The 72,089-nt window shown below is 40.9% G+C and overlaps 1 long non-coding RNA gene across 2 annotated transcripts; it reads right to left on the bottom strand.

Moving 5' to 3' along the window:
* Nucleotides 1-38,466: 38,466 nt before the first annotated feature.
* Nucleotides 38,467-49,788, bottom strand: LOC112546134 (uncharacterized). 2 transcript variants are annotated; one of them, XR_012896875.1, is made up of 6 exons: nucleotides 49,601-49,788; nucleotides 46,481-49,305; nucleotides 43,081-43,589; nucleotides 42,889-42,932; nucleotides 41,422-41,544; nucleotides 38,467-40,068 (listed from the first exon to the last, which is right to left on the bottom strand). It is a non-coding gene; the product is annotated as an uncharacterized LOC112546134 (long non-coding RNA). The 2 variants fall into 2 exon arrangements; XR_012896874.1 differs by having other exon boundaries at nucleotides 38,467-41,544.
* Between the last annotated feature and the right edge of the window lie 22,301 nt (nucleotides 49,789-72,089).

Raw genomic sequence — 72,089 nt, 5'->3', positions numbered from 1 at the left:
GTTTCTCCTCCATATACACTTCCTTCTACTTCACAGAGGCCGGTCGGGTGAGTCTGCTGCACTTCACTCTGCTAAAATCCCCTCTTCCTGCACCATGATTATACAGTGCTTGGAGAGGCATGGAGCAAATCTGGAGAATAGGGACGGTCAGCCAGTCAGAGATGGCTGTTTAGAAGCTATCCACCCACCAGCACTTTTAGCCAGTGATTATCCCACAAAGAGAGCATGAGAAGAGGACAGGCAAAGAAGAGCATGGGGCATCCAAGCACTGCCACTGGGCCAAGGCAAAATATAATTCCCTCTTAAAGAGAAACCATGATTTCTACAACGGTAGGTAAACTGAAAAGGAAAAGTACGAATGCACACTACGATAATTTGTTCTTGCTTGTGCTATGCCATCACACTCAAGTGTTTTACAGGGCACTATAAGTGACAGCAGACTGTTTGCTTACAAGTAATGAGCTATTAAGTCAAACCCTAGAAGATAGCTAACAAGACACACTTCTCCAATTGACTTTATTATTAGAGTAATTAATGAGATCCAAGTTTCCTTCTTTAGATTGAAAATGTGTATATGTTGTTCCAAGCTCTGTGCAAATGTTTTCTCTGCAAATGTTAGCATGTATAGCAAATCAACGGGAAAAAAAAAAGGATCAGAGACATTCGGCACTTAAAAGACGGATGTGTGCATATGTGTCCTCATGTCTCATCTGAAGTCAAGTAAGTTCCCACCTCTTTTTTTTGACCCAGTATTTCAAGGTCAATATTAAGAATATCAACTCCAGCCTATGCTTAATATTACACCTTAAAAATTCAAGAAACTTTGAGTGAATAAGCCATCCCTTCTCATCTCCAAAGAGTTTTCATAGTCAACATTGTCTAAATTTCAAAATTTTGATGCTGAAAGAGGAAAGACTTCCCTGCCTGCACATTTTCTAGATTTGTTACGCTGTCACTCTATTGATGACAAAGTCTAATTTTGATTTCACTTTCACTGGTATAAATGAGGAATAACTGCCCCGAAGACAGCAGTTGCACCTGCCTAATGTCGGCATGAGATTAGAAGTAGACCTACAGAAAGATACGGCCCTATTGCACACACAAAAATGGAAGTAACAGGTAAAATGTAATATAGTCAGAATTTCAGGAAATACTTGTGATATGAAAAATAATGCATTGCTTGAAATTTAGCCACCAACAATCTGGTATTTCTTATATTATACACTAGCTAGACTTATCCGGCGTTGCCTGGGAAACCAGAGGAACAACATTTAGAAAAACAGAAGCTGGTCCTGACAGCCTCCAGGCACACCGCAGATGCCAGTATGAGCAGCTGCCCCTCCCATGGACTGCATCTCTCGCCCCCTTCCCCCAGGATTATCCAGTATCAAACCCAGGACCAGTGCCCAGACTTGAGGGTTCCCCCCGCCTGCCTTGGATTAATTTCTCGCCCACCCAGCATCATTCAGTGCTGCCCCTTCGGCCAGTGCCCCTCAAAGGAGACACCCCCCACCCCGCCATGGGCTTCATTTCTCACTCACTCCCTGCAGGATTGTCCAGCCACACTTCCTTCATCCTCCTACAATCCTTCTCCCCGCCATTTGCCCCCAACGGTCCAGCCCCACCCCCCTATAATCCTGCCCTCCCCCCACTCACCCACAACAGTCCAGCCCCACCCCCAATCCTGCCCTCTCCCCACTTGCTCCCAATGGTCCAGCCCCCTCAATCCTGCCCTCCCTCCCACTCGCCTCCCCAATGGCCCAGCCCCACCCCCCCAAGCCTGCCTTCCCCACCACACTCCTCCCCAATGGTCCAGCCCCACCCTCTCCAATCCTACCCTCCCTCCACTCGCTTCCAATGGTCCAGCCCCTCTGGACCAGCCCACCCCCCCAATGATCCAGCCCCCCCAATTCTACCCTACCCCCCACTTGTCCTCAATGGTCCAGCCTCCCTGGACCAGCCCCCCCATTCATTCCCTCCCCCCCCCACCTCTGAGTCCCCGATGCGCTTCCCTCCGGACTATTTTTTTAAAGTGGCAGCTGAGCAGTAACACCAGCCCCGCCCCCACTGCCTAGAGTAAGCCCCCGCAGCAACCTGCCCATTGGTCGGCCACTGGGCCCCGAGCCAATCGCACTATTGAAGAGGGGCCTCCCATATGCTTCCAGCAATGGCAGGGAAGCCACTTCTCCCCGCACTGCCAAGCTCCATGCAGCCCTGGGGAAAGGCGTTGGTCTGTCATCTCTTCCCTCCCACAGTACCTTAAAACCTTCTCCTGGAGGAAAGGTTATCCCATGGAAAGTCTGGTTGCAGTAGGTCTTATAGCGTCCAAGTTATTAGAGCACAAACATTCTCCTTTATATATTAGATTGGTGTTATGCTTAGAGGACCCCACTTAGATATCAAGGCCCCTTTGTGCACTGTTAAAACAAGTAACAGAAAGACAGTCCCTGTATCAGGCAGATCACAATGAGATTATGACAAGATGCAACAGCTAGATACCAGACGTATAAGTGGTGAGATGGGGGGACATAGTATCAGTGCATTTGTATCAATTGGTAGTCTGGTCAGAGTAGTCTCAATTATCCACACTGTAATATAGAAGAAATGAAACGATTTTGTTGGATAATTGTATATGAAGGCTTTCCATTTGGAAGTAAATTTACTAAGGTTTGCTGCAATTTCCACTGGATTTCTTCTCTCTCATATCCAGTTTGGAACTTTTTTTTTAATTGTCATTCTGGGACTAGCTCAACTAGAAATAAGAACTAGATGCCATAGTAAATCATGATGGGACAGTAATTAACTTGTTGGTAATTAATCAAAGTATCTGGCAAGAAACATCATGTCTTACAAATGAAGAGCTGTGGTAAAAAAAAAAACCCCACAAAGTAATGAGATTTAGGATCAAGAGTTACTGATGTCTTAAAATGAGATGTAATTATTTAAATATATATGGAGTGTAATAAAAGATTAACCCATCCAAAGCTCTAAGAACCTTTGCTGCTAAAATTAACACATTTGTCAGCTTCCCAGAACAACTCATATGCCTTTCATAACTGCAATGAATTGACCTCACACTCAACTCCGGAGTTCCCAAGCACTGCTACCCAGCTACCCAATACTAATTTCTTATGAGCAGCAGAGACACAGCATGGAGACAACCAATTATAGTTGCTTATTACAAGCCATACTGTGCTTCTTTAGAGAAGTCACTAAGATGGTACAGTTACCAAGGTAAAGCATTTGTTTCCCATTGATAGAAACAATTAATAGAAAATTGTGGTTTTGTCTCAAAATGCTATTTTTGTGCTGAGAGAAGTGTTCAGTTTTGTACTTCATTAGTTATGACTAAGTGGAAATTTGCCACAATCCCACAAGCTTTAGAATGTCCTAAATTAAAGCATATTTATCTCCTGCTCTGTCTCCCTAAAGAATGCCTCTTTGCACATACTCACATAGCCTCTGATTTGCTTGGTCACTGGTCCAATTTTTATTTCATGAAGGAACTGACACAACACCATGTGACTGAAATGACCCATCAGGAAGTTTGAATAGCTGATGTTCCCAATGATTAGTTTATAGCTAGTCCAGGGGGCACCATTTACCAATCAGAGGCCCCAAAGGAGAGGTTGTGATCTGCCAATGTCCATTGATTACAAAGGAAGTTGAAGGTAAGCAATACCACACAGGAAAATGACCACGCCTTGTGGAACTGGTTGTTACAGATCACGGTCTTTTGTGAATAAAGATTTTTATGGATATTGAGCCTGATTCTTGATTGACTTGCACCTTATGTGGTCATATATGCCCCTGCAAGAAAAATGCCAAGTGCACATAAAAAGAGATGCCAAATGAGAATATTGTAATCCACTTTACACCCCCTTTGCAAAGAGGCAATAATTACACAAGGCAATGGAGAATCACTCCCACCACCTGTAAAATAGCTTATGCTACATGCCTGCTGGGCAGATTTAATCAATCTGGAAGGATCCCACATTCGGCAGGGCCAATATAATGTAGCCACTCAACATCAGAGTGCAACTAGTAGGAAAAGTCCTTTAAATCAACCTGTAATCCTTGCTGGCCTTCATAAGAGCCATCGCTATGAGTCTGGCCTTCGTACAGAGTGCAATTCATCAAAGGAATCAGAGGTTCTGTACATGCTGGGCTTGTGGGCTGTAAAACTTTGGTTTGGATGCCAATTTAATCCTATAAAAATGTGAGTTATTAAAGTGCAACATGGTCATTCCCTTTGCTCCATGCCCTGTGTAAAGGAATATTAAACAAGACTATGGTACATATTGCTAGTTTTCATTTGTTGGTAGATTTCTGCTTTTCAAGAGAAAAATTATTGGCCTGATGCTTTATGATGCCAAGCATTTTCTGGACCCCTAAAAATACCCCAAACCAAATAAAGATGGCAAAATAGAAAAGAGCTGAGAACATTCCGCAACCATGCAGGAAAATTTTACCACAGTGCTTTGGGATATAGACATGTTGATTTCTGGTGCATTAAAATAATGTAAAATATACATGTTGCAGATATAGTTTTCCAGCATGGGAATAGTTTGAGTTTTATTCCTAGTGCTGTAAGATTGCAATGCACCTACTGGTCATGAGGACGTTAATAATGTATTGAATGACTGATACATGAAATGAATTGTTGTATATTTCAACAGTTTCAAATCTGTTTGTTCTGCAAAGCCTTTGTTCTAATATTTATAAGATGTCACGGTAAAATATGTTTTACAAGGAAACATTAAAAACATATCAGTCTTCTGTGAATAAGCCATCACTTCAGAAATGACTTTAACTACAACTAATATGGTAGCTTCAAGTTCCTATTTTGCTTTGGTCCTAGGAATTACTTGAGATAATTACTTATATTGTTTAACTTGCTTCTTTTTATGTTTTCTTACAATATTTTATATGCTACTTTTAGCCCACAGAGAAAAGTCCTGTAGAATTTAAATAAAAAATGACAACCTTTCTATTGGTTTCTTTGAACCATCCCATACACTTCTGCAGCAGTGATCTTATTCTCAAATAAACCCTATAGTTTTTAAGAGCCCTTCTACAAAATCCCATTATCTTAATCCCTGTAAAATTCTATACAGTTTTTGGAGTATGGGAAGAAGGGGGATGATCCTTTTCTTTGTAAGATTTTACGATATACAAATACAATCAACATAGATTCAGAATGAACAATAAGATAATCTCCTCTTGACATAATGCATAGTCAACCTATGGAACTCCTTGCCAGAGGATGCTGCGAAGGCCAGGACCTTAACAGGGGTTCAAAAAAGAGCTACATAAATGGACGATAGAGCCATCACTGGCTATTAGACAGGATGTGCAGGAACGGTGTCCCTAGACTTTGTTTGTCAGAAGCTGGGAATGGGCAACAGGGGATAGATCACTTGATCACCTGTTCTGTTCATTCCCTCTGGGGCATCTCACCTTGGCCACTGCCAGAAGACAGGATACTGGGCTAGACTGATCTTTGGCCTGACCCAGTATGGCTGTCTTTATGACACCAGACAACATACAAAAATAAAAGCTTACAGTTCAGTGTTGCAAATCCTCCTTCACGAGTACTCTTTAGTCACTGAATACAGTATCCCACTCCTGACTGGCAGTAGATGGCTTATTTTTAATAGCAGTTTGTGCCATTTCATTTGGGATTATACTGTCATCCTATCACACTGCTCAATGATGCTCCAACTACCAAGTGGTATGAAAGCATCAGAACTCCCTCCATGGGGTTGGAAGCACAACCTTCCGCACAGACTTCTACCACTTGAGATACAGGGTCAATTAGTTATGTGCATGCAGCTGCTCTCCATGAATCAGCTCTGGGAAGGTTCTGAGAAAGAAATATAAGATACAAACTGATGTGGAGGTCCCAACAGGCCAGAGAAATAAAAAAATGTTGCTAGTCTCTAGAAAATAAAACAAACTCTTGCATCTAGTCTTCTTTTGCAGTGCAGCTAGTCTAGTCTAGAGAGCAGAATAAACTTACAAAAGGTACAAAATGCTTTTGAACTGGAATGATAGAATTTTACACCTATATTATGACCACACTAGGGGCAAGGCAACAGAGGACCAGCTCGATGGCATTTCGTGAATGGGAATTTCACTGTTTGTTACCACAAAGCAAGAGACATGTTTTGCCAATAAACCACAAGGCCTTCTCATTTGCAGCACTGAGAACACGAGGACCATTCTTTCTGGGGAAAAAGTAGCTGAAGGTCAAAGGATACATTTTGCCCAAAATCATAAAATCCAGTCTTTACAGCCCATGATACTCACTAGGTCCGCCGACTAGGAGGGGGGAGTGCAAATGGGGCAATTGCCCCGTGGCCAGGAGCTTCAAAGGGGCCCTGAGTTCTCGGTCACCACTGCTATTGCAGCAACAGCAGAGCTCTGGCCTCTTTGAACTGACGCGGGAGCACCACTCTTCTGGCTCTGAGGATAGGGAGAGGTGCATGCCATGGTCTGGGTGGCATTATAGTGTGACTTCTCTTGCTCCTTCCGGTGTGGAGCTGACCCCCCTCACACTTGCCCTGGGACCTGCAGTGGCTGTCAGCCCCAGTGGTACTCACACTGCTAACAAGACCATCTTCATAAAGCAGGGGCGCCATGAGGATGCAGCAAAGTTGCAACATTTTGAGAAGTACATTAAATGTATTATCTAGCAAGAACTGCCCCTGCTGCTTCACAGGGAATGTTTGAAAAAAATGTTTTAAACTAGGCAAGGTTTAAAAATTGCACACTTCATTTTCGTGGAAGACAGGGAAAAGAAGGCACACAACTAGGAGGAGTTTTGAGAGAGTATAGTCTTCCAAAACATACAGAAAAGGGAAAATGGCCACCGTCAGTCCTCCTTATGAATAAGACGATGGGATACAGAAGCTATTAAAGTTAGTGCCATCACAATTTTGCTTGCCCTCCCAACTTTTCAGAGAGTGAAGCAGCACCCCCTACACTGCACAGCACAGTTAGGCTCATACCAACGTTGTTATTAGAGTGCGGGTGAAAGCCAAAGACTTCAAAATAAATTGAAATTTTTCAATTTAATTTATTTTGGTCAACATTTTTAAAGTCTTTGCCATTTATACACCTAACTGATCTCTATAGTTCCAAACGCCAATATAGATGTGAAATTTCAAATGCAATCATAGCCATGTTTTGTGTCTGTGCACTGTAGAACAAGCAGATGATCCCAAAACCACTTGACTGAAGATCACTGGTGTCTAAGTAAAAATCAAATTATGTTTGTGGACCATAAAGTGGCTAGCTCCACCAAAATAAAAGTTTTCCCTGCTAACAGTTTTCAATGCTGAAGAACACCAGAGATTCTCAGGAAGTCATCAGCAGCCTCCAGAAACATAACAGCCAAACTGGGTCAGACCAAAGGTCCATCTAGCCCAGTATCCTATCTTCCAAAAGGATGTCCCAGAGGGAATGAACAGAACAGGTAATCATCAAGTGATCCATCTACTGTCACTCATTCCCAGCTTCTGACAGAGGCTAGGGACACCATTCCTGCCCATCCTGGTTAATAGCCATTGATGGACCTATTCTCCATGAATTTATTTACCTGTTTTTTGAACCTTGGTATTGTCTTGCCTCTTGCAAGGAGTTCCACAGGTTGACTGTGCATTGTGTGAAGAAGTTCCTTTTCTTTGTTTTAGACCTGTTACCTATTAATTTAATTTGGTGATCCTTAGTTCTTATGTTAATATCTATTCTTGTGTTAGGGACAGTAGCAGAGTTTGGACTGGTGGAAAAACATTTTCAAAAGATACAAAAGGCAGTTCGGTGCCTCTCCCATGGAAAACCACTGGGATTTCAGCTTCCATCTGTCATTTGTACCTTTAAACCACTCCATCTAAACATTCACCCCTAAACTCAAATTCTACAAAGGCAATTTTGGAGCAAGGAGCATTTTCTCATCATGGAAATAATGATTTGTATTTTGTAATACTGCTTTGGAAAGTTCAGTCAAAGCAAGGAACACATAGTTCTATAATAACTTCCTTTCAAAATAATTCCCAAGTATTGGTACAAGCTGTTGACTGTTGTTTTTCAATTTTCTTTGAGACTTTGCAGATCAAGAAAGAGCTGTAGTTGTGTATCTCATGTTGAAGCCTAGGATATAAAATGATGCTCTCTCTTGTAAGTGTACATGGGTGTTTAGGACAGTGGATTATGTTAGAACTGCATGTCTAGGAGAAAGAGGTACTCGTGATATCCTAACATCATGAGAGGTCATGCATTATAGTTGCTTTGTAGCATCCACATATAGCAAGGAAAATTATAAGCAAGATACATGTATTAATGATATATGTCGGTCCAATTCCATTCATTTACTTTTTAAAGTACTAAAGAGAAAAGGCATTTCTCTCACTCATTTCACTTGGAAGATTTAAAAATAACATTGCAAACTGCTAATACTCTAATGGCATATTCCCCTTATTCCAAACATCTCAGTGTGTTCCAAATATGAATTAATTCTCATGAGTCTTCTACTCATTTTACAAATGGGTGAAATGAGTTAGATTCACTGCTTGGATGAATCAGGACAATAAGAGTTGGCTGGAATGGTGTCTACTAGTTCTAGCAGTAAATTTGGCACAGAAATGCTAGGTATCTTGCCCTAAGTCACAGAGAGTAGGAACACCACCCTGACGTCAGGTCTTCCAACTGCCATCTGACCACCTGGCTACGTAATCTTCCCAAAGAGAGTTTTCTGCTATGAAAACAAATGACATCTCCCTTTCCTTCAATCACAGTTGTGTTATTACACATTTTGATGGAGCATTCCATTCTGATGCGGGGGTACAACCTACCATGATGCAATCCTGCAGTCTTATGCATGTTCAGCTTAAGGCTCCAAGTCTGGATTCAGGAAAGCATGTAAGCAAATATTTACAACTAAGCCCAGGCTTAAGTGTTTTCCTGAACACAGATGGATTTCACCACATGTTGAAATGCTTTCATAAATCAAAACTTGAGAAACAAGCAACAAAATCAAAAAGACTTTAAGAGTGTCCTGTGAGTCAAATCAAGTTTGTAGAAATATTTCTAAGACTCCCTTTCTGACAATAGCAAAAACATTACACCAGTATTTGTGGGAAGGAGACTAATAGTATCCGTGGTGCTTTTTTAGGCAAAGTCACACTTTTTATTCAAGCCATTGGCAAGGACTCTTGAGCAATAATCCACCAGCTGAAATCATTACTATCGATCTAATCTCAAAGTAGTTTATCACCTACACTTTCATACTAATTGCTTTTCAGGAGGAAGAACTTTCTGCACGCTCCTAGTCTCACCAGCAACTAATTCACATTATACATACAAAGGGAAGCTAAAAAAAATAATGCTAAAAGATCATAGGGAGGCCAACAGACTTGCTGGACTCCTGGGAAAAGCGGGGGAGGGGTGGCTCCGTGCTCCCAGAAGGGGTGGGGCCTTAGGTGGAAGGGGCGGGGATGGGGCAGCCTGTCCTCAGCACCACTTGGAAAGCACAGCACCTCCTCCCTCCCTGCCTCAGAGCCACCCACAGCATATCGGATGGGGCTGCAGCAGTGATATAAAAGACCCGGGGCTCCAGCTGCTGCTCCTGATGCAGAAGCGGCTTCAGCGGTCACTGGTTCCGGGACCTTTCCAATTGCCAGGCCCCAGAGCACTATTGACCCACTGTCAGCAGGCCCAGGGTGGAGCAGAGGGAGGAAAAAGACTCATAAGGCCCCCCAATTTCTGTCTAGTTTATATGATTTCAGAAAGAATCACATAGTATCTTAACAAGAATTATACAGACACTGCCACCAAACAAGATGTAATAGGTAGGGGACCAAGTCACCACATTTCAGTCCTCTGGAAAATTCTTTCACATTCTATTGTTGCCTCCTCTGAGCTCCTGGTCTGGGGTTTCAGTCCCATTCCTTCTGTTGCCGGTCCGCTGTTTCTCTGATTGGGGCCTTGCTTACCTGAGTCTTTTGACCATTTCCACAAGGGTTGCCAGATGTCCAATATCTACATCAACAATTTAGATATCGGCATAGAACGTACGCTTATTAAGTTTGCAGATGATACCAAGCTGGGAGGGGTTGTGACTAATGTGGAGGATAGGGTCATAATTCAAAATGATCTGGACAAATTGGAGAAATAGTCTGAGGTAAACAGGATGAATTTTAATAAAGACAAATGCAAAGTGCTCCACTTAGGAAGGAACAATCAATTTCACACATACAGAATGGGAAGCGACTGTCTAGGAAGGAGTAAGGCAGAAAGGGATGTAGGGCTTATAGTGGACCACAAGCTGAATATGAGTCAGCAGTATGATGCTGTTGCAAAAAAAGCAAACATGATTCTGGGATGCATTAACAGGTGTGTTGTGAGCAAGACACGAGAAGTCATTCATCCGCTCTATTCTGCGCTGATTAGGCCTCAGTTGGAGTATTGTGTCCAAGTTCTGGGCACCACATCTCAAGGAAGATGTGGAGAAATTGGAGAAGGTCCAGAGAAGAGCAACATGAATGATTAAATGTCTAAAGAACATGACCAATGAAGGAAGGCTGAAGTAATTAGGTGTGTTTAGTTTAGAAAAGAGAAGATTGAGGGGGGACATGATAGCAGTTTTCAGGTATCTAAAAGGGTGTTGCAAGGAGGAGGGAGAAAACTTGTTCATCTTGGCCTCTGAGGATAGAACAAGAAGCAATGGGCTTAAACTGCAGCAAGGGAGGTTTAGGTTGGACATTAGGAAAAAGTTCCTAATTGTCAGGGTAGTCAAACACTGGAATAAATTGCCTTGGGAGGTTGTGGAATCCCCATCTCCGGAGATATTTAAGAGTAGGTTAGATAAATGTCTATCAGGGATGGTCTAGACAGTATTTGGTCCTGCCATGAGGGCAGGGGGCTGGACTCGATGACCTCTCAAGGTCCCTTCTAGTTCTAGTATTCTATGATTCGATGGTCCTCCCAAAAATACCGGACACACGGAATTTTGGTCAAGAAAAACAAACAAACAAACAAACAAACAAACAAACAAACCCAATGCAGGCTAAACATTTTTGTCAAGCAAGAAAAAAAACAAAAAACCAAATGGGCCCAGACCAGCAATCGTGGCTCCGCCTCCCAGCCTGAGAGTCCCAGCTGTGCGGCTGGGCCGTGATTGGCACTGGGAGCCTGTGATTGTGCAGAAGCCTGATGGGGGTGGGGGAGTCCCAGCCACTACCCCTACCCCAGCCAGGCTTCTGCGCAATGACAGGCTCCTATGCCGATTGAGGCCCCGCCTTCCAGCCGCTCCCCCTGTCCATTGCACATGTCTGGTATTCTCTGATTTTTTTTTACTGGACAAAGAGTGCACATACCGGACTGTCCGGTAGAGTACCGGACACCTGGCAACCCTATTTCCACATTCCATGTTAACTTGCCTCTAGTTCATTTTCAATACACACAGGTTACATTTTTTATTTAAAACATTGATATTCCACATGTGCAAGCTTCAATTTACCCAGCCCTTGTCTCTTTTTTGCTGTTTATTCAGTTTGTCATAATTTGGGTAATCCTGATGCTGTGTTTTATAATATATGAAGATACATCTATCTCCTAGAACTGGAAGGGACCTTGAGAAGTCATCAAGTCCAGTCCCCTGCCCTTGCAGTAGGACCAAGTACCAGCCCTGGCAGGTTTGCCCCAGATAGCCCCCTCAAGGATTTAACTCACAAGCCTGGGTTTACCAAGGCAATGCTCAAACCACTGAGCTATCCCTACCCCCAGCCCAGTCAGATGTTTTTTATTGTTCCAAGTTTGTGTATTCTCACCTCAAAATTTGCAGCACAACAGGTTACCTTTGTGTTGCCAGCAACATCATTTCAAGCAGATCAGGAATTTCTATGTACAAGAAGAATTGGTAAAAACCATACTCATGTCAGGAAGCCATTTCTTGTTCAAAGCATCACATCATCTAAATTCATTCACTATTCATAATGACAAGTCTTAAAATATAAGAAAGCTCTTAATCTTACCATTTCAGTATCATATTCAGTATGTGTATATCATACCCCTTTAGCCTACTGCAGGGGGACAGAGGTGGGGTAATTAAGAAAAACATGATGATTCTTTAATATCAACGAATCAAATCTTAGTTAAAAATGGGTTTCAATTAAAAGTTAAGGGTTTGGGGTTTTTTTTAGTGAATCATTACATGCAAAAATTTCATTAGACATTTTCCTGTGAATGTGTTTTGAGGGGTTTCTTAATTTCAGGACCTTGATGTTTAGTTGCTTTTAATGGTACCCACAACAGGTAAGAGCAGTCTCCAAGTACTCTGCAAAACCCGTGGAATTACCCTGTTGAAAAGTGCGTGATAGCTGAAATTTCTGACCCTGGAATAATGAGGTGATCTGATATAAAAGAAGCAATTGCTAGGCATTAGCAAAAGGTGGAAATGCAAGACAACAGACATGAGCTAAAATAAGCATTGCAAAAAGTGTGTAGTTTTTCCAAATGGTAAAAATGAAGGGAACAGATTGTCAAAGGTGACCTGTGCCCAGCAGGGGCAGACTGAGGACACTCAGCTTCAGCAATTAAAATCTGGGGCACGTGATCCCCTCATGTTCCATGTGCATTGCCTATGTGTACTGTTGTAATTAACAGTGAACAAAAGGAAGTATAAACAAGACCAGCAAAGTTGGGAACTATACATTATTACTGAAGGAAAGCTCAGGTTGAAAAGGGGGAACAAATGTGAGTAATGCAGTCTAGAAGGAATGAGATGTTTCGACATAACTTTGTGGTAAGTTTTGCCAATTGCCATAAAAAACACCCCCACCTTAGAACTGGCCTTTGAAAGAAAACCTATTTGGCTCACTCCAGGTGTCTGAAAGAGAGCAACATAAGAAACACTTTTCAGTAATAAAAGGATATATATTTTGATATAGCTGGCCCAGTACTGCATTTCCATTAACCCAAAATATCCACTGAAGTCCAGTATATAATTTACAGTTGTCATCTGTTGGTGTGGTACTGATGGCATCCGTCTTGCTGAAAAGTGTCACTTGTCAGTGACACTGGCAGTGTGGAAATATACGCCTGAAACCTGCTTCATGCTGAAACCCCAAAGTTAAATGGAAGTAATGATAGGCATGTGCTTCTCATTAAGTATAAGTGTTTCACTGAATTAGGACCAGAGTGCTCAGACCTAATGCTGGAACGAATCTCTCATGGAGCAATGAGGAGGCGTTTAGTTAATGTGGCACACATGTTTACAGGAAACATTTTTACAACTTTGTTAATGAAATCAATGGGATTTAAGCACAAACTTTTGTTAAACTAGAGCCTGTTCTAAAAGTTCCCTAGACATACTGACATCCACCCATACAAGACACAAAGGCGCACATAAAAATCAGTGAATATTTTATATTCTTAATAGATTGCTAGGCTTGGTAGCGATCTTATTTTTTTTCATGTATTAAAACAATACTATTTATATACTCAATTCTTATTCATGTCAAGGGGCTGAAACTCTAAATTAATCACAAAGCTCCCACAGATTTTAGTGGGATCAGTACTTGGCCAAAAGAGAATTTAGGCTGCAAAAGGGTGCAAGATTTGGCCCTATATAATTTGTTTGCTGCTTTAGAGTTTCAAAACATGACACAAACATTTTAATAAATGTAAAAATATTAAATCCAGGGGATTTTATTAAATACCACCGTCCAATTTGAGTTTGCGGAGAGTTTTGATTCTGTATTTTATGGTTGTCAAATCCCGTATCTCTCCCTTTCATGAAAACTAAAGTTCACAAACAAAATGAAGTTCCAGTACTTGTTTTAGTGTGTGTGAGAAAAGAGGAGATAGTCAGAGGCAGCACAATATAATTAAACACTATCCCTGTGCAATGTAAAAGAAAAGGTTTCTGTAAGAGGGGAAAACAAAACAGAAAACCAGGTGCTGGCACAGTAGAAGCTACAAGTAGGATTAGATAAAAAGAAAAGAAGATAAAGAACATGGTCTATTCAAGAAATAAAAGGAAAAAGGGATAACATAAAGAAAAGCAATTCATACTTGTTGCTGAACGTGTTATAGAGGAAAAAGCTAAGCATCTCTTAGTTATATCTAGTTGTCTTTTCCACTGGAAGATTAATTCAGTCACTTTGGATGATCTTATGAAAATGTTAACATTTAGGAAAGATTCAGATTTTAATATTTGAAAGGATTATTTAAAATATAATTATAAGTGTTTGGTCTATATGCACATGCGTGGATACTGGGCATTACCCAACTTCTGAGAAAGTCTTTTCCATTGACTTTTATGAGCCTGATTAGGCTTACAAAGTGGCAAAGTCTCCTACTGAAGTCCATAGCGGGAGCCTTATGCAGTGGGAACCAGAGCAAGCGTATACTGGTGTATTCAACATGGCTTTTTTTTATTACTGTTAAGATCACACACTATTGATATAAGCCCCAATGCACATCTCTGTTTTGAAGACAAAAACGGTTTACAGAATTAAATTGCTTACAACTACTTTGTTATAGTTTGTGAGCCACATACATAACCAATTAGGGCCAGATTATGGCAGGGCTACATGGTGGTGCAAAGATGTAAAATAACAGAAAACACTCCCCCCTAAATTCTTATGCTGCCTCCCCATAATCACAGGTAACAGTGCAGGAAGGTATGCAGACTCAGAGCAGCTACATTCACTAACCACGTTGATGGGCATGATGGGTGGAAAGTGGGTGGAACCTTAATGTCAGATTCAAGGGCAGTGACTGTGCTGCCCCTAATCCTGAGCTCATGGCAAAGCCACAGTAGTATGCAAGAGGGGCAGAGTTAAGGTCATGCAGGTAACCTTAGTTTTCCTTTACTTTTGAGCTGTTTACTGGTTCAGACCTAGAGTTCTTTTAATATACCATTTTGCATGCGGAATATACTGATCCAAGAAGTACAATCCACTCTGAGGTAGGTGAGGTGGGCCTACTCAGTAACAAAAGTCCCTACCCTAGAGGACTGTTACAATACTTTGGAACAGATTAGAGAGAGAAAGCACACAGCGTGGCATAACCTCTCCAGTCAGCATGCATGGTGGAGTGAGGTTGTAAAATTGTTTTGAAAGGCAAGAGCAGGAAGCCTGGCATATATTGGTCCCAATCTTGCAAGCCATCCATGCAAGGGAATGCCACATAGAGAGAGCCTACAGGATGAAGTTCATAAACAGGCAGATTCTTGTAGGCATATTGGGAAGCATGGACAAACAACATAGGACTTGTCTTCAGATGAAAGCAATTCTGGAATAAGCTAAGGTATGACTTTAAAGCAGAAAAGCTACTCCAAAATAACTCATGAGTTTACTAAAGATAGGGGAAAAGATACATAATTCATGGAACTTGGCATGTGCTGGTTAAGTCCTCATTTGACCTATTATGTCTTTGTCGTCTTTGCAGTGATCAGTACTTCCAGAAGCCAAAAGGATCCAATATTGGTGACTCATTTCATACTTAATTTAAATTGAGCAGAGATAATTATCTGAGCAGATTTTCTTGATCTACTGCTGAGAGTTTAACTACAGGAAAAAGAGGCCTTTTAAAAAGATGCTATAAACATGAAAGTATCATTATTCCTAATACATGTCATTATACTTGATGAGAAATTATGGCCATATTTAATGAGTATTACATTAAACTACTCTACTCAAACTGTACTTACACCAATGGCAGACACTAGGGTCTCATCCACAAATGCTGTATTTAAAACAGTGATGCAACAAGATTAGCTGGTACAATAGTCTAAATTTGGAGTGGATCTGAATTAGAGTGATTAGAGAAACACCTAAGCATTGCAGTTTCTGATTACACCTGTCTTCAAAGGCATCACCACCTTTCTAAACCATTTCACTAACCTCAACTCAAGAGAAAGTAGCAATGTAAGGACCAAATAGGAAAAAAAGGAGGAGAAACATGTCTTGCTTTGTATGTAAATGGTCACACATTTAAGCCCCACTTACCCTCTGGAAATACTGATGGTCCCAGGGCTACTGATATAGCCTTTGATTCAGGTGACCTTTGTTCAATTCTCTACTCTCCCACAGACTTCATGTCTGATGTTGGGCAAGTCAGTTTCTCTGCACCTCACTTGAACATCTGTAATAAAAGGTAGCAGAAAGAGCAGCATATTCTCCAGTGCTTCTCATCACTAGATCTCAGAGCTCTTTACAAAGGAGGCAATAATCCCACTAATACACATAGGGAAACCGAGGCACGGAAAAATGAAGTAACTTGGTCAAGTTGACCCAGCATGCCAATGGCAGAGCTGGAATAGAACCCCAGTGTTCTATGTCTCAGGGTAGTGCTCTCTCATTAGGTGTCACTGCCTCTCACAGGAATGTTGCAAAAATAAATACATTTAAGACTGTGAGGCACTTCCGATGCACATTACTTTAGTACCAGGGAGGAGGTGTGCAATCTTAGATAGAAAGAAAAAGCCACCAAAAAGGTGCACCATGGGATTTTCACAAGCATTCTTGTGTCTGTTGCTAAAATTCCCACTTTCTTCCATGGGAGCAGAGTTAGGCCAATGCTGATCACTTTTGAAAATCTGACCTATGGGGGCTGAAGTGTTTTGATGGAGCAAGGATTACAAGACTGAGCTGGCCCACAGTTTGCTATGAGAGGCTCAACTCGTGTTCACCTTCATATATACAGAGTGCCATACAGCAATTAGGACAACGTGGTCAGAAATGGCCAAATTCACCCTAAGATTATCAAGCCATGGAGAATATATCCTGTCAATTATGAATTTACAGAAATGAATTACTGGGGTTAATAAATAATGTAGGAGACAAGTGCGTTTCTAGGCTGATGCTGCAGCACACCCAGAAATAGACAGCATAATATTGCAAGACTGAGGCTATGTCTACACTGCAGAGAAAAGTCGGAAAAAGATACACAAATTGAAAACCTCAATTTGCGTATCTTTTTCTGCTTTTTTCCGAAAAGTCTTTTCTGAAATTTGGCCCGTCTACACGGGGCCAAATTTCAGAAAAAACTCTTTTGGAACATCCCTTATTCATCTCACTGAGAGGAATACAGGGATGCCAAAAGAACACGTCCACTTTTTCTGAAACTGTTCTGAAAAAGTGGATGCATTCCTTGGATGTGGCAGAACTTTTCCGGGATACTTCTGGTGTCCCAGAAGAACTCCGCAGTCTAGACACAGCCTGAGTTGACCAAGTGGTGTTTAGTTTGAATGAAAGGCAATTTTGACTGAAAAAAGCCTGCAGAATGAGACCATAGCTACATAACCAGAATTGAAAGGATCCAATAAGTTCAAATATGTGAAATGTTAGGTCAGATCTTCAGCAGGCATAACATACTCCACTGAAAAAATATCGATTTACACCTGTTAAGAATAAGCCATGGTATTTTTAAAACTTTGTGGCAGGCTAAGAAAACAGGGAAAATTAAAATGTGTAACCAATTTATTTTTTCATACCTCATTTTACTACACTGTGCCACACAAGCTATTTAGAATGGAAAATTATTCCCCAAAGCCTTTGATTCAAAGAGGAGCATGTCTTAAATCTTTTTCTTCAAAACACTTTGTTTTGTATTAATGGAGAAGTGCAGGATTAACCTCATCAATAGCAACTCATAAGTTTTGTCCATTGAATCTAATAGAAAAATTATTAGCACAGCATTCATTTAAAAAGCTTATTTTAGGAAAAGAGGCTGGTTTCAAGACAGATTTTAAAAATGAATAGCTGTCTTTTTCAACTCTCTTTTTGAAGTTTCTGCATTGAATTAGGGCACTAAACAGCAATAAAGATTTTCTGCAAAGCTAAAAAATTCATCTTTCAGACTCATGTTTCTGGGGCCTTTTGAAGAGTGTCTAGACTAGTGGTTCCCAAACTTTTCAGCATCACGTCCCCTTTTTGATTTTTGAGAAACCATCATGCCCCCCCCCCCCCCCCCCCAATATAGCATCAAAACTTGTTGAGCAAAAAAAAAGAAAAAAAGAAAAGGAACTGACCGGGACAAAAAAACAAAAATAGCAGCAAAACTTAGAGGGGGGAACTGAATATATACAGAAGGAGGAGTGGGGGGGCCGGGTCATTTGGGAACCCATGGTCTAGACTTTCTTCACTGTATCAAAAGATGCATATTGACATAAAATTGTACTTCTTAATCTGATTGTCATAGTCTGATAGCATATAGGAAGATATATGCTTCCTATAAAATGCAATAGCGTACAACCTGACTATGCCAAAATAGAAGGCCTGTTTTAACCGGTATGTATAGGGCACTAAAATGGACTCAGGAAATCTGTCTACCATTCCCAGCTTCTGCTGCATCAATTGAATCAAAACACTTGACTTTTCTCGGCCTCTGTTTTTACTCTGAACCTTTATCTTGTCTGTTTAGGCTTTGAGATAGAGTCTGTTTCCCGGTGAAGTATTTCCATGGTGCCCAGCATATTGGGGCTGATTTTGGCTGAGACCTGAATATATCCCAGTAATCCGTAACAGGTACTACCACTGCTGTATATCCATAATGCAAAAGCACAAATGACTAAATAAGGATCAAGGTATCTATGTTGGTCCCAGGACATGAGAGGCAAGGTTCATGAGGTACAGCCTCTATTAGATCAACTTCTGCTGATGAGAGATGAAGTTCTGTGTAGCCTGAAAGTTTGTTTCTCACCAACAGAAGTTGGCCTAATAGAAAATATTACCTCTCCCACAATGTCCCTCTATATAAGGTTTAAGGCAGCGGGAAAAATCAAGTCCTTAATTTCCCTAAGGCTATATCTACGCTTGCACCCTCGTCAATGATTTAAATATCCCGCACTTCATTAGCATGATCTCGCCAGCACGCTAGTTCGAATCACAGCTGATTCGAACCAGGAAGTGCACGCCGGGACGCGTTAGTTTGAACCAAACCCCTTGGTTAGAACTAACGTTACTCCTCGTTTTCTAGGCATAATTCTGTACCTTAATGCACTGCTGAGTTGAGGAGTGTTTCAAAGGTGAACATATTGAAAGTGTCAGAGCCAGATCCACATAGGAAAATAAGAATGACCATACTAGGTCAAACCAATGCCCCATCTATCCCAGTATCCTGTGTTCTGACAGTGGCCACTGACAAATGCTTCAGAGGGAGTGAACCAAACAGGATAATTAGCAAATGAAACTTGTCCTGTTATCCAGACTCAGCTTCTGGTAGTCAGAGGTTTAGGGACATCCAGAGCATGGGATTGTGTCTCTGACCATCTTGACCAATAGTTTCAAACCTGTTTCCTAATAATTTCATTGTGTGATCCCTGGTTTGTGCATTATGTGAAGAGGTAACTAACCATTCACTTATTCCACACTATTCTTGATTTTATAGACCTCAATCATAACTCACCCTTAATCAGCTCTTTTCTAACTGAACAGTCCATATAGTATTTGGTTAGTCTCTTAGGCTGTGTCTACACAGCAGTGTTATTTCAGAATAACTAACGTTATTCCAAAATAACATAGTTTGTGTCTACACTACAAGCAGATATTTCGACAATGTCAAAATTATGTCGAGCTGGAGGACTTCTTACTCCAACTCCTGTAACCCTCATTGTATGAGGAGTAAGGGAAGTCGGAGGAAGAGTGCTGTTTCTTGTTCTTAGTGCTGCATAGACAATGCCAAAAGCTGGAATAAGCTACTTTGACTTTAGCTATGCAATTGACATAGCTCAAGTTGTGTAGCTTATTTTGGATGTAGTTCTGCTGTGTAGACATGCCCTAGGTGCCACAGGACCACTCATTTTTAAAGTTACAGACTAATACCCCTGAGATTTTTTTAACAGTCTTTCTGATCTCTCATAAGGAAACTGTTCTACACCCCTAATCTCTTCTGTTGCCCTTATTTGTACCTTTTACAATTTTCATCTCTTTTTTGAGTTGGTGAGACCAGAACCTCATGCAATATTCAATACGTGGGTGTACCACTGCGTTATGTAGGGGCAGTTTGAACCTCAAATATAAACTGGTGCATAGTTTAGATTTCAGTGAAGTTATGTGGATTTACACAAGCAAGGTTTGTTTTAAGGTCATCCTTTATGCCATCAGTCTGATAATCTAAAGGCTCAGTTTATTAGCACAGAAAAAGTGTTATAACATAAGAATCTTGAGAAATAAGGAAGCATTGGTGCAAAAGTTCTCTACTCTTGTCTGCTTCCTTTCTCCCTCACATGCACCAAGGGCCTGATCCAAAGTCTATAAAGTTAGTGGTAGTCTGTCTTCAAATGAATTTGAACTAGATCTAAAAGGGACTGAGCCCCCTTGTCTTCAATCACAGAAAATTTGGTACCATTTTAAATTTAAAATTATCTATAGCTACACAAGTGTCTCCTCACTTACATGCATGTTATTAAAGTTCAGAATTTTTTTAAAATAATTATCCATGTTTATCACATACATTTCTCTAAATATTAACATCTGCAGTTTCTTTCTCCTCCTCCTCCCCTCTCAGAACAGACTAATTACTCTGAAGACCTCTAAAAATCCTTCTACATGGTATGATGCTATGGTATTAAAGAAAAAGCACAAACCACTGTTGAAGAAAATGAAAAGGGTCTGTTTGAAGTAGGAGAAAAGCTGTGAGAAAGAGCAGGGATATGTAGAATATACAGGGTTTGGATTAGTATACAAGGATGCATCATGACCCTATTGAAGTCAATAGGAATTTTGTTGCTGACTTCAAACCAGGCCAGAATTTCACCTCTAAGCTTAACCATGCAGCTGTGCTTTTTCTGAGGTATGTGCATCATGATCGTCCCAAATAAATGTTGACCCCAGGTGATGTATTTTTGTCTCATTAAAACCAAAATGATACTTTTGACCAACAGCTTTCTCCACAGCAGGATCTTTGTCAGCTGTAACAATCTCTTCCAGCCTCAATATCTCAGACAAAGATCACAATAGTTCCAGAGTTCATCTCTGGAAACGGATGTGTGGACAAAAACAATGATTAAATAGTTTTCATTTTTTCAGGGTTGTAAAATGAAATATATCCCCTGCTGCTCCCTTGCCAACTTGACTTATGATCATTAATGCAATTTAACACCATATTTTCTAATGAGACAAAGCAGACAAGAATTAGATGAATTGTATTCCATTTATTCTAGTATGGAATCTTTCCTACAAAGCATCTGAACATGTGAGGGATAATGATACCATTTAGCCAAGTCTTCAAAATTATGTCCTAACAGCCTCATGTTCTGAGAGGGTGAAGTGTGTTTCTTGTAACACTGTCACACCAATGTTATATTACCTTCCCTTTTAGGGTACATCCAAACAGTATGCTTATTTCAAAACAAGCTGTTCCAGACTAGTTATTCCGAAATATCTTATTCCAAAATAGCACGTCTACACTGCAGGGAAGCTTCAAAATCAGTCTGAGGCAGGCTTCCCTAATATAAACATGCTATCTCAATTTAGAGCCCCAGGAAGAAGTGGGGAGGAATAACTAAGGGTATGTCTAGACTACATGACTAGATGAGTTTACTAGACATAGGAAAATGAAGCAGTGATTTAAATAATGGCCACTTCATTTACATCAAAATGGCTACCGCGCTGTGCCGATCAGGTGTTTGGCGGCACAGAGGGCAGTCTGGATGCTCTGCGGTCGACAACGGAAGCCTTTATCGACTGCTCCGGTAAACCTCATTTCACGAGGTTGTTGACCACAGAGCATCCAAACTGCCCAGCTGTTTGGCGGCACAGCGGATCGGCACAGTACGGTGGCCATTTTGATGTAAATGAAGCGGCCATTATTCAAATTGCCGCTTCATTTTCCTATGTCTAGTAACCTCATCTACATGGCTCTGTCGATGGAGCCATGTAGTCTAGACATACCCTTAGATTGGCCCTGGTGAGGGGTTATTTCGAAATAGCAGCAGTGGAGCATCTACACATGCCTTATTTCAAAATAGCTATTTTGGAATAGGCATTATTCCTTGTAGAATGAGGTTTACAGATTTTGGAATAAGCAGTGTTATTTCAAAATTATTTTGAAAAAACAGAATGGCTGTGTAGATGCTCGCATTGTTATTTTGAAATAACACTAGTTATCTTGAAATAACGGTACAGTGCAGATGTACCCATAGTTGTTAGACAACTCAGAGTCCATATTGCCATGATCTGATTTGCAGAGGTGCTGAACACATTTCTCCTTGCATTCAGTAGGATCGGTGGGTACTCAGAAGATGTGAAGTCAAGCCATAAATTATTACACTAGATTAAATACACGTATGAGCCAGATCCTTGCTCTCTTTTGTACCAATACAACAGTGGAAGACGGTAGTCAGAATAACCATCCATCCGTGGATTTTTCCCACACAGAAATGGGAATGGTGTAGAGCTGGTGCACACTCTGCTTTCTTTCTCTTGGAACAACCCCTTGAAGGTCACCGCAGCTAACCTTCGAGTTGTCCTGAGGATGCTCTGAATCATGTCTGGGCCCAACTAGACCTCAGCGTCCTTGCGGATTAGAAGGAGAGTAAAGGTCATCTAGCATGATCTTTACCCCTCCTTTCCTCAGCAGAGGATTTGTTCCCTTTAAGTAGTAATATCTGGAGCAGCACAGCCATCATGGGTAATTACACAGAGTAATGAAGTACACATGCCCCATGAATATATTACTCTTGGCATGTCAATAAAGTCTGAAAATCTGTTGGAATCTCATTAAATAGTACCTGATTCACAGTTATCAATTGCATGCCCCATGACTGAGGCACAATGACCACAATGGGCCCAACCAGCACTGACAACAATCCAGTAACATGAAAGGAGACTCCCATAGTATCTCAATGCCAATGCTAACATAGAAGATACATGAAACACTGAAGTCAGTATATTGCATCAGAATAGATTTCCCTTAAGTACGGAAGTAAAAGCAAAGGGCAGGGGAGAGGACAGCCATGCTCAGCCCCTAGGCAAGGTGGGGAGGAGGCTGGCTCCACACTCCGGGAAGGGGTGGGGCCTTGGGAAAAGGGGGCAAGGCTGGGGCAGCCAGCCCTCTGTGCTGCCCAGAGCATGTCTTGCTGCCCCCACCAGCCCTTAGAACTTCCTGCTGCTCTGGTGGCAATTTAAAGGGTCCAGGGCTCCAGGCCCTTCAGACTTTGCTGGTGCGGAGGCAAATGCCACCTTTGCTTCCCCCATTGGCGAGTCTGGCAAAGAGCAATACTGAAACTTAACTCATTTATCCGGATGGAGGGAATCAAGGTCTTCTCTCCTCATTCACCGTCAATGGTCCCTCACACCTTTTACTGTAGGCAGAATGCATAGGGTAATGGCAGGTAAAGCTGTGAAAGCATTTCCATTCGAATGAGGTTCTTGCAGCTGCTTATCACTTCACCATTCTTTGTACTGTTTGGACTAAAATGTGGCAAATTTGGTCTAAACGCAGAAGTGATTTTTCTGGAAAGACTGGAGTAGTGTTGTGCAGCCATTTTGGAGAATAAAAGTAGGAAGGGTAGAAAATGAACTTTTTGCAAAATCAGTAAAAACTGTTTGTGATTGTTGAAGTTTAAAGGAGTTTTTAAAATGTATTTCACAGCACAGTCTTAGACTGCGAGCATTCTTTGAGATCTGGATACAGGCATCAGCTTAAAAAATTACTTAGGAAGTGTCACTTTCCCCCCCCTATTTACTCTGTGAAAGAGACTGACTTGGCTTCTGGAATTTCTCAGCAGCTGGAGAATCACAGGAGACGATACGAAAAAGATCATGTCATTTTCTTCTGCTTCAACCATCCAGAACACTGTGGCTATGTCTATACTATGATCCTCTTTCGCAAGAGGAAATGCAAATGGAGTGCTCATTTGCATATGTCACGCTCTCATTTGCATTTCCTCCTTGGATCCCTTTTGTGCAAGAGGTTTTTGCACAAAAAAGCACTGTGTAGATGGTTCCTTTTTGCTCAAAACCCCCCTTTTGCGCAAGAGCATGGGGAAGAATGGCTCTTGCACAAAAGGGGTTTTTTGGTGCAGAAAGGAGCCGTCTCCACAGCGCTTTTTTGCACAAAACCTCTTGCGCAAAAGGGATCCGAGGAGGCAATGCAAATGAAAGCGAGACATATGCAAATGACCACTCCATTTGCATTTCCTCTTGCAGAAGAGGCTCATAGTATAGATGTAGCCTGAGTTATGAACTTGGAGTTCTTGTCCAAACTCTTTCATTGGTCAGATGTAAGGCTGTGGACTTCACAGCCTATGCATAATCAATCCTCCCATTCCTAAGCATAGGAGGAAAATACTGTATTTGCCTATTTTTAGATGAATTAAAGAAAACCCAGATTATGGTCTAAGGTTACAGGATAAGTTTGTAGCACAGTTTTTCCATTATCCATATTAACCCACAGAAAAATCAAAATGGCACTATTCAGACATTTCTGAATCCTCGCATGAAAACGTGTTATGTAAATGCAAAATCAATTGTGCTCACAGGAGTTGCAAATGCAAATCTGAGTTTTTCAAATCTAAATGAAGTCATAATTGTAAAAATGCAGGTGCAAATTGCATTCAACCTGAAAGGCAACTATCCTGAAAAAGTACTGTTCTCTCTCATCAAACGATCGTCTAGAAATACGAGTAAAGGAGTATCTGTGTCCAATAGAAGTTTGTGTTCTACACAATAATTCTTTCACATAAGTATTTGAGTAGCAGTACACTTATTCCTTTGACTCACAAGACATCTAGGAAAAATCTTTTCTGTCTATTTTATTGAGCTATAGATACAACAAAGGTTAATTGCTTATTTTGTTTTAAAAGATTAGATACATACATTGTGCCTTTTCAATAGGTGCATTAGCAAGTATGCATCATTCTCCACTAAAGTAGACCATTAATAACCATATATCTGCCATAGACAGGTACATTTTATGGTCAGAATCCTCCAAACCACCATAGAGGCAAGTAGCCCCGTGTTTTTCATGTTTGTCTAACAGGAGCTTAATTCTGCCGATCACCAAACCACTGGCTAAAACAGGAAATGAGGGTGTTCATCATAGTTGCGGCATGAAAGGAGCTCAGTGATAGCTGTACAAGAATGACACTTTTCTTAAGAGATCGCAGTATGTATCCTTGATCCTAGTCAGAGCCTCTGTGGTAACAATAATTAGTCATTAACAGCCATCAAATACTATAGATACTGGCTCACTCACTGTAAGAACCCAAGAAGAGACCAATAACTCAGAATTAAACTTTCAGTTTACGTCTATGCTGAGAATTCTGAAATGAAACCAGAGGAATGCCAACAGCCTCCTGTAAAATAAAACATGAGCTTCCCCCTTCTCCTCTAGCGTTCCCACACACTTGGGTTAACAAGTCACCTTTGATTTCATTAAGTTTCTCTACCCTTTACCCCAATGTCTGCTGCTGAAATGTTAAAAAAAAAAATTGTGAAGGAAAAAAATTGTGTTTATGCAGATTGGCCCTCTGCAACATTGCAGGATTAGAGAGTCCAAGTGGCAGAGGTTGCCTGCAACTTTGAGCAGAGCTGGCCAGTGTGGCCAGCAGGGCAGTGGAGCCCATGGGGCACTAGAACTTGTAGCGAGCAGGGCAGGGAAGCAGGAGGTGGAGGGGAAAGGGCATGAAGTCTGCAGCCAGTGGAGCCACTGGGAGTTCCAGTGGGGTGGTAGGACTGCCACGAGGCAGTGAGGCTGTCGTGAGGCCAGTGGGGCCACCTGTAGCTCCAACGGGGCTGCTGCGGCTTGCAGGCTAGGGAGAGGATTGCAATGTGGTGGCTCCTCATTCCACAAGGAGTAATGGTAGTTCGAACTAGGAAGCCTAGTTCGAACTACCTAGTTCATGCTGCGTGTAGCCGCGCGGCACGGGGTTCGAACGAACAGGGATTTAAAAATGGCGGCGCCCCGCTTATGCAAATGAAGCCCGGGAAATTCAAATCCTGGGCTTCATTTGCAATTGCGGTATGCCTACATTACCCCGCTAGTTCGAACTAGCGGGGTAGTGTAGACATACCCTCAGAGAGGTAGGCAAGTAAGTAGAAGAAGCTGAGAAATGGCTGTCCAGGGGTGTCCCTTTAAGTACACGTCTCAGATAGCCTTAGGCAACAGCACCCGGAAGCAACTGCTGACCAAATGCCCTGCCTGAATTGATTCTGGGTGGCCTTAAATGTGAGATAGCATCCAGTCAGTGTGTTAGCTATCTTTCAAAATAGCACATCGCAATTTTGTTGTGCTTTTGCATGTGGATGCGCTATTTTGAAATAAGCTTTTCTGGAAGATCTCTTCTGGAAAAGCTTATTTCAAAAGAAGCTTGCAGTCTAGACATAGCCTTAGTGGTCTTACTGCCACTTCACCACAACCAGTAGTTGTGTGGGTGACATCTACATTCCAGCCTTATTTTACTGAAGCCACACAATGAGAGTTCACATAGAGGGATGTACAATACATTTGCTACAACTGTTCTGCCACTTACTGTCTCATTACCTGTTACATTAAAATACAAAGAAAGTCCTTAGTCTTAAACACAGGTTGATGACTTTTTATTTCTTTATCTTTGAGCAGGTCAAATTTACATTATACTAATTTGTCCTGTATAGTATGTCATTTCTAATTAAATTATAGCCTCCCATGAGATGGCAACACACTCGTAGCTAGCTACAAAGAAAAGGGGAGCACGCACAGGGAGACAATCTATGAAATGTTTTTTAAGGTCCTCTACAATAGTGGTTTTCAACCTGTGGTCTGTGGAGGATCCGGACTAAGTCTAAGGGGTCCATAAAAGACTGAGAACGGAATAGAATTCAATACACTTTCTCTCTGTATTTTATACTAGGGATGTTAGATATCATGTAATTGAATAGTTGTGTAACCACATGACATCTTTCTTAGTAGTTACACGAGTATTCGATAGGCTCTGGAGGTGGGGCCAGCAGCTACTGCACTCCCTGCCCCTCTCCTGGGGAGCTCCCTGACATCCCACGCTGCTGCCTCTGTATCAGAGGGTATGTCTACACTACCCTCCTAATTCGAACTAGGAGGGTAATGTAGGCATACCGCACTTGCAAATGAAGCCCGGGATTTGAATTTCCCGGGCTTCATTTGCATAAGCCGGGCACCGCCATTTTTAAATCCCGGCTAGTTCGAACCCCGTGCCGCGCGGGGAATGAGGAGTACAGCTAGTTCGGATTAGGCTTCCTAATCCGAACTAGCTACTCCATGCCGCGTGTAGCCGCGTGGCACGGGGTTCGAACTAGCCGGGATTTAAAAATGGCGGCGCCCGGCTTATGCAAATGAAGCCCGGGAAATTCAAATCCCGGGCTTCATTTGCAAGTGCGGTATGCCTACATTACCCTCCTAGTTCGAATTAGGAGGGTAGTGTAGACATACCCAGAGGGAACAGCAGACGGTGGCAGGTGGGATCTGGTCTGCCAGGGGAACCAGTTTAAAAACCAGTTCCCTGTGTTGATTGGCTGCCTGCCACCCTGTGCTGATGCCCCTGATACAAAGGCAGCAGCATGGGGTGCAGCAGATTCTGTTGCAGGGGTCCGAGCTCCCATACAAGACCATGGCAGCAGCATCTGTCCGCGAGGATCTTAGGCCTGCTGCACACAGAGGCTGCTTCATAGCAGCCTCCCCTGCCTTTCCCTGCCCCTCCTCCCCAGGGGTGGGAGGCGGCACCAGGAAGCTGGTGCTGGGGGAAAACCCAGGCTGGCACAGGTCCAGGTTCATCTGCCCCCTGCACTCTCCATCCTGAGTAAGGAATACAGGAAACTATGCACATTCTGCTCACTCCCTGACAAAATGGAACAGCCAATAATGTTCCTGTATGAACGGAGAGGAGCTTCAGCCTCCTTCACGCACCAGCAGGGTTGGGGACTTGGGTCTGGGGCAGTCCCAGATGGGGCTGTGTGTCCCCAGCCAGCTCCTTTAACCTGCATACTGATTCTGTCTCTTTTCTGTATATTTTGAGAAGCAATCACATTCCAGGCACATCCCTTTTTCCTGGCACAATCAAACACCTTCCTTGATTTTACATTATGATAAGAGGAAGATGCATACCGAATTTGGCAGTCCTAGCTCTTACTGTTCAGGAGGAGTTCTTAGACAGACAGATGGAGAGTCAGACAGACAGACACTCTCCAATAAACAAATGCTCCCAAATATATAAAAGGTATGACAACAGATTTCCAAAGGGGTCCATATCTCCTTTCAACATTTCTGAAATGGTCTGCAAATGAATAAGGATGAGAAACACTGTTCTACAGCTTTATCTAATGAGCTAGAAAAAAGAATGTGTTGCTCTGTGCATACTAATTATTTTGTGGAAGGAGACAGTCACTTCTAATTATGCTTCATGAGATCCTAATACTATCATTACTGAGGTGTTAAACAAAAGACATATTTGCTTCTTTGGTCAAGTTACAGGTCTTAAATCAACATTGTCACTTTAGAGACAGATTCAAATCCCATGTAAAAACAGTTGGAATCTTTCCATTAACTTTAACAGGCTTTGGATCAGGCTCTTCATTAAATCCATAAACAAGTTTAGAAATATCATTTGGAGTAATGTAATCTATAGGAGCCCTTGTCATAATACAAAATATAGTCTCTGCCTCCAAGAGCTTATAATTTGAGATGAGACAACAAATGGCTAGCCACAAAAGAAGGGTAAGTGAAAATGAATAGTGTGAAAGCTGGTCAGCAAGAGGAGCCATGGTCTTAATATATGATCATAGTTGATAAGCTTTTGTAGGAATGAGGCCAAAGGAGGGAGTTAAGAAGGATCATGTGGTAGCTTTGCAGATGTCTACTACTGTCATACTCCATTAGGGTTCTGTCAGTCAGTGCCTATCTCAACTTACTCTGCCTTGGACATTTTGTCTTTTGGTAGAAGCACCAGCACAGAGATGGCACTGCCAAAGTGATGTCTGTGGGCATTAACCGATTAGGAACTGTAGTACCACAGGGTTCTCATCTTCAATGGTAATTAATAAGGAACAATAGTGAACCTCTCTTGAAAGATCCTGAAAGTCGAGTGCATATACTGTTCTAGTTCTAACCAAACTACATAGTATCATGAGCTTCCGTGGGCAAAACCCACTTCATCAGATGAACTGGAGTGGAAATAACAGAAACAAAGAATAAATAAATAAATAAACAAACATACATACATATACAAATACACATACATGGAGAGAGAGAGGGAAAACTTTGTTTCTGTTATTTCCACTCCGATTCATCTGGTGAAGTGGGTTTCACCCACGAAAACTCATGTCATTTTTAAAGATACAAACTAAAACAGCTAGCCCCTGAGATGTTTTAGTTCTGTAACATTCAATGAAAAAAATCACACCACTTCCCTATAAGTATGCCTCACAATAGTCAGTCTCACCATGTCCCATATCTGTTATCAGAAGCATCTCTGAGTCTCATCTTGGATTATGTCTAACTAGAAAGCGTACTTTAATTATGTTGCCCAAAAAACATACAATGCTACCAACAGCAAATAAAGATGAAAGCAATAGTGCTAAATGCACCAAGAGCAACTGTGTAAGGAGATCCAGAACAAGCTACATCCACTGAAATGCTTGTCCTACCCTACTGAATGAAACCAACTTCCTAATATATTGAATTCTTCTATGCAGCTGCAGAATATTTATGTAAAAAAGGCGCTGCAGTAATAGAACTGATTAAAAAACTTACAAAACCCAGGGAATTTCTATTTGAGGCTTAAATCTTTACTATGTAAGCACTGCAGCATATTCCAGGAAAGCTGGTCTCTTTATGTAAATATTGGAGATTCAGAACCAAATTCTGTCTCAGCCACTTGCTCATAGTGGTTCGTTTGGTGCCTTCTGCCCTAACACACCCTCCAAAGGAGTATCTGTGCCTCTCAAGGATAAAATTGCCTCTGATCTTCCTGCTCTGTAAGGAGAGAAGCAGTTGCCTTGTCTCATGCTATGGAGAGAAGGTATGGCTATCAATTCTCCACTATGTATGATCTCATGGCTGTACGGTACTGCAATGTTGTCTTGCAAATTAGTCATGTATAATCACCAGTTGGCCTTCCATTGTGAGAGGTCTCTATCATGATGCAGGCACAATCAATCTGCATGTTCAAGGAGTCTGTAGGAGCAATTTTATCATCCTGTAACTAATAAATAGATTTCTGATTGAAACTTTACATCCTTGGTCTCATTGTGGCCCCTGAGGTAGAGGCTATAGCATATTTTTGGCTGTATGACCATGCTAGAAAACACAACAGTGGCACATCCAAAGCACAGGGGCTGCAAGTGAGACTAGCTTGTATCTAGACTGTTGATGGATGGAGAAGCAGTTCTTGATTAGCGAATGTTAAGTTGTGACTACTGGTGAATAACGGATGCATTTATTTTTTAAGCTTTCAGCTCAGCAGTTCCTATATGTTTAGTTTTCAAGAATTGCTATTGATAGCTAAAATGAACACATTAATTGTCTATACCGATATAGAAAGTACACCCCAGTACAGTTTTACAGAATTTCGAATTGCAAACCTAAACTAAAAGCAATGACCACCATTTAAGAGTGATTATAGAACTTCATATTATATCCCGGTAATTTTCTCAAAGCATTATAAACCAGATCTCTAGTATCCAAACAGCAAGAGTACATGTCACCTTTCACAATGGCAACCTTGAAACAATTAAACAATATAATGGTTGGACATTAGGAAAAAGTTCCTAACTGTCAGGGTGGTCAAACACTGGAATAAATTGCCCAGGGAGGTTGTGGAATCTCCATCTCTGGAGATATTTAAGAGTAGGTTAGATAAATGTCTATCAGGGATGGTCTAGACAGTATTTGGTCCTGCCATGAGGACAGGGGACTGGACTTGATGACCTCTCGAGGTTCCTTCCAGTCCTAGTATTCTATGATTCTATGAATAGTCTCTTCCTTTTCGAGCTTAGGTCAATGTGACAGAGCCATCCAGCGACTTGCATTCCCAGTCAGCAAACAGCTGTTTGGCACAATTGCACCTTTACGTGATTACATGTTTCCCTAAAATAAATCACAGATTTTAAAGCCAGGTGGTCCAATTAGATTTGGTTGAATAACCCGCACAATCCCAGTGATTGAATTTTGCCATTTTACCTCCAATAAAATGGAGTTCGACTAAAGCACATGATTTACTTTGTCACTTGGAAGGAAGATACTTTAATTCCCTGGAGAACAGGACACACAAATCTTTTGTTACGCCAGACCATTTCTGACATTGTTCTGCAAACCCATTATTCTTTCCAAAAAGAAACAAAATTAAACCCCACCATGGAATGAACTATATAAAAAAAACATACCACAGAAAAAAGAAGCAGAGCAAGTTAGATAAATAAATACATACATAAGAGACTATGGCAAACCTAGCTACATAGTGATCTCTACATAATACAGCATTATGGATACAATTCCTCTTTTGAATCTATGTTGGAAGTATCCAATTTTTTCTGAATCTATTCAACATTTGCCTGTTTATCAACTATGTTAACTGCTGTAGTGCAGATGCAGTCAAGAGTTAGTATTTATCAACAGCAAGAAATTGTACAGTAGTGAAAGCACTGTGGTTTCAAATGCTTAGGACAGAAAAGAACTGTCTTCAGATAACAATAGATTCATAGATTTTAAGGGCCAGAAAGGATTGTTAGCTCTAATCTGATCTCAAGTACAACACAGGCCTGTAGGCAAGTGTGATGGATGCGAGAGGTGCTGTCCTTTTCTAAACATCCCAGAATTCAGTAACTAAAGGGTTACACCTAGGTAGCTAGGAAATGTTGGCAGGGAGCCAAGAGAAACCAATGGGAAGAAAGTGTTGAAATTTGAATTGAAAGGAAAGCTACTTGCTGCTTTTCTTTGTGGGAGTTTTAAAGCAGGAGCTTCTGAATCTATGTTGGAAGTATCCATTTTTTCCCAAATCTATTCAACATTTGCCTGTTTATCAACTGTGTTAACTGCTGTAGTGCAGATGCTATAGCATAGATGAACTGAACCACAGGGATAACCATGCCCAGAAAAGGAATATCAGTGCCCAGCAATGACTAGATCTTGAAGATATGGATATGTAAGTGATAGGGAATGTTTAGGTTATTTTGTTTTCTTGTTTAGTTAAACTCCTCTGTGCTGAGTCCACGTGCTCCCCCTACAACCGTGGTCCCCAACGCGGTGCCCGTGGGCGCCATGGCGCCCGCCGGGGCATTCGTGGGCGCCCGCCGACAACCTGGGCCAGCCCCGCCCCCGGCACACGGGAGGTGCCGGCCCCAGGTGCGCGACACGCACCGGCGCTAGGTGCGCGGCGCTCGGGCGGCCCCAGCCCCGGGGCACATGCTGGCGCTCGGGCGCGCGGTGCTCGAGCGGCGCCGGTGCCGGCCCCAGGTGTGTGGCTCGGGCAGCAGCGCCGGCCCCGGGCCCACAGCACAAGGCGCTCGGGCGGCCCCAGCCCCGGCCCTAGGGCACATGCCGGCGCCAGGTGCAAGGGCATCCCAGTCCCCTGGCGTGCCCCCGGATGAGCGGCCCCGCCCCCGGGCACCCGGCGCATGAGTGGCCCCCACCTCCCGGGCGCCTGGCGCATGAGTAGCCCCACCTCCCAGGCGCCCGGGAGCCTCTGAAGGTTGGGGACCACTGCCCTACAATGTACTTAAAACTGAATCCCAGGGAAGCAATTCTCTGTCCTTTCATCTGTTTTTCTCAGTTGCTCTATAACACCTAGCAGCCAAGTATATCTTTTTGTTTTGTTAATAAAAATCACCTTTTTTATTACTATGATCTGACTCTTCTGTCCTGGAAGGTAACAGGATGTCTGTGTGTGTATGCATGCCTAAGGCGGAGAGGTTAACTATCAGAGTTTAGGGTAGTTGTTTTTACAAAGCTTTCTTCTGGTAAAAGAGCTTAGGCTACCCCTCTGGAAGCAATACCTAAATGATTTCTTCCTGGTTTCAAGAAGAAATGGGGTTTTTTTCACGTGGGTGTTGGCAGCATATCTCCCAAGGCCAGGGGATCGGTGACCTTGGGGAGTTTTTAAAACAGAGCCTTTAGAGGCAAGGTATTTTTAAGGTCTCTTGCTGGCCTGCACCTTCTGCACTTGAAGTGATGGGGGAGGGGAACAGCCTTGACAGCATGTGACTGACAACGCACATCCCCAATGTCTAGGTATAGCATAGCAGGCTCTCCTCCTCTAGCACACCCTGCTTACAAGTGCTCAGCCATACAATGCTCTGCTTCTTGCAGCTCAAGTCTCTGGACATATCAACTGGAGTTCTCTCCCTTCCAGAGTAAATCAACAGTTTCACAAAACCCCTCTAGGACTCATTCCTGGACTCTTTCAATCTTCAAGCCTTATGTTGCCTCTTGATCTGGGGAAATGGCCGCAGAACCTAGGCCCATTCTCTCCTCCAGAGCCCAGCCCAGGGGACCTGTTTAGGCAGATTAAAGCCTCTTCCTCCAATCCTTTACCACTTCCCAAGGCTACTTCTGCCTTTCCCCATTGGTTAGTACCTTCTCTCAAGCTAGCTATAGACAAACAGCCTCTAGTTTCCCTCCCTTATGTGAGGCCCCTGGCTCATCTCCCTCAGCTCACTCCTTTCCCTGAAGGCATTCCAGAGCTCAGAGGACTCTGCAGGCTAGCCTTCTCCTGCTGAGGGAGAGCCAGCAATCTGCCCTCAGCCCCCCAGTTGAGACACCCTTCTGCAGATAGAGGAGGATAAGACTGATTCTGCCCACAATCTTTCATTAACCCCTAAAGGCCTGATCTGACATTTGATACACCCCATCCCATGGCCATATCATTTAGTTTGATTACTCCTGTGTGGAGCCTAATAACTTCGGTTTGACTAACGTACACCTTCTTGAACAAACAACAAGGAATCCCGTGGCACCTTAAAGATACCACAGGACTCATTATTTCTGTGGATACAGACTAACATGGATACCCCCCTGATTCTTATCTTCTTGAATGGGATCCAGAGACAGCACATCTAGTACAGGTTGAACCTCTTTAGTCCAGCAACATCCATGGTCTGGCATGATTTGAGTTAACTGGATGTCCACTTACCATGAAGCAGTCCCATAATGGTTGTTCACAGCCCCCAGTCCTGGCTCTCGGTGTTCTGTGCTGTTATTTAGCTCCAATTTACCCCTATATGTCTTCTAAAAGCCCAGGAAGCAATGGGAGTGTTGAAAATGCTACTAGACAATGCTGACATCCCATGGTCTAGCAATTTCTCTGGTTCAGCACCCATCAGGTGCTGAGGGTGCCAGACTAGAGTGGTTCAACCTATAATTCACTTGTTAGTTTGTAACAGACAGAGTGATTATCCCAGGGCACAAATTTCTCCTTGTTTCTAATTTGAATTTTTCAGACTTCAACCATGTGTGGGAACCATCAGTAGATGGTGGCTTTTTAAATGGCAGACACTATATCGTATATCCAGAACTCCAAGTACAATCTCCTTAGCTACACACACATCACTTACAATGTACTAGAATGCACACTGAAAGAGACGACTGAATTTTGATTTCCTCATGGCAATTTATATAATATTTTCCCAGATGAGTATTTATGAATATATACCTTATGTTGTTAATTACCACAGAACTTTGGTGCTAATTCAAGCACCACATTTAAATAAACTCTAGCTTTTAACTCCATTTATAGTTCATGAGATTTTCATGAATGGGTTCCATAGCAACAGAGCTTTCCATGTTACATTTTTTCCCACTCCACCCCCACAAGGTCAGCTTGAGCTCAGATGTAATGATACCGAGCAACCTCAATATGGAAGAAAAACAACTCCTATCTCATTACGGGGAGAAAGTGATAAAAGGCCAAATTTACACAATGCCTTGAGTAATCAGAAATGTTCCTATAGCTTGTGGACAGAGGGTCCTTAGTAGGTCAAGATTTTTAGATGCACAAAACCAGTTGTCCTTGCACTTAATCAATTTATGGGACTACTCACATTACTAAGGATTTGAAAGATTGGGTTTACGTGCATGATGCAACCTAAAAAAGATTCTGAAGAGTAATAGTTTTGACTTCATTTAATGGCATCACCTTTGCTAAATATGAGATTAAAATGGTTTTAATTTAAATTGACCAAAGAACAGAGGGGGTAATTCTCACCACACTGCATAGTGTTTAACAGAAGTGCTGACTATTTTAACTTGAGAGGCTTCTTTTTGTTTGGGAGTTAACATTAAAAAGGAAGGCACACAAAATTGCTAAAGGTATGTATGACCAAATTCTTTACATACTATTAAACAGAAAATATTAAAATCTCCAAAACAAAAACCAAGCCACTCCACTAATAAACCTTTACAAAGCTTAAATGAACAGAAGTGAAACTGATGTTGGAGACTATAGGGCTTTACTGAAATAAAGAGAGGCATGCTATACGGCAGAACAAATGATTAAGCACATTCCAAAACGCTCCAGATCCAAATGAGAAAGGAAACGAATTAGAAAAATAGAACTCAAATGCTGATTCATAATACCCTTTCCCATACTGTCCAGTTGATAATAAAGAAATCCCTGTTGTTAACAGGGATGCTAACTCTCCCAGATTGGATGCCTATCTGGTCCAGGAGTGTTAGCAACCTTAATTATTAATGTTGCTACTGGTACAACTACAATTGGATGATTCTTGTTAGTGAATGAGAGCCACTAATACAAATGTGAGCATCTCTGCACCTAGAAAAGTCACAGGAACACTGCAATTTACAGAGCAGAAATGGGCACCTAAATCCCCTATACTAGGGGTGGGCAAGAGGCGGCTTGCAAAGAGGATCCGGCCCACCAAACCGCTGGATCTGGCCTGCGGCCACCTCACCAACACCCTTCCAGAGCAGGGGCAGCCACTTTAAGCAGCAGGCTGCTAATTGCTCTGCAAGCGGGGAAGGGAGAAGAAAGCTTTGCACACTATCTCCGCCTCCTGGCAAAATCCCCAAGTTCCCATTGGCTAGTTTCCAGCTAATAGGAGTTGAGAAAGTTTGCTGAAGGAAAGGGCAGTGAATGAACCCTCCCTCCCTCCCACCTGTGCTGGAACCGAGCCACATGGAGCGGCCCACACAGCACACAGGCAAGGAGTCTGCAGAGCTGCTGACTTGGAAACACCTAAGTAAGCACCTTTCAGCCAGAGCCGGCCTTTGGCACCCTACCCCTTCTCTCTCCCTAACTACCTGCCCCAGGCCACCACCTAAACCCTCTGTATTCTGTCCCTAACTCCTCCAGATCAAAACTCCCTTGCAGACCCTGCACCACCCCCCCAGACACCCTTCTTCCAGGCAAGAATCCTCTCCTGCACCCATAACCCCTCCTGGACCCTGCACCCCAAGCTCCTGCCCCAGATTGTAAGCCCCTCCTTCATTCAAACTCCCTCAGACCCTACATTCCCTCCGGCACCCCAGTCCTCTATCCCAAGCTCTCTTCTACATCCCATCTGCTGCCCCAGATCCTGCGCCATCTCCGCAGAAGTGCAGCCCTTGATCACTTACCAAAAATCTTGGAGTGCCCCCCCACCATTAAAAATTATTACTTACACAATGAAAGGGAAGAAACCTTAAAATGCAGTCCATGAAAGCCAGTGTGCCAGATGTCTTCCTGTTTAAGCTAGCCAATGGGAGTTGCCAATGTTTTAAGCCCAACCTCTTTATCAGAGATAGGCACCTAAATCCAGGCTATAGGGAGGTGACTGGCTTCACTACTAATCAACCCATGGGAACGCATATCATGGCTTAGCCACCTTTTCATACAAGGATGAGTTAGATGCCTGCCTCATTACATGCATGATTGCGATGCTATTGCCTGCCTTTTAACTCATAGCCCCTCACACACCTGAGATGCGGAAGACCCAAGTTCATGTCGTTGGCAGAGGGGGAGAAAGGAGATCCCTGTTCATATCCCTCCTCTAAACACTTCAGGGCAGGTGTTGGTGTGTAACGTCCTCCTGATTCATTCTCTCATTTATCCTCTGTGGAATAGCTTCAAGGGGAGATCGCGAGGGACTTCAGAATAGACTCACAGGGTTGGAAGATACCTCAGGAGTCACTGAGTCCAACCTCTGATAAAATCAGGAACAATCCCAACTAATTCATCCCAGCCAGGGCTTTGTCAAGCCAGGACTTAAAAACCTCTAAGGATGCAGATTCCACCATCTCCCTAGGTAAGTCATTCCAGAGCTTCACCACCCTCCTAGTGAAATAGATTTTCCTAATATCCCACTTGGACCTCCCCCACTGTAACTTGAGACCATTGCTCCTCGTTCTGTCTTCTGTCATGACAAGAACAGTCTCTTTCTATCCTCTCTGGTAGCTGAAGGCTGCTATCAAATCCCCCCTCACTCTTCTCTTCTGTAGACTAAATCCCTCAGCCTCTCCTCATAATTCATGTGCTCCAGCCACTTACTCATTTTTCTTGCCCTCCACTGGACTTTCTCAAGTGCATCCACATCCCTTCTGTAATGGGGGAACCAGAATTGGATGCAGTACTCTAGATCAGACCTTACCAGTCTCAATAGTCTATAGTGCAGGTGTTGAAACACTCTCCCGAGGGGTAAGATTTGAACAGGGACCCTCCTCTCCCCCTCTCCCAGTGAAGGTGAGTGTGCCAAATTCTGGGCTAAAAGTAGCATCCAGAATCCACCATACAATGAGGCAGCAGTGCATATGCCTAGAGGAAAAAACGTAGGCTGTTAGATACAGCATAAGGTGAGTGTTCTGTGGAAGTACTTATGGAACTAACAAGGTGTAGGAGCCTTCACAGATTCCACCCATCCCATGTTGTTTCATATGTGCTTCTGGCTGATGGTCTATGAGGGCAACATTTCAATGCTGAGAGACTAATCTATTGCACTGGGGCAGTGCCATGAAAAGACATATTAAACATTGAAGATGTTTACAGGCATGAAAATGAAGTAAGCTGTTGGGAAGTGTCTAGGCAGATGAAATGCAGAAGTGAAAGCAGCAGTATTAAGAATACTAATGTCACAGACACTAGTCTGATTCTTTTTGGTTTATGCAGACACAGAAAAGATCATCTCCCATCCTCGGAAAGGGCACCATTCTGAGAGTACCTGGGTATACTTGATTTTCACTGACTTAAGTCAAAGTCGCAGATGTCATTCCTTTGAAACTGGACTCTATATACTGCTAGGCTACGTCTAGACTGCAAGCCTCTTTCAAAAGGAGCTTTTTTGAAGGATACTTTCGAAAAAGCCTCTTTCGAAAAAGAGTGCATAGGCTACAACCAGTATTTTTTGAAAAAGCAAGCTGCTTTTTGGGATTTGGAACTATCAAATTTTTGAACTGCTCCGCTCCCGCACCGCTCCAGCACCAATAGTGACTGCTCTAGCTCTGCTCCGACTCCACTCCGCGCTCCGACTCAAATTAATTTTTAACAAAATAAAAAAGTGCATACAATAATTTTGAAAATACATTATTTTTATTCAGTTTTAAAACAATTTAAATGTCATCAACAGTGATACAAACTAGAATCATTCATAATTCAATCTGTAAAATATTATTGCAGCAATCAAGTTGTCTTTCATAGCCTGCTGCAGATCATTTAAAATTAACTTTAAAGCCGAAAACAGTCGCTCCACACTAGCTTGAGTTGTTGGCATGCTCGAAGCAATTCTACAGGCAGCCTGAATGCAGTGTGGGTAGCTGTGAATGGCCTCAAAAACAGACTTAACTTTTAGCCTACCAATAGACTCTATCGCTTCACAATCTTCCCAAAAGTTTCTCTCGAATAATGCTTCATTACAATTATGAATTGCAGAAACTCGCCGGCATCTTTCATGTTCTTTGTTCAGTCCATCCCAGATTGCCAACTGAAGAGTGTGAATACACCTCATCAGTTGGACTTTTGAGTTGTCCTCACGAAGCCATGTTGGAAGTATGAGGCTAGGGTCATTAACCCATTGTGCAGCAGCATCCATGTTGAGTTTGATTTCATCCATTCCTTTAGTTTATTCATCAGGAAAAATAGCTTCAGTTCTGTCCACATCCCTGTTCTCAGAGGTAGAAATAGTTTAGTTGTCCTTGCTGACATTTTTGACAGCACATGTCATGTTTGTTGCATTGTCAACGCAGATGCTCAGCACGTGCATTTCACTGATCCCAAATTTTTCTAAAATAGCTTTTACTTGACTTTTAACATAGGAAGAATTGTGATACCCTTCAGTGTCGATTATGTCCAAGGTTTTTACCACAGCTTTATCTTTTCCTTCTTCGTAGTACTGAGCATTGATTTCAAGGAAATTTCTGTTTCCACAGGTTGCCACATCCATTTTCAGGTAGCACAATTTTTGCTCCAAAGCTTTCCTGAGCTCTTCACAACCAGACTCAGCTGTGCTGACAACTAAATGACGAGTCGCATTGTGCCCCATCGAAATGCTAAGCTAACAACCCATTTCTCCTGCAATTTTTTGGAATCCTTTGTTCTTTTGCCTGAAGGTAGTGAGCAGTGTCAAACTCAAGCAAACCATTTCCATCAGCCCTTCATGGAAAGTATTGGCATCCATGGTGACTGTAACCTTTGAGGACTTCAAATATGAGTCAAGTTTTGTTTGCTCAATTTGGGTTTCTTTTCAGATGAAGCTCCACAAAAAATCTTTTCTCCAGGAATTTTCAAAGAGCCAGATAAACGTTGTTTAGCCACGTCAGCTTTCTGTTTTGCCTCATCTTCCTGGTCCTTTTTTGTAACCAGAGCCGCATAGTTTTCAGGATGGTTACATTTTACATGCCGCCAAAGGTTGAAACTTTTCACGGCACTTGCTTCACTTGTCTTGAAACTACATGGTTTGAGCTCGCCATTCACTTCTTTTTCCACCTTGCACGTTGCTGATTTCTTCTTTGCTTTTCCCAAAAGCCCAAATTTGGGCTTTTCAAATTCAAAAGTATAGATGTCGTTGAAATCCTTTTCTGTAAATCGGCTATCGATCATGGGGGGCAGATTTGATTTTTTTTTTGTTGAACCCATGGCCAAATCTTCTTGTGCTGCTACCGCATCCAAATGTTTCTTGTTATGATCTTCAAAAAGCAATGAACAAAAGCATTACATTTTTTTATAATGTACCTGCTTGTAATATCTTAACCACTTAAGATACTTCGAATTTATTTTGGATTTTCTAGACAAAAATGATCACATTTTCTTTTTACACAAAATTATTATTAAAGTATATTTTAATATTTTAACATGTTTCTTGCTGTTTTAACGAAGTAAGAAGTATTTTTAATATACATAATTAATATACATTTTTAGTTACAAATTGCAAATTAGTTTTTCTTATGAAATTTTGCATTAAAATATTGAAAATATTTTCCAAGTTTTTAATTAATATCTCAAACGCTTTAATATAGATATATCAATTAAATTTGGTATTTGCTGTAGCGTTAGTATGTGCTATCGCTGTTCTACAGAATTCATTGTTGGGAAGTAACAAGGCTACACGTTACAAGTTTGAAAATAAACACATACTAATCTAACTAATCTATGCGAGTACGTACTCACCTAACCTTGGCACAACGGTGGGAGCAGTCTGCAGTGTTGCTGGATGTCTGATAATTATCTGATTCTTTAATAAAACATATCTCCAAAAAACTTCGTAATTTTGTATCTGTACATTAAATCTTGATTTTGGCCGAAGTGAGAATAACTGATATATTATGTAAAGTGGTAAAGTAGGTGTAAAAATCAATTGTTATACAATCTGAAACTTTTTGGCACCATTAGGACTTTCTTGCTAAAATATCATTCATTTTGGATTGAAAATGAAAAAAACCTGGAGCAGTGGAGCAGTCAAGATTTTCTGTGCTCCGGCTCCGCTCCAGCTCTGGGGAAAAAACCTGCAGCTCTTCGAAAACCCGGGCTCCACTCCAAAACCCTGGCTTTTTCAAAAGAGAACACCCAGGCAGTCTGGATGCTCTCTTTCGAAAAAGCACAGTTTGCACTACATAGCACCTTTTTTCAAAAGAGCACTTTCAAAAAAAGGTGTTCTTCCTCGTAAAGCAGGGTTTTCCACAATTGAAAAAACTGCCACGTTTGTTTGATTTACTTTTGAAAGAACATGGCAGCAGTCTAGATGCAGGGGAAGTTTTTTTGAAAAAAGGCCACTTTAAAAAAAAAAAAAACTGTAGTCTAGACACATCCCAATAGAGGCCCTGGTATGTAGAAACCCTGTTTTGGATAGCTAAGTAACTTTTATTAACTGGGTGACTATAAGAATGGCAAGTAGGTGTGTCATCATTTATGGAACTGCTTTTTCTCCAATCAGCTAAAATTATCAAGAAATCTAAAAACAGGTGAAAACAGCAAGTTTTCTTCTGGGAAGGCCTAGGAAGCTGGTAACTAGGTGCTAAGATTGAGAGGTTCTAATTACCTACCCAAATTTGAGCTGTTTCTGCAGTGTTCATCATGGTATGTTAATCATTGTCCAACTAAAATTAATCCTGGTAGCAAAGATGCGGAAATGGAGGGAAATGAGATCTGAAGGTTAATGTGCACAACTGTCATGGAAAGAAACAACAAAAAAGGAGACATGTGAGCATCAGAGAAGTTTCTATATACCACAGCCAGAAAATAGATGCACTTTCAGATTTCTATCATTCTAGACCAGTTACCATTTCTCGAAGAGAGGCCATATTTTGTGATGGTAAGATTGCCAACTCTCCCAACCGGATGAACTGGACATCATTTGCTGCAATGGTATCTGGGCATCTGGTCCAGGAGAGTTGGCAACCTTATGTGACTAAAGTCTACATTACCTCAAAGACTTCTGTTCGTGGCCAGTTTGGTATTAATGCAATATTTTGTCATGGGTGTACCATCTTCAGTATTTCATGCTAAGTTATGTGCCTAAAAACAGACCCAGATACACTGACGAGGATGAAATGTTTGCAGCTAAAAGCAGTAGATTAAACTCCCACTTCCAATCTGAATATAAGACTTCAACTGTGCATTAAAGAACATGGTAAAGAGAAGTTGTTGAATTGGAGAAGGGCAAACATAGCATCTATCTTTAAAAAGGGGAAGAGAGATGTAGGGTTGCCAACTTTCTGACAGAACAAAACCAAACACCTTTACCCCACTCCTTCACTAAGGCGCCGTTCTGCTCACTCCATCTATTGCTCACTCCCCTCCACCTACAGTCGCTCGCTCATTTCCACTGGGCTGGGGAGGATCCCTTTTCAAATTGGTGTTTAGTTGAAAACTGGACACCTAGCACTGTCCATATAGTATGTCAAGCAGTCTTCCACCCAAGTAGCACTTTCCCAGCGGCTGGTAGGGGAGCCCAGGCCCACCTACATCATTAAGTTCCCTCTCACAGACATTGTAACTAGCAACCATGATCTGGTTGGCTTAAGCTCTGGTCTTGTTGCTGTTTCTTTAGGCTCTTCTCTTCCTTTCTTTTAGATCCCATAACCATTTCATCCCCTCAAGTTCTTGCCAGAGCCTTTCTCTGGCCTTAGGGCAGGGATGAGGAACCTTTTTTAGGTTGGGGGCTGCTTCCCCACAGAAAAATCAGTCAGGTGGGGGGGGGGGGCAGTAGGGACTGGAGTACCAGAATAGGCTCCTCATTGCCAGGGGAAAGGAGCCCTGAGCCCCAGGGGGCCAGATCCAGGCAAGCCAGGGACCACATCTAGCCCCCAGGCCTTAGATTCCCCACCCTTGCCTTAGGGCCTAGCCCCATTAAACTATCATTTGGAGATTTATGAGCAGATTTTCCAAACACCTGTCAGGAATGGTCAGCCTATATCAGCATATGGGCCAAGACTAGATGACCTTCTGAGGTGCCTTCCAGCCCTGCACATCTGTGAGTCTATAATTCTGAGGGTTTAAGTGGGACTTACCCTTAGTACTTGTGCTGGTACTCTGCACAACCGTGACTTTAACTCTAGAAGGACAAAAGAAACCTTCATGTAAGGTAGCTAAAGAACAAGCTGAAAAATAATGATAAAGGGTCAAGCTCAACCAACATTTTCTAAATATTCCAATGTAAATATTTCAGACACCAGTCAGCAAGAAGAAATAGATGATCATACCTTGGAAGCATGGCTCACGAGGATGGCAACCCACAAAGACACCATTTGTTCTGCAAATGTGAGTTTCTGGAATTTCATTTTTAGGAAGTTCAGGGCTGAAAAGCAAATCATTTTTGGAGGCTCATCAATAATTTCAGTCACTCTTGATTTTCAAGAAGTTGCCACTTTGTCAGACTTGGCAGATGGAGTTGATTCAACATTGTGTTAATGAGTTAAGCACCAGGTGAACATGTAAAGGTATGAGGCACTGCCACAAGGCTCCTTTGAATTGGTAACAAATGTTCTTATTTCTTCACACGACATCTGACATATGGTACAAGCACCGATGATTAGCCTGAAGTTACAGGAGACTTGTTGTATTGACATAGTCAAAAGAAAAATTGAGGGCTGTGATGCTGATTGGAGTGCTACAAAGCAAGTGTTTGCCTGGGCTGCTGACTGTAGGTGAATATATCCAATAGGATTGTTATGAAAATCCAGTTTCTTGAAAACATTAAAACTTCACTGAGCTGCAGAGAAATGTACAGTTTTATAACAGACTGGAGCTGCTAAAATTTCATTGACTTTAGTATTGACATCATAGCTCATACTGAGCACAAATGGGAACTCTTTTCTTGTGGGAGGAAGGCAAATGTAAGGCAAATGTGCAAACTACATTAAAGAAAGGCACATTATTATTATTTGATTTTTCTCAGCAGTAGAGGGACACAGCAAAGGTACTAGGGACATTTAATAAACTTCACTGTAGAGGACTAAAACAACACTGAGTCCGGTGACACCTTAAAGGCTAACACATTTATTAGGTCATAAGTTTTTGTGTGATCCAACCTTTTTCTTCAGATGCTTGAAGAGAAAGAAAGGAAGGGATACAGAGATGGGTGTAGTATATTGGTGAGTGGACGTGACTCACCTCCAGCAGTGATGAGGTAAGAGTACCTGTAAGGGACTTCTTGTAATGAGAGTCATTCCATGTGTCTATTTAGACCTCTTCTAATGGTGTCAAATTTCTATATGAATTTCAGCTCAGCAGTTTCGAATTCCAGTCAGTTCTTGAAGGATTGGTGCCTAAAAATGGCAACTTGAAAGTTAGTAACTGTGTGTCCAGAGAGGTTAAAGTGCTTCTTCCGTTTTTTGTATGTTACTGTTCTTGATGTCTGATTTGTGTCCTTTTATTTTTATTTGTAGAGACAGTCCAATATGTCTAATTCACATGGCAATGGGGCATTGCTGGCTCATTATGGCATATATATATCACATTAACAGATGTGCATATGAACAAGCCTCCCTAGACAATTTAACCACTCTGACAGTTAGGAAGTTTTTCCTAATGTCCAACCTAAACCTCCCTTGCTTCAATTTAAGCCCATTGCTTCTTGTACTATCATCCAAGATAGTATCCTATCTTGCCGAGGAGAACATTTTTCTCCCTCCTCCTTGTAACACCATTTTAGATACTTGGAAACATTTATCATGTCCCCTCTCAGTCTTCTCTTTCCTAAACTAAACAAGCCCAATTTTTTCACTCTCCCCACATAGGTCATGTTTTCTAAAACTTGAATCATTTTTGTTGCTCTTCTCTGGACCTTCTTCAATTTCTCCATCTTTCTTGAAGTGTGGTGCCCAGAACTGGACACAATACTCCAATTGAAGCCTAATTAACACAGAGTAAAGTGGAAGAATTACTTCTCGTGTCTTGCTTGCAACACTCCTGTTAATGTAGGGATTGGATGTTATTATGCCCTAATGAATTTGTTAGTCTGTAAGGTTCTACCAGACTCTTTGTTGTTTTGCTGAAAAAAAAACTAACATGGCAACTTCTTTGAAACCTGTATAGTCCAGTTACTTGTCTATATTAAAATTTCTAAGCACAAGGAACTCTAATAGAGAAGTATGGACTCAGCTGATATTAATAATGTCAAATTCCCTCCGCCCCACCTCAAGTAACTACAATTAAAAGTTCCTTGGCATAACTGAAGGGACATGACTTTATCAGTTTGAAAACCAAACATTTCTCTCTCTTGATTTTATATCCATATCTATTTTAGTGTGTCTGTGTGTCGAGTCTGTTTGTTCAAGAACTCCTCCTAAACTGTAGGGGCTCCAAACTTGGTAGGCAGCTTCCTCTTTTCCTAACTTAAAGCAAAGTCAGGGTTTGGTTGTACCAGAAGAACTAGAAGCCCCGAGAAAGGAGCTGTTTTCTATAATATGCAAAGGGAGGGACTGCTGTTCAGAGGCACGTGATATGTGAGTGGCCACTAGAGGAAGCAAGCCTGCAGGGGAGAGCTATCCTGCATAGTGCCCACTGGGAGCATCTGTATGAGCAAGGGAGTGGCCAGCAGGGCTGGGGCTCTACCATCTCACCTGTCAGCAGAACAAGTAAGTAGCCTTTCCCTCCCCCCCATCCCAAACCTGAGGGGGGGGGGAGATAAAAGGGCCCTGGTGGGCTGGGGGGGACCTGCCAAGGAAAGAATAGGCTCCTGGCAGGCTGGGGGACCTGGAGGGAGAGAAAACAGGCCCCTGGTGTGGGGCGGATGGTGTAGAGGGGAAGATAGCAGACCCCTGGTGGGCAGGAAGACCTGCAGGATGGAGAGATCAGGCTCCTGGCAGGCAGAAAGGTCTCTGGGGGTAGATTACACATCTCCGACAGGCAAGGGATCCGGGGGAGGGGTGGGCAGGAGTGTCTGGGGGAAAGAATGCACTCCTGGCAGGCAGCAGGACTCCCCCGCACTGAGCCCCTCCTCACTCTTGGCTTCCCCTCCAGTCTCCTGTACCTTCTCCCTCATTTCAAGGCCTGGTAAATCTGCTAGTAAGTATATATTGCCTTTTGCCAAATACCACAGCTTTGGAAGAACCCCCACTGCATAATTTATTATGGTTTTTATTATTTTCAGTGAAGTAGGCTCAGCCTGTAGCCTTAAACACTTGGGCTACGTCTAGACTGGCATGATTTTCCGGAAATGCTTTTAACGGAAAAGTTTTCCGTTAAAAGCATTTTCAGAAAAGAGCGTCTAGATTGGCAGGACGCTTTTCCGCAAAAGCACTTTTGGCGGAAAAGCGTCCATGGCCAATCTAAACGCGCTTTTGCATAAAAAAGCCCCGATCACCATTTTCGCGATCGGGGCTTTTTTGCGGAAAACAAATCTCTGCTGTCTACACTGGTCCTTTTGCGCAAAAGGAACTTTTGCCCGAATGGGAGCAGCATAGTATTTCTGCAAAAAGAACTAATTTCTTACAGTAGGAAGTCAGTGCTTTTGCGGAAATTCAAGCGGCCAGTGTAGACAGCTGGCAAGTTTTCCAGAAAAGCGGCTGATTTTCCGGGAAAACTGGCCAGTCTAGACACAGCCTTGGGGTGAAATGCACTTACCAATGAAAATATCCACTACATGATCCATCTCTTTACCTGAAGCTGTGCCTTGGAGTGGACTTTACACCCGTGGGAATGTCTTCTTTTGTATCTATGAAACAGGGTCTTTTTTCAGTTCTCACACAATGTTTGTGTTGTCAGTACTGCAGAAGAATATTAAAGTTATCCAGTCACCGTGTAAAAAAATTGCTAGTCTATCTATGACATGTTGTGAAGAGTTTGTTTGTGGATTTGTTTGTGCAAAATAGTGTCATACATTGCGATTACCTACAGATACCAAATTTTGCATAACAAATTCTGCCACTTAAATTAGCGGAATGCACTATTTTTTACTCAAGAATATGCTGGGTGAAAGGTTTAAAATCTGTTTCTCTCAAATGGTGATCACAGCCCAGTAAGTAAACAAACTGCAGACCACTTGGAGAAACACTGGTTTAAATAATTATTTTTGTTGTTTATCAGAAAAAGAGTCCTAACTATTAGGATTGGAGTTCATAAAAAATATCTGCTAACAAAATAAAAATTCGATTGCCTATTCAACTGTCACTTTAATGGAAAGAAAATGTTTATTGTTACAAATCACAACATTCAAATTAGTTACAGAAAGAGAAATGAGAGCTTTACAAGTTTCTGATTCAAATTTACTATTTGTAATAATCATTCAATAAAGTGAATAATGTTTGAAGTTGAAATCCTACGAATTTAAAACTGTTCTTTTACTTCCCTTTTGCAAGCACATTAATAACAAATTCTATTACATCTATTTAATTTCTTGAAATTTCCTCTAAGTGTAATCTATGTAAAATGACTTTGCCTGGTCAATGACAGGCCTCACCTGATAGTTGGCTATATTTTCTTCTGCGTGTGTGGAAAAGGGTCATCCAGAAATCAGGTATGGCTGACCCATTTTCTGAAGTAATCTGCACCAGTCCCAATATGAGTTACAGCATTCCAGGAGACCGTTCAATTTGAGAAGCTGTTATGTTCCATACAGCAGCTGAACATAGAGTGTTATAATACTAGTACTAAAAGGGACCGTAAAAGGTCATCAAGTCCAGTCCTGTGCACTCAAGGCAGGACCAAGCACCATCTAGATAATCCCTGACAGGTGTTTTTCTAACCCCCTCTTAAAAATCTCCAATGGTGGAGATTCCACAACCTCCCTAGACAATTTATTCCATTGGCTTAACCACCCTGACAGGAAGTTTTTCCTAATATTCAACCCAAACCTCCCTTGCTGTAATGTACGCCCATTGCCTCTTGAATGAAGTCTCTGCCCTTCTCTCATCAGAACTATCCTCACTGCCAAATAAATTGTCAGCTGGCTCCTGCAGCCTGAATATTCCCATATGCCACCACTGTGCAGAGAGGATGGATTTGTGAAGCTAGCCAGATATCAGATTGTGTAAAACCCTCCTATATTTACAAAAGCCTAAATATAGGTTTTAGCTACTGATAGTGCCCCTTAAAATTTAATATATGTGTTGTTATTAAATGGCTGATTTTGTACTACTGCTCTGCCATTCTTTATCAGTAAGTTTTATCAGTTAATTTATTTGCAATATCTCCCCGCAATATGCTGAGAGCTTTCCAAACAGCACCGATCCCATAGTGTTACTTATCTGCATCTGTTGAATTTTGTTGAAAAATAATTGAATGCAGGTCTCTGAAATTCATTGTTTAATCATAAAGTTATTTACAGACTGTTGATAATCCTAGCAAAAGCAAGTGTTCAGCATCTTCATTCTGAAAGAAGACTAACAAAAGAGACTTTGGGGTACTGATTTCATGCATTCTGGATAACCTTAATTCTTACCAACTGTAGACAAAAGCTTTTTTTTTTAAATAAAAAAAACAGTTCTAACAACTATTTTTATTATTTACTGCTGTAGCATGACAGCATTTTCAGAGAATTGAAGTTCTCTTCTTTATCGACCAGCAAGCTAGAGAGAGAAGTAATCTTTCATCACCTGAAAGCATTTCAAGCCCATCAGGCAAAATTTCCAATCAGTTCTGCAGGTAATTATAACTGGCTACAACTATATTCTCAAACTATAGATTGCTGATCTTGCAATACAAAAAAATATTTTTTTTCAGCTATGGACAATTAACAAACTTAGTAGACCAGGACAAAAGTGCAAGCCTCGTCTGTTTAAAAAAAAAAAAGTTGAGAAAAAGCAAAAGCCAATTCTGCTGCAGTCATTGCTTTGACAGCTGTATAATTACATGGGCCATAAATTACATCCAGTAATCACCTTGTTGATAATTTCATCCCTTGGAAATTAGTAGTGTAATGAAATGAGATTTCATAATCACTATACACCTAGTGGACCATTCAGGAGAGAGTCTGTCTCTTTGCCCCAGTCTTTTCTCTCCTCAGGCATGCAAGTTCACTATTGATCACCAACTAGGTGATTTCTTTATGATCACGAGGAAAAGGAAATTGCACCAATGGAAGTTCATGATTATGTCAAACTACCCCAAGCGTGAGAGCCACAGGATTTACCCCTACCAAAGTAACTGGCAGAATGAGATCTCTTATGAAATTGTTATTGCTATTGCTGATTTTTAGTGGAAACTCATTTTTTAGCTTGCACAAGGGAGATTGTGTGGATGTAGCTTTTTGAGTAGGTTTCTTTTCCTTTCAGTTCACATATTAAGCAGTGAAAAGATACATTGGGGAATAAAGGTTGTGGTTTTTTTTTTTTTTTTTTACAGTTTCAGTTCTTTCCATCCATACACACTCATACCCACCTTTCAACTGCCTGAGGGACTGTGATATTTCCTGAAATATCTTTTGTTAACCTCCCCTGGTATGTAAGTTAAAGCTTCTCCTGTGAAATTTTCCAAAAGATGGAGATCTGTAAGGAAACACCTTCTCTCATAATGGTTGCTAATTACATGCCTTTTTAAATCAATAAAGCTTAGCCAGGCATCACATATTTCTCAAAGGGAACACAAACAAACAAACGAGAACAGACATGTCAGCAGGTGATATTTTCTATTCCACAAAGGCACAGTCTCTTCAGAAAAATATGAGAGGTTTATCCATTTGGCAACAAGGTCTGTGCTGCCAGGAAATACAAATTAACTGCAGCTGTTTAGAAGTTCAAGCTGGTAACTAGGTGCTAAGATTGAGAGGTTCTAATTACCTACCCAAATTTGAGCTGTTTCTGCAGTGTTCATCATGGTATGTTAATCATTGTCCAACTAAAATTAATCCTGGTAGCAAAGATGCGGAAATGGAGGGAAATGAGATCTGAAGGTTAATGTGCACAACTGTCATGGAAAGAAACAATGAAAAAGGAGACATGTGAGGATCAGAGAAGTTTCTATATACCACAGCCAGAAAATAGATGCACTTTCAGATTTCTATCATTCTAGGCCAGCTACCATTTCTTCAAGAGAGGCCATATTTTGTGATGGTAAGATTGCCAACTCTCCCAACCGGATGAGCTGGACATCATTTGCTGCAATGGTATCTGGGCATCTGGTCCAGGAGAGTTGGCAACCTTATGTGACTAAAGTCTACATTACCTCAAAGACTTCTGTTCGTGGCCAGTTTGGTATTAATGCAATATTTTGTCATGGGTGTACCATCTTCAGTATTTCATGCTAAGTTATGTACCTAAAAACAGACCCAGATACACTGACGAGGATGAAATGTTTGCAGCTAAAAGCAGTAGATTAAACTCCCACTTCCAATCTGAATATAAGATTTCAACTCTACATTAAAGAACATGGTATACGTACTTGCTGGTAGAGAGATGTTGCAAGCAAACTAACTGAAAAAATTCATTCAGAACCATCTCAGAAAGGCCTTGCCTCACAAGTCATAGTATGACTCCCCTCGAAAATGACTATTTACAAAAGATTAGAAATGGCTTAAAATTCCTTAAGTGGGAAACAGGCTCTCATTTGTAGGCAAGAGGCTTCCTATCATACACTTAAGTGAGAGTCTGCACAACAGTTACCTTAGTCTTTATTTCAGAGTTCTACTCCCATTTTTTTTTTACCCAACGAGGAGTACGAGAAGAGGTCATATCGGGGGGGGGGGGGGGGGAGGAGGAGTTGAAAGAAGGAAGGTTTTTATTTCTACAGCAAGGAGGTTTGTGTGTTCAGTAGTGCAGTAATAATAATCAAGGCAGATTAATGATTGTCTGGGAGAGTTTGTCGCTTTGGGCCACTAACCCTTATGTGGTTATTAATTTTGCAGAAGGTGCCCTATGCTGCTGAGGTCATTACTGCTGTTATTAACTAACAGAAGGCAAAACATTTGGGCTTGCCTTTCTAATATACTCACCAAATTTGCATTGTATGTATGCCTGATGGAATTGGTCATTTAAAAATGAAAGGGAGAAGCAGTAGGGGGAGATCAGCCTTCTGGTGTCTCCTTATTTACAGATGACTAAAGTCACACTGGACTTCTAAATGAAAAAAAGTTTAAAGGTGTGTATCAAACCTTCGTCTTTGCAGAGGCCACTGATAGGTTTCTGAAGACCAGATTAACCACATATGCATAAGGCATAACTAAGGACTCCTTGATTAGCTGGGGAGATAAGGCAAAGTGCACTGACAAACTTGTTTATCCTATAGGCCTAGTCTTGTTCCAAAGGAAATTGATGCCAGTTTGAAAATGGTTTCCCATGCCAGAAGAATACAGCCCCACATCCTTAACTACAGTGTTTCACTGGATTTGAAGGCTTTAGCATGGGGCTTCTACATTCAACATTATTTGTAGTGTAGATCTCAAGGGCCCCAGTCAAGAATCCCTTTCCCACAGCATTGGGCATTGTACAAACAGGTAATAAGAAAGTGGTCCCTGCATTAGACAGTTCAAAATTTGGACTTGGAACAAAACAGAGAAATGGGATTGGAGAGTGGAGGAAGAGAATAACAATAATGGAAGCTTGTTTTGCATAGCTGACAGTGCCTGCAGCATGCCACCTTCCTAGCTGTGATTACCATAGAATCCTAAGGAAAATAAAAGACATGCAAGGATCTTGTGTGGAACAATCTTATGGTTCTATTGTTCTTCAGTTTCCATTTGTTTTTCACACCTTTTCTCTCATACTTTGTATAAATAGCTTTTGCATCTCCTTGCTATATGAAAAGACCCACCCTTCCCTCCGCAATCTGTGAATGTTCTCTAGCACATTTCAATATGGAAATGATTTCTGCAGTTGTAAAGTGGTGGAGATGGTAAAGAACCTCCTGTATGGAAAAAACCCAAGAAGGCTCCTTGCAAAACTTGTTTGTACAGAGATTATTGATAAGATGCCTTAAGAGAAATCTGATCTGAACAGGACTGTAAAGATTTAAAAGAACAGAATAAAAGACATCATTCTTGTGTTTCAGGTCACCAGTTGGAGAATAAAGCTAAGCCACCTAAGTATATTTAACTCAAATTCAAAGAGAAAAAAGAATATCAGAGGCTTCATTCCCTTGTAGAAGCTGACCTCACTGCTACTTCACTGTCAGTGAAGTAAAGCTGACAAAAGCTTCCAGAAGAATCAGAGTGATTCAGAAAAACCACTAACACACACACACCTGAGCTCCACTGCATACATTTGTCTAGTGGATATTTTAAAATAGCTGCAGTTTTTCTTTGGGGGGCCTTTTAGATGCTTAGTCTGTAGCATTGTCTTATTATCCACAGGACTGATCAGCATCCTTCAATCTTTGTGCAGGCTGAATTCTGCTCAGTATTAAACTTTCCTGTATAATGCCACTGAGTTTAGCTGATGTAAGTATGTCATGATCAAGATGGTGGGATTGGGATAATAAAGAGAGGAAATGAAAAGAGAAAGAGAAAGTTAAATTAAAGATTCCTGAAAAAACAGATCAGAAAATTAGAACAGAGGTAAGGTTATCTGACTCAATACAACCTCTCATTTACAGCACGGGCACATCTATACTCATCGCACCGGAGATCAACATTCTGGTGTTAGACTTAGTGGGTTCAATTTAGATCCATAAAACAAAGGCTGAAGGAAGCTCCAGCTGCTGCCTGTACTCCTCACAGACCGGAGGAGTAAGGGAAGCCGATGCGAGTGTTTGCTCCTGTCAGCCTCCTGCTGTGTGGACACTGCCACGCTCAGATTATGGTAAACCAACTCCAGCTATGTATTCTACAGCTAGAGTTGCGAACCTTAAATTGATCTTCCTGGTCCAGTGTAGACCTGGCCTAAGAGAAATATTGCTCCTTTGAAGCTGATCTATTAGCTCCAAAACACAGCTGTTTAAGGGCAGCATCATGTTTCATCATGAAGTTGTTCCATAATATTTACTACTTTAATAAAGTCAAATTTGCCATGTTCACACCACTCAAAACACTGTTTCAATTCCAAAGCACCAGTCATGTACTAATCAATGTCATTCTTCCTGTTGTGTGTTTTCTCTGTACTAGAAGAGTACACAAGCAATTTCTCTTTCTTGCTATAAACACTATTTCAGATGCTAACATGGCGCCTAAGAAAGAAATGACTGTGGCCACAGACAGCATGTTGAAGACATTCACCCTGTGTAAATATTGGATTTAGGTGCTGTACTTATGCTGGAGAAAAAAACAGCATAGATTATATACAAAATGACTGTCTTTGGGGAGAGCGGATTTCTCTCTCCTTTGTAGGTCTGGCTGCAACCAGCTGATTTTATGTATATATATGTTCATGCTGAGATTGGTCCAGTGCTCCCCGAAGCCATAGAATTCACTTCCAGGCACTGGATCAGGCCCAGCAAACAAGTCCAACCATTGGAGGGAAATGGGGAGAAAATGACAAGAATGATTATAGCTTGATGCTTTCCTATATTTCTGAAGGTAACATGATTTATTTTATAGGTGCATGTCAATTTGTATAGTTAACAGTGATACCCAACAAAACACCAACCCAAATTCTGCTTTACATGAACATCCCTTTTGATATCAGTGGTCTTTATTAAATTAGTTTAATTTATTTTTTCTGTTGAAACAAAAATATTTGTCAAAGACAAAAGATTACTGATCAAACAATAGTTTTCCTTCCTTTTGCCCTTTACAAAAAGGAAAAGAACAAGGTAAAGTTTCTTAGCATTTCTGGGGGACGGTTAATAAAAAACTGCAAAGATTTCAGCTGATTACTGCAGTACTGTGCCCCCAGAGTGATCAGTTTTCAATATTTACTAAAGAAATACCCATTTTAACAAAAAAGTCATTTGAGGTTGGGAAAAAAATCAGAAATACATGCTCAAATACTTTGTGCATACACATGCTCCATTATACACTCCTACTGACCCATCAGCAGCACCCTAAAGATACCAATCCTCTGATATAGCAGAACAGCTTCTTACGTGTATGACCTTGTTCCTGTAAATCTTGATATAACTTGAGTCCAAAAAAGAAAGTTGCAAGCAGACAACAAAGAAGTCTCCTTAGCGATGCACGAGGTGGCATATTTCCAATGTGGGTGCACAGTGGCGTATATCTGTCTGTGCTGATCTAACTCAGCATTGGTCGAGACATCAGCAACTGCAGAAATTTAATGATAGTTTAAGCATCTTTGGGCCAAGATACTACATGTCCACATTATTGTTTAAGGTGCTCATTCCAGGCCTAAAACATTGCTTTTTTTTGGGTAGAGAAATGACATCTTCAGCTTTCAAGAGTTGGAATGAACTGATTCTGCCTCTCCAGTATAATGTATATTAACTGTTGGTGAGTGCCAGCTGCCTCAAGATTTCTAGGAGTGATGTGCAATATCTCTAAAGCACCAAGTAAGTGCAAGCAAATATTTGAACAAACTAGAGAACGCCTCAAAGAAGAATCAACAATGCTAGAAAAAGAGTGCGTAATGATATCTGTAATATACATGGCTTTGACTGGCTTATTCCTCTCTTTTATTTACTAGAAGATTTACCCAGCATTGCTCAGGTCCTTAACTCAATTAATGTTTGTTTTTTGGAAAATAAAATGAAAATGTGCTTGCTTCATTTAACTCATTGGTCTGGGGTGAGCTTGGGGCTAAAGGAAATCAGTATGTAGGCTGCCCTGGAGAGAGAAGACTATCCCAGAACTCTTTTACCAGAGCAGCTTGGGTCCAGGTGAGAAGCACCTCTCCATGGGTATGTCTACACTACAGCACTAATTCGAACTAACTTAATTACGGCTGTTAGTTCGAATTAACTTTGTAGTGTAGACATACCCCATGGCTGCTGCAGCTCCAGCAGGCACTGCTAAGGAGTGGGGTGTATGTCCCCCAGCTGGGGTAGATCCAGGTTTGTGTGCCCCTTGCACTCCCCAGCCAGAGTGAGGAATGCGACAACTGTGCACTTTCCCCTCACTCCCTGATGAAGGTGAACAGCTAGGAATATTCCCATACAAATCAGGGGAGGGGGCAACTTCATCCCCCCCAAAGGGTGCTTGGGGAATGGGAGGCTTGGGCAGTCCTGGATGGGGGAGATGCATTTCCTTTGACCTGCCTGGTGATTATTCTCTTTTCTGTATGGTTTTCTGAGAAGCAATCCCATTCCAGGCACATCCAATTTTCCTGGCACAACCAAACCCTGACTCTACTTTAAGTTATGATAAGAAGAATCTGTATTCCAAATTTGGTGGTCCTGGCACTTTCTATTTAGGAGGAATTCTAAAACAAACAGACACAGAGACAGACAAACTCTCTCAAATATATAGCAGATGCTGTATTGTATTATCATTCCTTACCTGATACTACAAATGATTTTAGACACCTCTTCAGTTATAAAATTTATCAGGGTAAATCAGAAATCCTAGGCATTAACAAATAGACTCAAATGCCTTTTCTCAAATTGGGACATTCAATGGTAAACCTTTCACATGAAATATTTTAAATTATATTTCTTATAAAACTCTTGACATTCCTAAAATAAATATTAAATAACTATGGTCCAAGTGCTTAACCATTGGAGCAGATGGAGTTTTGTAACCCTCAGTTTGTGAGAATGAAAATGAACATCTTTCCCAGAATTTTTATGTTGCAAGGAGCCTACTTATTTCTATTACTCAAATTGGATTTTTTTAGGAAATTCAGTATCTTTAGAAACTTCCTTTGTGACTCAGTCTATGACTTGAGGCTTCTTTCAGAAGAAGCTTTTCCAGAAGAGATCTGGAAAAGTACAACAAAAAGCAATGCGCTTTTTTGAAAGATAGTGTCCACATTCATTGGATGCTATCTTGCATTTCAGTTGTGATTACTGTGGATGGAGTGGCCAGCAGGGTACCTGTGCTTTTCTTGGAGGCTTCTTCTTTTGAAAAAATACTCTCTTCTGCATCCACATGCCTATTTCTGAAAGAGCTCTTTCGGAAAAAGGCTTCTTACTCATAGAAAGAGGTTTACTGCTGTCAGAAAAACCCTCCACTCTTTCGACTTTCTTTTGAAAGAACTCAATAGCAGTGTGGATGTAAGTGTAGTTTTTCTGGAAAAACGGCCATTTTTCTGGAAAATCTCTGCAGTGTAGACATAACCTCACGTAAAAAATCTAGGGCATGTCTACACCAGGAAATTATTTTGAAATACTGAATTTTAAATAATAACTCCCAGAATAACTATTCCAAAATAAGCTTATTCCTTTTCACAAGCAGGAGTTATTATTTCAAAATAACAGGTTTAGTAATGTGGACGCTCCGCTTCTTATTTCAAAATAACTCCCCAGTGTAGACATGCCCCCAGACTGGCGCTCTGAGGGGATTTTGTTTTTCAAGTCTGAAAAAATATTATGTTTTTGCTGGTTGTTGTTGTTAATCGATGAATTTTTTGTGTTTACTATATATGACCACATATAGCGCACCATAGGTTCAGATTGAATGAGAATTAGTATATTCTCCACACTTCTCAGGCATTGTAGGACCACGTTATTATACATTTGATGGCTCCAGTCATGGCTATGAAGCAAACATGGTCAAACCTTGTTTCTGTCCATTTTTCTATGTAAAGGCAGGCAACTAAAATGATTAGGGATTTGGAATGGGTCACATATGAGGAGAGATTAAAGAGACTGGGACTTTTCATCTTGGAAAAGATGAGACTAACGGGGGATTAGACATTGGAGCTCTTTATAACATTCTTTTTGTACAAAGCCAAAGGGCAGGCTCTGCTACTTCATTTCCCTTTTAGACACTGAAGAATTTACCAGTAGACACAAAGGCATGAACAATAAGAAGTTCATAAAGAAAGAGTTCTACTTGAATGATTGGCAAATTTTTAACTTTCAAGGCTTTATTGAGAATATTCATGTAATTTTCTTCATCTGAGAGAAGCAAAAAAAATCAATTTTACAATGTAATTTTAATTGATGTCTTACTCCTCCCACCTGCTGATTATCCCCAAATTCTTCCAAAATAACAGCTAACATTTTTCATTTTTTCAACATAAAAGCTTTTTATATTAATCCACGTGTTCCCTTTCAGATTGAGAAGTTGTGCCTAACAGAAAGTCTTGAAGCTGTTAATAAATCTGTCATCTGTCCTTCACAGCATTCTGCTATGACTTCTGGACTTTTTAGAAGCATTGGCTGACTGCCATGAAGGCCAGGACACAGATTTATAACTTCTACTGAGATTCATGGGGGGAGAAAAGGTTTGGCAAAGCTGGTCAAACATTAAGATTTTTCACACAAAAAATGAAACCCATGGAATAAAAATTAGTTCAAGTTTTCCTCCCTCCTTTTTCCTAATTTTCCCAGTGAAAAGGTGTGAGGAGGAAGCGGGGAGGGGGGGACCCAAGAGTTTGTCATTAAAAAAAAAAAGATATTTTTGTACATATTTTTCAGAAAAAAGGCTAGTCTAAGATATTTGTCCAAACGTTTTATACTAAGTCTAGTGTTGGCAGCTAGTGCTATGAGATGTCCAATCCTGATTATGTCTTTGAAATACTGCTACAGTATCAATGAATTATAAGAAGTGGTTTCTCTTCATGAAAACTCTTAACATGGAAAAATTAATTCTCATGCCATGTCATGCCAGGAGTCCTTGAAAAATAAAAACAAAACATAATGGTATTGACTAGTCATGTTAATCCTTTGCATATTTTTGCCAACATTTTCATGAATAACCTATGACTTTGGATGCCCAGCTGGATAAATAAATGAGTTGTAGATATCATACAGCTGTGAAAATTCACTGACAAAATACTTTGTTAAGATGGTGCTCAAGCTGTTTAACCTCTTCTAAAAAAGCGGGGGGGGGGGAGGGGGATTTACAGAATGAAACAGCATCACTTACCCTCTCCAGTATTACACACAGCCAAATCAACAGTTCCTTCAGCCAGTTCATTGCTGGCTTAATATAATTGAGCCCTCTAGACAAGCCAAAGAGAGCCTTCCCTTTCCAATCAACTTTCAATCCTTGTTTCAAAACTCTCTGAGTTCAACCAACCAGTGCTCAACCAACTGGATCTTTCTAAGGCATGCCTCCAAGCCACATCATCAGACCTTGAAGGCTCTTATATATGCCTCGTCAGCTTCCTATCCTACTGCAGGTCTTTCATCTCATTACGGGAGAAGCAAATAAGCAAATATCTACGCCACCTTTCATCCCGGGCACGAAAGGGCCCTTTTCCCACTATTTTCCAAGGCCTGCCACTCTGCATACACAAACCCCTTGTATTACACAGCTGCTTCAACAAATCACACATCAACAGTGAAATCTTTTATGGGTTGGCCCTTCTTTCCCGGTAGACTTTGCTGTAACTTACAATCCCATGATCCTTCGGGGAACAACAAGTCCCAGGCCTGGCCTTAGGGCCAGAACCGAGGATGTATCTGGCCGCAGCTTTGTCCTCCATAACAATTACTCACCATTTCTAACTTGGCTCCAGGCCTCATTCCATGGCACTTGTGGGCATGTGTAAAACACATTCCTCTCTTAAGGAGTACTAGTGGATTCCCTTTGTAAGTCATACATGAAATAATATCTAGATTCTGTCTGATAAGATCCTGAGAAGAATAGAGAACTCAAAACTAACAAAACATGTACAGAATATAAGAAAAACTTCAGTTAGAGGCAAGAGTTCATGGCAGACCTAGGGTTGCCAGATGGTTTCAACAAAAATACCGGACACACTTGACATTACATCACAATCTACATTACATCTTATTTAGAAAATAACGGACATTTATATTTCATTAATTTGCTTCCCAAACAGAAAGCTCAAATACTGGACTGTCCAGTTCAAAACCGGACATCTGGCAACCCTAGGCATAGCCAAGAATCCAAAAGGAAAAGACTTTTCCTGGAATGCTGAAAAAGAAAGCATTGGAGCCTGATCTAATTCCTAATCTAAGATCATGATAATGCCCAGAGAATAAATAACATGTGGGAAGATTTCTGTCTGTTCTGACTCCTTTCTCCCATTATAAATGCATTTATCAGGGAGGAAAAAGGCACATTTGTTATGACCTGAATACAGATTTATTCTCAGTCTTGTGCCTTGCTCTCAAGGTATTTCCTCTCCAGCTTTTCCTGCGCTGAAAAATAGATCCATGTTTATAAAAATTAGATTTGCTTATTTGATACACTGTATGACACTTGTGGCCACCCAAAAATCTGGAGAAAAAAATTGAAAAACAGCTAATAGTCCTGTGGACTAGTCATTGTTTTTTTATTTTATTTTTTCAGTTACAGACTAACACAGCTACCCTTCCAGAAAATCCTGGAATTTCCATTTCTTTTGAAGTGCTCCTAACTACAGATAAGGGATGAATGCATTCTTGCTATTTCCCACACTTCTTTCTCTCACTGTATCAGATGTTTGCTTTCCCTTTAAAGGTGCTCTTGAGGCAACTCATTGGAATAAATAAAAATGTGATTGACATTCTATCACTCATTTAGTACTTCTGTAGTAAAAGATTGACCTATAAAGACAAAAGAAGATTTGAGTTAGTTAGCCTGGTATTGTTAAACCTTTGTTCTCATCTAAAATACATCTCTGCTTAAAGGGTTAAGTATGTTGTCATGACTTCAGCCTAGTTCCCTCCCTCCCCACCAAGCCAGAGCACTGTAATTTTTTAAGCTGGTAATGAAATAGGATATCTCCTTTCCCTTGTGGTTAGTTTGGAGTTTGCTGATAATGGGTTTGCTCTTGCAAAGTAGTGAGTGCCTCCTGGGAAATACAGATCTCCCTCAACTCCCATTAAAGTCAAGCACTTTGTGGAACTGGTCCAGTCAGATTCATAATCAGATATCACATTGGGGAAGGGAGAATTTATTTTTCTGCATTCTCCTGTAATCTAGGGAGGGAGGGAAGGAGGGTGGGTGTGTGTGTGTGTGTGTGTGTGTATAACACAGAAGCAGCAAGCCCTGTAGCAATTAGGTGAAATAGAAAAATTATCCAGTGCTTTTTATTACCCATATTTAGAATGAGGAGTGATGGGCCTAGGTAATATTTTCCATGTCTTTACCACTACCTTGGCAAAGCCCTACTGAATTACTTACTACCCCTGTATGGCTAGGTAACCTGAACTTTATTTTTATCATCCCATGTGCAATCTGTTTAGAATACAGCAGCCTCTTCCTCAGGCCTACATGACAACTCCTTCTCAGAACTCAGCCTGAAAGACCTCCCCATGTGCTTCTGTATCTGCCTCAGAAGGACAATTTGTACATGCAGCGGAGAGGTTTGTGTGCAATAACTCTTTCAAGCAATGTCTACAACACTCTTTTAAAAATGTGTCATCTAAAAAGAGCCAAATTTGGCTCTAATTTTCAGCAGTGAAAGTAACTTAAAATGTCTTATAGGTACTGTCCAATTGCAACCTGGGTCCCTGCCAGCTCTTTCAATAGCTCCCAACTGGCTTTTGCCACAGTTAAGTGTGCTCTTGATGGAGCTTCACACCAGGGTGCAATCTGTTTACTTTCACCTCTGTCATTTCCCTCAGTATAAATCCAGAGTGACTCCACTGATTTCAGTTTAAGTAACAAGTTATTCAGGGCCAAATTCTTCTTTTACTTCCAGCAATAAAATCCAGAGTTCACACAGATATTTAAGTTCCTTAAATGCATATTTGTGCATGGAGGAACTGTTCAAAGGTAAAAACCATTTTGTCAGATGCATGAAAGCTTATGGCCAAATACACCTGTTAGTCTTTAAGGGTGCATCTACACATCAGGGCTTAACTCGAAATAAGCTACGTAAATTGAACTACATCAATTACGTAGCTTATTTCAAAATAGAGCACTCTTCCTCCAAATCCCCTTATTCCTCATATAATGAGGGTGCCAGGAGTCAGAGTAAGGAGTCCTACAGCTTGACAGTATTTTGACGCTATTTCCAAATAACTGCCTGCTGTGTAGACATGAACTAAGGTATTTTGGAATAGCGCTACTTATTTCAAAATAGTGTTGCAAAGTAGATGTACCCTAAAAGATGCCATAAGACTCATTATTTTTTCAGACAGAGACAAACAGTTACCGTTCTGAGACTTGTCATTCTTTCAAAGCCATACATCCATTCTGTGACATAGTTTCAGTATTATTTTCTATGCCATTCCTTATTCATCCATGTACTTTATCTGTTTCTTTAACCACCATTGCACATGGACCAGAAGTCATTACTGTGGTGTCCGTATTGGCATCTATGTATTTTTTTTTAAGTGATTACTGTTACATTAGAACCCATCACTATGTCTGACTATTTCAAAATGACACCCTCCAATTTGCATTATCTTGTCTATTTCAACTCCCAATTTCACTTGCTGTCATGTATCCCATTCATCCAGTTTTTTTTTCACTCCTTTTGAAATGTCTCACATTCCTCTCTAGTCTTGACTGTCCTAAATAAATGTCCCAGAATGGTAGCTGTGCTGGTCTGTAACATTAAAAACAATTAGTAGTCCTATGGTACCTAGGAGACTAACAAAAATATATATAGTATCATGAGGTTTTGAGAGTTAAGCTCATTTGAGGAAGTAGGTGTTGCCCATGAAATCTCATGATAATATATTTGTTAGCCTCCAAGGTACCACAGGGCTACTCATTGTTTCTAAATACATTTGTTTCATTTTCTCTTTTGGCCATGTCACACTGTTAAACATATTTTCCAGATCATGAATATACAATACTAGGCTTACACCAGAACCTCAGTTTACCCCTCACGCCATGCTGAAATTTAGCCATTAATGAAATGACTTAATCTGAGCATTAAAAGGCAAAACTATCATACTGGCACTAATCGCAAGTAATTTTGAACAAGGAAAGATAGAAAAGAGCTCTCAAATATATTTAGTCAGAACCTGGAGGGGGAACCAATTGTAATTACTGAAGAGTAAATTCTGACAGTGAATCAAATGCATTATACAGAAATATTTTTCCAAAATACAGTTTATTCTCTCAGTCATCGACTGAACATGCAATTAATATAAAAGTTCTGAAATACACCTTTGAATGAGGCTAATTTCTTGCAGCAGCTTTTGGAACAAAGATGAATGTCTGCTTTAATCCTGGGTGTGAGATCTGGTTTTAATTTTCATGGAAATAGGAGTGCATTCCAGGTGGCAGAGATGCCTATAAATATATAGAGATCCAGACCCGAGAGAGAAGATTCAAGATTAATGAAAACTTAAATGATCTCTAAAGAAAATAAATTATTCCCATTATCGGTAAATAAATATTATGGGATTGTTCTTCCTTTTTTCTTCTCTCCCTTTGATTGTACTTATGCTACTTGTCTTAGGGCCATGTCTCCATTTGTCATGCCAGAAATCAATCTTCTGGCATTGGATTTAGCAGGTCTAGTAAAGACCAGCTAAACTGAATGCTGAAGGTGCCTCCCAGTCACCACAGTTACTCCTCACAGTTGCAAGGAATAAGGAAAGTTTACAGGAGTATTTGTTCCTGTCGACCTCCCACTTTGAAAATGGCACCAAGCTCTGCTTAAGTTATGTCGACTGAAGCTACATTATTTAGGTGGCTGGAGCTGCATAGCTGAAGTCAACTTTCTAGGTCTGGTGTAGACCTGGTCTTAGTATTCTGAGCTTCCAAAATAGCATCAAAATTATAATCATAAGCAGTTGTTTAGAAATTACCTTTTTTGCCTGAATTCAATACTCTTTCAAAATCCATCATTACTACCTTCAAGCATAAGGCTTTTTCTGGTCTTCTACAATTACCTAGCATGCTGCTACCAACACTGCAGTCAAATCTTTCTCAAGGGAGCAGTTGCACTTCGCATTTTGTATGTGCCAGGAACCTCTCTCTCAGATCTGGATTATGAAACACTCCATCTCTGATTCTTAGATGGGAATTTCATTTCTACAGAGATTAGACGGGGCTGTATAGCCAAGGATACAGGGATAAAGCACTGTTGTGTTTGTGCTTTCAGTGACTACAGGACATTCAAATTTTCTTGATGTCAACTATGTCATGTCAGAAACAGCCATGCTGATTGAATTTTCCCTACTAACTCTTTGCAAACAAGCTCTTTATTTGATTCACTATCCTCAGTACCATGTTAGTAATTAAAAACGCATGTTTACTTTAATTCCTCCCAAAGGCTCCTGTTTTAAAAAATGGAATCAGCAAACTTGCTTTGAATTTCATATGTAATTCGTCCAAAGGTGGACAGACATCCAGATCTGAATCAGGACCCACTCAATTGGTAGGGAATGCTATTAAAGGGCTGGATTCCAAGACAAAGGTAGCTTTTCTTTATTTGTTTTTGTCTCATTGATTTAGCAAGACTTTCTCCATGGGGAAGAAATAATTTTGTATGCCTGCTTTCTAGTAAATTGGAACAGAGGGAGATAGATAGAAAGAGAAAGAACAGTTCAAAAGAGCAGAAATCTTTGATATTTTTTCTTGGTTTTTGTGGCAGGAGGTTGTTGGCTTGCTTATTTTAAAAAAGCTTGCTACACTGCTGACCATAAAATCTTCAACTGGAAAATTGTATAATTTTTTTCCAGATAATCCATCTGATGCTGGTGGATACACATTTTAACTTCAGTATAAAGGGCTTGATCCTGCAAAGATTCCGTATGTACATCAAAATCGGTGTTCCCTGCAAGCTGAGCACTTGGGCGGACGCCCAGGAGAGAGTCAAGTGCCGCCTAGCTGATTGGCAGAGAGCCCACAGCAGCATGTGTTTCTATTTGTGGTGCACATCTGAATGTCTCAGTGCACAAAACAAATTTATTACACACACTGCGCTCAAAGGCAAGACTACAAAATAACTATACTGTGTTGGCAAAGAATGCTTGATAGAATTGTTAACTAGAATGACATCAAATCTCTGACAGTTACCATTTGTTTTGTGTGTAGAAGGGAGCAGGGTTTGTATACTATAAAGATTAGATTAGCTCAACAAAAACATTAATTTTGCTTCATAGATAGTTAACATGAGAGGTCAGCTATGAGATTAATTTATGTATAGTGGGAGATTTTAATTCTTGCTCATTTCTAATTCTAGCAGAGAGCAACAATGAGTTCAGAGGAATAAATTTCGCCTTGATGTACCAGACGAAGAAATTTTATAGTTCTCACTAGGTGTTTCAACCTTTTGATGAATGAAGAAGCTCCCACACAATAGAACTTCAGTACTTAAAAATAAGATGAATTACTTATTTCATCACTCTGCGACTCCTACTGTTCGCTCAGACAATCACATTTGGTTTAATCGGAGGGGACTTTATTAGTAGAGCACAACAGGGTGCAAAATTAACTGCAAATCTATTACATGCCATAGGCTGCTTATAATCAGATCTGATACTTATCCTGTCATATGTTACAGCAATTAATAGGGCTGGCATCTGAAAAATTCTAGCTGGCCTCTACAAAATTCTAATGGAACAAATAATTCAGGCCAAGTTTATGCTCTCCAAACACAAACTTTGGGCATCTAGTTGGGAGTAATAAAATCCCAAGCCAAATCAGATGCCATTTATTTCAGCCCATCTGCTCAGAACAAAAAGGGATAACTTGCAATGCAGCCCAAATAATGATGCTGCTTTGGGATTATATTAGCCATGCAATTAATTCTCATCCTAAGGAAGTAGCTCTTTAGTTCAGCATGCTCTGCCACTGATGCACTCTAATAATCTTCTACCAACCCCCACACAGCACAAGGAGAAATGCTGCAGGGCTCTGGACAGTATACAAAGGAAAGGAGGTCACTGTGACCTTTGTGATGGAAGAAAAGCCCCCAGAACAAAATGCAGAGACGTCCTATTTGAGAGTTCAAGAGAAAAAAAAGTATTACCCATCTAACACTACAGTTCCATCACCTGTGAGTTCTGGTGGCTGTGAGAAAGGCTTTGCACATTGTCACAGGAACCCCCAATCAATCCTTGGTACCACCTTGAGTTTGCTGCTTGAGAGCAGTGAGACTCCTGCCCAATACGTTTTAAGCTTTCTGAGAAATGTTGCCTATGGTGTCAGTCACAGATGGATTTGGACTGCCTTTGTAGTCATGGTGCAGAGCTTAAGTGTTTTGGAGAACAGAGGGCTAGAATATAAATAACTATATTTACTGGGAAATCATCAGATTAGATAGATAGATCTCAATCCTTTTGATGAATGAAGAAGCGCCTATACAACAGAACTTCAGTATTTAATAATAAAATGAATTACTATTTCATCGCTTTGAGCCTCTTACTGCTCACTCAGACAATCACATTTGGCTGGATAGGAAGTAGCTCTTTATATACACGACTCTACCAAACCATTGCTACTGATTTCAAAGCTTGCACTGATTTTTGGAAATATTTCTTATACTTAAAATGGGGGCCTCATGTAGAATGGGTCATCTCTCAAACGGGAAGAAATAAATAAAATGAAACTACTGTATATAGATAAAAATATGAAAATATTAAAAATGTTATGCAATTACAGGGGAATCTAAAACTTTTACTTGCCAGGTGCAAAGATTCTCCTGACCAACAGGAAATCAAAGTGAAAGTGATCAAAACAAGAGGAGGAAAATGGAAGTAAAGTTAGAACTCAAAGGGAGGAGATATAATGTTATAAGAAAAAAGGAAGAAAAATGGGAAGAGATGTTGCTGAAACAGAACAGAAATTGAAATAGAATAAGAAAATTAGAATAATAAAAAAACTAAAAGGAAGGACAGTAAAAAAGTGAAATTTAGTTAAGAAAGGAGCATGAAGAGAAAAGGAAGTCTGGAGAAACACAGATTTGTGAACACTGATTTGTTTATGAAAAGGTTTTCAATCTGATAAATCCTTTGTTTTCTGCACTGTCATTATCAGTATAAAGCGTTCCTCTATAGGGAGCAAACATTACAGTACTTTTTTTTATAACCGACAGCTCATCGCCTACCAACATCAGCAGTTTCAAGGACACACGCATAATCCATCTTGAGGTTGCAGCAACATGGAGAGCAATTGACAAAAATCAATGAGAAAATTCACAAGACAGACTATGACCATTTTTCTAAAAAACATAGAAAATGTTGACTTTAAAATGAAATAAAGAAAATTAGTCCACAAGCTTACCAATTTGGGGATACTGGAGAAGGAATGTTAATCAGTAAAAACACTGAAGAACAAAAAAATAATAATAATAACCTGATGGTTGATTTCAAAGCAACAGTCAAGAAACAGAATATAGAATTTTCCATTTTACTAGATTTACAAAATTAAACCCTATTTTCTTCTGAGTTATTCCAAGTCACCCTTGTTGAAACAGTTCAAATGGCATTTTTAACATCTTGACATCTGAGTGCTTGACTTGTTAGCCTTTGTCCTATAATTCATTAGTCCTACAATAGCAGTTGGAAGCTCCAGCCAAGATTAGGGACTCATTGAACCAAACATTGTACAAATAACATAGTAAAAGAGTCCCTGCTCCAAAGGGCTTATGTTCTAAAAAGACAAGACAGCCACAGCAGGGTAGAAAGGAAATATCTATTTCACAGATGGGAAACTATAGAATAGAGAAATTAAATGATTTGATTGAGGTCACAGAGGAACTGTGGAGTAAACCCACAAACAAAACCTAGATCTCTTGTTATTTTGTCCAATGTCTTAAAACATAAGACATTGCATTAGCCAGGGATTTTGCATATACATTTGCCCCACTTTATTTAAAGAAAACATTCTCACATAACTTTAAAGTTTAACTGACAGTCTTAAAACTGACCTCTGGCAATGATATGTCAAAATATTAACTGAGTACCCCATCCTCTTACACTGGTGTCTTGAAAGATGAATTTAAATCACAGCAAAAGTTATACATTCTTTCACCCAGTATAAAAGTGTTAAATACTCTTGTTTATCTCAATTTTCCAAAAGTTAGAAGTTAGCAAATGCATGTTGAATCTAACCTTCCTCTTTCATCTAGCAATTGCATCTTATATCATACAGGATATTGAATATCAATCTCAACATAATCAAACAATGTTCACCCAAATATGGTGTTCTGGAACCAAAGAAAAATAAAAGTTGTATTTAGTTTATCAAGTGTAGAAACCTAGCAAATCACTAAATAGATCCCCCATGCTGCATGATTAATATTAATTAAATATTAGATCAGCAGGTGCTGTTCTGCTCTGTTAAATCTTTAGTAAATTCAGTTTACTAAAGTGGTCCCCTTGTCAAACATTTGTATGTTTTCCTTACTAAAGTTAGGGATTATAAACCTATTTTGGGAAAAGACCATTAAATATGGATATAAAGTTTTTGATTCTTGGAGCATTTTGAGGTATATATAGTTGAACAAATCCCATGTATAGTGACTTAAGAGTAGGAAATTTTGCTGTGTGTTCTTTTGCCACTACTCTACAGTCAATTTTTACATTAACAGGCTTGTCCCTTAATATTAAGCATGTAATTTTTTCCTATTAGGTGTTCCTTGAACTAAAATTTTGGGGCAGTTTCCTAGGTGGGGCAAATCAGTGGAGCTCTATTAATGTCAACGGAGACACACTGATTTACAGTAGCTGTAGGATTGGTCTAATATATACTGTGAACAAAACAAGGAAATTCCTGCTTTTGCCATATGAGCAGAGCAGTCCTTACCCATATGCAGAATATGCAGCTGCATAGGACACCTGAAAATTTGGGGCACCTCTGGATCTTCATGTCCATGCACCCACCTCTTCCTATTCATGTTCTTCCTTCAAAGAGGATCTACTTAACATAAAAGTGAAAAAGCCCACCAGACCTACTAGCAGACATGGAACCTGTGAAAGAGCCATTCAAGTGGTAATGAAGCCATTTAACAGGCATTTGCCTACCATAGGTATATGCTGCCAGTTTCTGAATTTACTGTCAGTCAACAGGACCTTAGTTTAAAATTTATTTTAAAGCTATTTCATTAGTGTGTTGCTACAGATTATAAAATCACAGCTCTAAAAAAATCATCATCTCTCCCTCTCCTTTCCCCACCTAGTCTGCCATTGGGCATATGAGTTCCCCATTACTTTCGGACAGAATCCTGATACGTAAGTGTTCCCTGTAAATCTCAGTTAAATAAGGTATCTTTCATTGCAGGTTTAGGCCCTACAACATGGGAACACTTACACACATCTGTATCTTTTACTCTCTTTAGTATTGTCACTCACTAAATTACTCATTTGGACTTTTGATTTGCCACAGTCCTGGAGCCTTTACATTCCACTGATCTCCAAGAAAGTGTATTTACCCATCAGATAAAGAGATACATAAACCAACAACAAGTCAGTGCAAATCAATTCACCCTGCCTGTCAGGAAGTATGCAGCATGATGGGTTCATTTTTGCAGAGATATCTGTGAAATGATGTGTGGCTGGCCAGGACCAGTTGTGAACAACCATGTTCCTTTGTTTCTCCCAAAGCTTTTGGGGAAATGCAGATCTAAATCTGAACTCCATGATTTGGGTGACAAATTTATTCTGCTGATTCTTGTGTCCTCTTATCTTTCCACATACATATCTGATGTAGCTTTACCTATCTAATAAAGAGCAATAGAATGAGGCAATGAATCAAGTGTTACTGGAAAACCCATAAGTTAACAGACAGAAGCCTAATATCAGATATCTTAATCCATTGGGTTTCAATTTACAGAATGGCTTTCGATTTTGCACTGATAAATCTGCTGCCTGGTACCTATTGAGCAAGTTTACGAGCTAAGCATTTTTAGTTTGAAATATAAGGCCAGACTTCAGCTGATGTAAATAAACAGACATAACTCCATAGTAATCAATGGAGCTGCACCCATTTATACCAGCTAAGATCCTTTCTAACAATGAATAATCACTGTAATACAGAGATATAGGACATGAACACAGATTGCCACAAAGTATACCAAATAAGCATATTATGCAATAAGTCAGGGTCTTCCCCAGGTTTTCTAGTTAGACATTTTACTGTGTTAGTAACGATTACAATTTTAGTGGATTAGGTTTGTACCTTTCCTCCTTTTATAATATCAGTAGCAACATAACATAAACCACCAATTGAAAACAACAATCAGAAGTAAATCAACATTCACGTGAGTCACCCCAGGAGTTGGCCTAAGTGCTCTGAATGCATTTTAATCCATTGGTTTTGCAAGTTTCATGGGTATATTTAAATATTAAAACAAAACTGATTTACAATTTGCAGACATATAAATCAAGGCTTTCAGTTCCGTTGGATTTCTTACCTTTGTATCTGTAGCTTTGCAGATGGGTTCTCCGGAGATTTTAACTGTAATTAGTACCACTCTTTTTGCCCTGACCCAGTTTTCAGCTGAAAGTCAGCCTTGCCTGAGCTTACATGGGAGATTCAAGCCTAAAATCTTCCCAAATCTCTTCTAAGACTTTGCACATTTCTCAGCTGTGAGCTTTAAGTTTTTTCTCACTCCGAAGAGCCAAAGCTATAGTTTCTCATGTCATGATTTAATCATTTCCATTATACTAAAAAACATTTAAGCCACTTCAAGGTTTTCACCAGTTTTCTGAAGGTATATAGCAATGCATTATTAATTTCTTCTATACATTCATTTATTACATGCTAAATTGTGTGCCCTGACTCACACTGGAGATCATTTATTCACAGAAGATGTTCCACTAAAATCAATGGGTCTGCTTGCGCAAGTGCTTATTAGTATGAGAAAGGGGTCTAAAATCTGGCCTTAAGAAGCTGAGAAATTTGGAACAAATCATTCTGTCAATCCAACCAAACTAATTCTAGTAATCTGATGACAGTGACTCTAGATCTAATCTGGAGCAAAAAACAAACCAATTCAACCCTGGGTGCTTACAATATGGTAACTTTTTTTTAATTAAAATTTATCAACAGTTGCATATGACAGATTTTAAAACATCAGCAGATTATTTAGGAGAAATCAGAACTAGAACAGAATGTGAAGAATTCCACAGGGACCTGATCAAGATAGGTAACCAGGCATGACAACAGTAGATGAATTTTTTGATGGTAAATGCAACATATTTAACTCACATCTGAGGAAATAATTCAGACTACATGGACACATTTCTGGCTTCTAAGTGTATAAAAACCCAGGGTAAACTTATCCAAATGCCAAAATAAAAAATTATGTACATAGTTAGGAGCCTAAGTCTAATTGAAAGTCAAAGGGCAAAGTTTCCAATGTAACCCCCAAGGAGATTGCTTGGATTCCCGGGGCTTTGTCTGCTGGCAGCTCAGGGAGAGGCACTCTGAGTTTGCCTTGGCTCCCCCTCCCTACCAGGGCCAGAGTCTGCCCGGCAACCCACAGGAATCCAAGCAATCTCCTTGGGGGTTACACCAAAATGTTTAAATTCATTAGGAAAATGGGAATTAGGCATTTCTGAAAATCTTTTCCTGTGCATCACCATGGACAGCCCAGTGAAAACATCAATATGCAACTGAGGTCAAACAAAACAAACAGAACATGACAATGTGGAAGGAATGGCATGAAAAATACCATGACACTGAAATGGTGGTAATGCTACTATATAAACTGAAGACACGTCATCCACTTCGGCTCTAATCTTAGTTTAAATTCTCTTACACAAAATCATAGCAATAGATTCCAGAATAAGACATATACAACAGAAATGAAAGGCCTCCAAACAAAAACCCTTGCAAATAAAGAGAAATTGGAAATATTTATGCTGTTTAGTTGAGATAAGAGACAAAATAAGAGGGGAAGTGACAGAGGTATAGGAGCCTCAGAGGGTAGCTGAGTTAGTCTCTACAGGATAAACTTAAAAAACAACAAATAGTCTGGTAGCATTTTAAAGACTAACAAACATGTAAATGGTATCATGAGCTTTCGTGGGCACAGCCCACTTCTTCAGATGACCAGAGTTTGGAAACAGTGAATTATATAGTAAAGATAAATTTGAGAAGCCTTGTTGTCCTCTCTTATATTACACAAATCAGAATGGATCACCACACCAAAAAGCAATGCATTTAAAACGTATTAATATATTTTACAGTTAGCATGTGGAACTTACTGCCACAAGATGCCACCGCGTTCAATCCTAAAAAGGATTCTTGAAAGAGACATTTATATGGCCAATAAGAGCATCCAGAGATATACTGGAGAGAATCAACCAGACGGATGGGATGAATGAAAGCATATACCACTCATTAACTGCCTGAGATCAGCAAACAACTTCCACTAAGAGCACCTGATTTCCTAACTGTCCCTCACAAGGTTTCTTGGTGCTTCTTCTGAAGCTTCTGGAAATAGCCATTATTAGAAATAAGACAATGAACATATTGTCTGCTTTCTGCAGAATCCTGGGAAAGGTTCTGCTAAAACGCAGAGACCACTCAGAATCTGGCTGGCTCCAGATGCAGTTCAAATCTTCAGCTAAAGCTCTATTATGGAAGGATCACAGCAATATGAAAGGGCAGTTCACTCTCCATGCAAATTAAGTCCTATGCCTCTTTTTCTCTGCATGGTGCCTTGGTCATGGACACTTGTCAGAAAGGAAGTGAACTAAGACCACTGATTCATTCCAAGCCACAGGAAATTACTAAACTTTGGCAAGGTTTTACAAAAAACGTGTGCAGCTACCCAATGCGTGCGAGCGGTCGACTAGTGCAGAAGCCTTTTGTTGTGGCTTGTGGGCCGCCTCATGCCAGTCCCTGCACCCCTCAGCCTGCCCGCATGAGTGGACCCTCCTCTCTGGCTTGCAGGCACGCAGGGCTTGCTTGGGGTTCCACTTGCACCAAAGGGGGACGGGGGGAACTTCCTGGCTTGGCCACAGTGGTGCTCGCATGCTGGGAACCGGGCTGCAGGGGCACGAGCTGGATGAGGGCAGAAAGGCACATGGGGACCTGGGGGGAGGCTAGATGCTCCTGCTTCTCTACGGTCTCCCATTCCCCTGTGATCTGCACCGGTGCAGCTGCCATTGGCAGCCCGCTTGTGACATGCAGGGACTGTGGTTGTCCCATATAGCAGCACTGGGCTCAGTTTCCATCCCTTTGAAGGGGCCAGGATCATGGAGGGGAGACGGCGGTAGCGCATGCCTGCCACGCTGGCCACAGCGCAGCGTGGCATGGCACTGAGGCAGGCCGAGTTTGTGCATGCGCAGGGGGATGCGGGGAAAGGAGGCAAGAGGCGATGGCAGAGCATGCCTGCCACGTTGGCCACTACGGCAGCACCTACCCATGAGTGGAGCTGTGCGGCGCTGCACTGAGCCAGGCCACTTAGGCGCGTACGCAGGAGTATATGTGAAAGTTGAAAATCACATGACAGACAAGAACGGT

The sequence above is a fragment of the Pelodiscus sinensis genome, chromosome 20 (genome assembly GCF_049634645.1).
Source record: "Pelodiscus sinensis isolate JC-2024 chromosome 20, ASM4963464v1, whole genome shotgun sequence".
Classification (NCBI taxonomy): domain Eukaryota; kingdom Metazoa; phylum Chordata; order Testudines; family Trionychidae; genus Pelodiscus; species Pelodiscus sinensis.
This window is presented reverse-complemented; position numbering and strand designations above follow the sequence as displayed.